Source organism: Lactuca serriola, chromosome 8 (genome assembly GCF_051521515.1).
Source record: "Lactuca serriola cultivar US96UC23 chromosome 8, Lser_US96UC23_V15, whole genome shotgun sequence".
Classification (NCBI taxonomy): domain Eukaryota; kingdom Viridiplantae; phylum Streptophyta; class Magnoliopsida; order Asterales; family Asteraceae; genus Lactuca; species Lactuca serriola.
In genome coordinates this window covers 57,486,871-57,558,959 of record NC_136415.1, presented here as the reverse complement: position 1 = coordinate 57,558,959, position 72,089 = coordinate 57,486,871, and the positions used below count along the sequence as shown (strand labels likewise).

Genomic DNA, 72,089 nt, shown 5'->3' with positions numbered 1-72,089 from the left:
GCACCTTACCCTGATGATGGGATCAGGCTTTGATCTGAGAGCCAGAACATCTCTAAACTTCTTTCTGTCGATCCTGGCATTCAGCTCTAAAATACTATGTTGTTTGTCCACATTATAGTTGAACAACTGAATATTCTTGTTTTTAACATTAGTTCTTTGAACATCATCACTTTCATCATCGGAAGCAAGATCATGAGCAAGTTTAATGGACCAACGTTCTTCTTTTCTAGCTTGAATGGAAGAATTATTCTTTATCGTAATTTCTCTAACTTCATCAGCAATTATATCCAATTCTTTAGCTAAGTCATCCATGTCAAAAGTAAGCTTGCTTTTCTTGGAAGGAGGAGGGGTTGAAGGATCACCAACTGCAGAAGAGCTTCCAGCTACAGTCGTCATTAGCTTTCCTCTTTCGAGGATTGAGCTAATCATCATCAGACTCTTTATCACTGTTAGTTCATTGATGAATCTCCCCCTCAAAATATGAATCAGGGTAGACAACACTCAAAGGAACAACAGGAAAAATAGCTTGTTCCAAAAATCCCAGATCAAGAAACCCTTCATAATCATCAGTCTCAGATTGTTCACCGGCATATGGGATAGGTTGATCATCTTTTTCAGCTACAACGATTCCCTTTTGATTATCAACTTCCACCTTTCCAGCTTTAGATATTCCAGGCTGAGATGGAGTTAATTCAATCATCACCATTTGTTGATCATTGATTTGTTAGCTATTATCCCCCTTTTTGGCATCATTGGTTTGGGGAAGAAAGGTAGATGATGGAAAAGGAGCGTGAAGAGGGGGATGAGATAGTCGAGGAGGTGGATGTGGATTTCATGATTGAGGTCGAGGTCGAGGAGAATTATTACCTGGAGAATTTGGTGGAGTATGATCAATAACCATATCATGATCATCATCCAAGGTGTGACACCAGACAAATTTTGGTCAAAAATAAATTGATCAATAATCATAATTGGGATGAACCAAGTGGTAGAGATTGTAAAAAGGTTTCCAAAAATATGAAGAACACTGAAATCCGAGTTATAACGAAGAAGTTATGATCAATCGAAAATCCGCAATAAAATCGGCAAAACATTGTTCAGTGTAAAAAGCGAATTTTCGATAAAAGCGTTTTTAGCCTTAACAATCTAAATAAAATTTGTAGAATATGTTAAACCGAGAACATTCATAAAAAGAACGCCAAAATCTGACTTCGTATGAGGAAGTTATGAATTTTCGAAGTTTCGGTTTAGCAGTAGACACCTAAAAATTCGAAATATAAATCGATCGATATTTAGCCGACGCAACTTAAACGAAAATCGAAGGTCTCGTCAAAAGTAGCACAACGGTAAAAAGACAGACGAAAACGGACGTCGGATGAAGAAATTATGAATTTTTAACGGATTTTCTTGTCCCGGTCTGTTAAAAATAATAATATTAAAAATAAATTCAAAACCGGCCGACGAAGTCTAAATGAAACTCGTAGAGTATGATTTTACCTGCGCGTGCATATAAAGAATGCCAAAAACGGAGCTTGTATGCGAAAGTTATGATTTTCGCAAGTTTTTGGCACAAAAATCAAGATAATATTGAAAACCGGAAAATTTCGCTGAGTCACTCCTCGGATACGTCACCTCGCACGCGAGGCCTCCACATGTCATCCTCTGGTTGGACCGAAGTTCGCCGTGTCACCATTTGATTGGACCGAGACCGAGGTCCAATAGGCAGCCGACAACCCTCGGATCCTCGTGGCAGCTTCTGATTGGACCCAAGTTCGGCCCACTAGCGATCCGACACACGCCTTGCCTCGCTGTCTTGCATCTGGACTTCGCACTCGTGGCCTTCGCTCCTTCCGACGCATGTGCTGCTGAATCACCCTCGCCTCGCCACCTGTCTTCTTCGGACCGCACCCTCGCACCCCTATATAAAGGGTGCGAGACTTCTCGGATTTGAGAGGTTTTTCACCCCAAATTTCACCAATTTTCACCTTTTCACCCCCTTGACTTTCTCACGACCCCCGAAGGCCCCGGTATCACATCCAAAGCCCTGAGCAAGCCCCGGAGCCTCGTAATTCTCGAGAATTCATCCTCTCTCCTGTCAAAACTCTGCCCGATTTAAGCCGGTTTTTCGTCAAACAAACTATTTTCCGGGAAACGAAACGCTGCCCGAATTACCACCTATCAAGGTGAGTTCATACCCCTATAATTTACATTTTTAATGGTTTCTAAATGCTTTTTAGGGGGGAATACAAGTTTAACACAATATTAAATTGTGTTAATAACTGTATGTGATAATAATCACGCAAATAGTTTCCGTATGCTTTCAAGAATTACCAAATACATCCAAAATGACTTAAAGCCATGTTAAATCTTTAAAGTCATGTAAACTCCGTTAAATTATTTGAAAAATGTTTTATAAACTATTTCAAATTATAAATGCCAAAAAAATCATGTTTATATATGTATAAATATATAAATAAGATTTGAAGGACTTAGGACTAATGAATTATCTTATTTCCTTTTCCTTGTTTGGATGTGGAGTTAAGGTTGTGTTATTTGTCCGAAGGTCGTTTCCTTCTTAATTATATATATTATACATATATTAGTATAAAAAGGTCACTCGTTTTGGTATCATTACCTATGTATCAGGCTGAGCAAAGGTGTTCATCCATGAGAAATCATGTTAACCAGATAGAGCATATAAATTATAATAGGTATAATTTATGATTCAAAACTAAATATACGAGTATGATTCACATTCCAAGGAAAGTACCAAAACTTATTTAACTATACCAGGATATGTATAATGCCTTTAATATACGAATAACATATTAAAGAAGTAAAGATACATCATACCGGGTTTGCATTAACAAATGTACGATATAGAGTACCAGGGTTAGCAATCACGGGGTAATAATACATCATACCGGGTTTGCATTAACAAAGGTACGATACAGAGTACCAAGGTTAGCAATCACGGGGTAATAATACATCGTAAATCTCGATGAAACAATAAATTTGTGAGACCCTTCACGGTGTACTTATTTAAGTACAACTTTAAGTCCTGACCTATTGACCAGAATCTCTTGTAGGGAGAGCGTGAATTTGTGTATAGATCTATATGGGATTGACAATCCCACACCTCTACTGTTCGCTACAGTTTGGCCGGCAGGCCTAGGGTGTCAAATATCATTCCATTCCGACGTCTGAAGAACGTCGCCGCAGGCATATCAGTCATATTAGTATGGTTAATAGAACTCACATGGATAAAACAATGAGTGAATTACTAAGTAATATACTTCTCTTAAAACAGTAAGAAAAGATAATTACATCCCGACCAAATATACCTTCTGTAGTTTTTACTTACAGTAAAAGCTACGTATCATGAAATCAAGTATGGTAAATATACTTGTACTTCTATTTTTGAACATTTAAAACCACAAGGCAGTATTATGGATAATATAATATTTTCCAGGATTAATACTAAGGTTTTTACCATAGAAGATATATAACTAAGAATACTTTTACAAATGAAACGGTTTATGGAATTAAACCACTCTTTCAAAAGAAACGGTTTATGGGATTTAACCACTTACACAAAGGAAACGTTTTATGGGTTAAACCACTTTTACAAATGGAACGGTTATGGGATTAAACCACTTTTACAAATGGAACAGTTATGGGATTAAGCCACTTTTACAAATGAAATGGGTTATGGAATTAAACCACTTATCAAATGAAACTTAGTCATTCAATCTCTGTAAACTAGTATAACATAAAAGACCTTTAGTGGTTAATTCTATAAGTCCTTAGTTATTACATCAGAGTTATATATAAGTAATATCTGATTGACAGTGAAATGTGTGACTTCCGCCTTACTTCCTGTTCCTTGTTTGGTTGTGGGCTTAGGGCAGATACACCCATTTCACTGTCAGTTCAATATTAGGTTATACATAATTAATATAAACTAAGTAATTACAGAGGGAAACTATTGAAGTTATCAGTTTATCACCTCAGGAAATATAGGATTTTCTGGAGGAACCAGTGAACTTTTCCAAAGAACCTAGAGTATACTTTACAGAACTAAAATACTTATGAACTCACCAGCTTAAATGCTGATCTACTCTTTTCAAATAACTTGTATTCTCAGGAATCTAGTAGACAGGTACACTCCCGAAGCTCTTGAGAAGACTACCTAGTACAATACCGCGACTCTTGTCTTCTACTCTACCAACTTTGGTGTTTGAATATGTAATGTTTAAACACTTATGTAAAACTTATACTTATTAATGCAATGGTTGTTTGTAATTGGATTACTATATTGCATGTGTTGTGATATTTACATGAAGTCCTCCGCCCACGAACGTTTCCGCCGTTCTGGTTTGGGGGTGTGACACAAGGTCAGAATGTCTTTCATATCTGCCACATCCTTCTCTACTCTAGTCAATATTTCTCCAACGATTGTGTTATCTACTCCAATAGAGAGAGTTAGGAGAGCACAGTAGTTTGAAAATTGGAGTTGGATTACCTTTGATAAAAATCAGTCTCAAGTGGTGTTGGCATAGGAGGAACAAATTCAGCTTGATAAGAAGGAGACACTAGTCTTGGAGAAATCACATCTTGGATCAGTGGATCAGTAGTTTCCACTTGAGGTGGGGTTGAATCACGTTGTACAATATCCTTTGTAGAGGGAGTGGATGAAAAAGTAGAGGTGAATCGAATGTGCTTGTTTAATCTTGGAAGAGAATTCATTCCCCGAACAGAAGCTTCACCTTTATCAGTGATAGGTTCATCATCTTCATCATCAACGTCTTCTACATCATCAGTGTCCTTTTCATCATCATCCTCATCATTCTCTTCTTTAGAGTTAGAGGATTGAAAAATGTAGAGGTTTGCAATGTATTTTTCATCCTCTGAGTAATATTCAAATCATCATCAGAAGGAGCAATGTTGATGATCTTTGAGGAGAGGGAATGAATTTGAATGATGATTCCATGATTATTGAAATAACCTTCATCACAAGCCAAAATCATTCCAAGCCAACAGGGATACGGAACATACACTGGCTTCTTGTTCCCAATGATACAATCAATCACTTGATCAAGAAAAAGTTGAGCAAAATCCAGTCTTTTGTTGCACATAATGGAATATAAAATTCTTTTCTCAAAAAGATTCAATTGATCCAAGCTCCTAGTCATGTGTCCATGAAATTTACCAATTACCCCTACTAGGTACTTCCACCACACACCAAAACAGTGACAAAGAGTGTACTTGTATGGATCACGAGAGGTGCCAAGAAGAGAGAAGTTATACCTTAATATTTCATGAATGGATTTTCAGTTTTCTTCCAAAGGAGTTTCAGAATAGTTTTCTAGTCGAGGAAGGCGAAGAGAAGTTCAAAAAGATTCTATATCAATAGTAACCCTAGATTAACCATCTCCAATGGTTCTGGTAATGGTTTGAGCACTAGAATCAACATAGTAGGACTAGTATAACTCACATACTTGTTTAGGGTAGAATGGCTCTGGGAAGTCGCAGAAGGCATATCGAAGAGGGAAGATCTTGAAAAGTTGACAAATTCTTTAATTCCTGAGTACATGAACTGTTTTGGGATGACATCAGAGAATGCCGCATTGTTTGCTTGAATGACAATGGGAGAGTCAGGAGCATGAGGACCTTTGAAAATATTGGCATTAGGGGCAAACTCATATAGAGCCTTTGACATGATGAGAGCTTGAGGAAGGTGATGACAGAGGGAGCCTTTTTCGAGAGAGAAAACCAATTGTTTGAATGAATTATGAAAGTGAACTAGGAGAGAATTTTCCTAATTTATCTATAAATTTTCTTCCTTTTTATGTAACCAATGATTGAAGAGATTGTCACCGTAAAAATCTCATATCCCATGATATTGATAGATCTTTTAATCATCATCCAAAAGTTATCGTTGAGATAAGTGTAGAAGTGATTAATCGAGTGTATGAAAGAAATCAGAGTAATCAATGTATATGAACACATAGAAGTAAATAAGATCTTGATTCAGCTTGATTATACTTTCAAAGTACACAAAGAGTTTTAGACAGAAAAATACATAAAAAGTTCTATCTATCTCATAGTATAACTACTATTAATAGGAGAACTGAAAGTACACAAAAAATACTAAGGACTTCGACATTCAGACTTCGTTACTAAAAATGCCTTAGTAAATAGATTACAAAACTAATGAAACAATTTAACAAACTCCGACACATTACAACTAATTTGAATCAACATTCTCCCCCTTTGTAAACAGTGTTGAACTTTAGTTTGTAAGAACTTGAGCAGCAAAATGCATCATCCTTCAAATTTCAGAATACCAACTCATAACCTTCTTCAAATCAGCTTTATCTCCATCATTGTTCTTTTTGCATTTATTCATACGAACAAAAAATTTCGTATACTGAGTTGTTGTATACCTTTCAACTTCTGAAGCTTCAGATAAGAATCTCTTCGCTTTTCCCTTCTTGTCTTTTCCCGAAAAGACTAACCCCAATGGCTTCAAGCAAATTTCGCCATCAGCATACTTCTTAAGTTCAGCTTGAGACTTCACAATTTCCATATCTACTTTCACTTCTTTTCCCGAATTAGAAGATAGCTCTATATCAGTTAAGGCAAGACAATCATAGTAATTATCTATGAAAATTTTGATATGGCCAATCCCAAGTCTCAAAATTCCCTTTCTTGTTCCTTGAAGTTTCGAAGCGTCCATATCTTTAAGAATTAATGCAACTTGAATAAGATCATTCAAGTTCATCAATGGGAAATCAGCCACGGAAAAATCACAAGCCACGTTGTTCACCTTGACCACATGATACCAAAAATTCTGGATTGTGTCTTCAAACATAACATTTTTTGTCACGCTTATCACTCGAACTATCTTGATAAGGGACCACACCTCCTCTTGATCTTTTCCAACTACAACATGAAACCTTAATTTCATATGAAGAAAATCATCTTCATTCTGAAACTTCTCAATTATTTTGTATTGAGCTGTGATGACCATCATTTCATTTATTGGAAAATCAAGCTGATTCATATCAGTATTTTCTATAGAATAGCTCCTTCTTGGCTTTTTGTCAAATGCATATATGTGATTGTATGACAATCTGGCTTCGATATTTTCATAGCTGTGAAGTTTACTTGGATCTCCTTTATCCATTGTTGGTGGATCATTTTCGAGAAGCCTCATAATACTTTGTATTTATCTTTGCTTTTCCATTTTTGCTTCAATTTCAGCTTTCTTCTCATCTTTCGTCTTTTCTACAACTATCCCTTTCCCTTATCTTTAACAGCTTCAGTTGGTTTTGGTTTAAAAGAACTTTAACTACCTCCAACACCTTCTAAACCAATAACAATTCCCTTTTGAATGGGTCTTGTCGTTGTTTTTGTTGACATTACTATATTAACTTTCGAAACAATGGGAATTGGGATTTGAGTTGAAATCACCTTGCCAACTATTTTTACTTTTTCCCCTCCTTCTTTGCTTACTTTCCCTTCTTTACCAACAAACTCCCTTTCTCCCCCTTGCACCCCTATAACAGCAGTGGGGGCACCAGTTGGTAAGATATTTGCAAACTTCGATAGAGGAGCCACTGCTTTCGTTATTGCTGCTTCAAGATAACTAAATTTTAGAGATAAAAACTCAGGAGTGAAAATAGAAGTTATAGAATACTTGGACACAATTTCCTTCAATTCACCAAGTAAGACTCCGAGCTTTTCGAAATTTTGAACATCTTCACTCACCTTAGCTTCAACGTTAGGATGTAATATTTGATATCATTCTGCTATTTTCGTAACATCCCCATCAATGATATCAATTTTCGAATGAAGAGAAGAATAATTAGTATTCAACTCTTGGATTTATTTCCAAACTTCAACCTTCATTACCTCACGCTTGCGGTTCACATCCTCTATCACAGTCTTGACATCTTTAACAAAGAGAACATGATGTTCTTTTGCTACTAGCCTAAGATCTTTGATTTTCCCATTGAATGAGTTAGCTTGAGCCTTGAATATGAGCTCATTGTTTTTATCTAAGATATACATCTTGTCTTGAAGACGTAGCTCCTATGACTTGAGCATTACATCTACCTCGATTCCCAAAACATAATTTTTTTGCCCTTGAGTTAGCTTGGGATTGAAGAATAGAGTTGAGCTTTCGATTAAGGATCTTGAACTGTTTTCCAGACATTAGCATATGATCTGGAATGTTTTCCTCCTCAAAATCAAATTCTAAGTCTACAAATGTTCCTCCGAAACCTCCTCCATCAGTTTCATCATCGGAAGTAGGCTTTGGTGGATCAGTAGATTGAGATGTAAACAAGTAGTGAAGGGTTGTAAGATGGTTTCGAAAGTGGGTGAAGATGAGGTGGTGAGAACTTTTAAAATAAATGGTGGAAGAGAATTATTGATGACAGAGGTGGGTTCGAAAGTAGATGAAGTAATTATACCTTGAGAAGTAGCTGACATCCTGTTATCAACACCCATGTTGACATTTGCACCCGTATCAGATACGTTTGTAGTAATGCCTGAAGTGGGGACCTCCTCAGTAACTGACTTAGTTACCCTAACTTTGGGTGGAATTACAATAGCTATTGTAGGAGTAGATGTTTGAGTTGGAGATTTCGATCCCAATGGAGTTTCTAGGACAATTTCAATATCTGATGACTCTTCTTGAAGGACTAGCTTTCTCTTCTTTCTCTTATCAGCAATATGTTTCGCAACATATTCAACTCTTCTTTTCTTTGATGATGGAGAAACTAGTGCTGCGATTTCACGAACAAGTACTCCCTTCCTATTCAATTGTGCTTTTCGAATTAAAGAAGACTGATCATTAGAAGATACTCTGGACCTGTGTAACAACTTCTTCAATAGCTTAAACACTCCTGATTTCGAAGGTATAACTTCCATCAGAGAACCAGTTGTATTTACTTCACTTTGCTTGACCACTTTCTTCTTTGCTTGGACTTTATCATTAACACGCTTCTTTGGTGATTTAACCACAATCTTCTTAGGAATTTCCTTCAAGGGAATATCCTCATTTTCCTTCTTTTACTTCTTCGATTTCTTGGAAGACCCCTCATTAGTTTCTTGGAAAAGAATACCAGTTTGCACTAAAGGGTTAATTGTCTGCAAATATGCCACCAAAATTGGATTCGACGGATCTATCTTTTTAAGCATAGAATCCAGAATTCTTGCAATGTTAGGAAAGACCTCTACATCATCTTTAACTGTCTTCTAAAAATGATACGTCAAAAATTTTGCTTTTGGTTCATCAACTAGAACTTGTATGCCTTCCTTCTCATAAACATAACGTGGAACCAAACTCCAATACCAAGCACACAAAATCCCTTGAACCACATTCGTGTTTTCGACACTTTTAAGAAACTCCTTCCACATTTGCAAAGCATAATCCGCATTCAGATCATATTATATACCAACCACCATAGCATATACTTCCATACGGCCCTTGGTAAGCCCTACATTTCGACCAGTTAAGCATCGAAGGTAAATACCAAAGAAAAAGTTCCGGATACAGTGGCTTGATTTCTTAAAGTCACTGATCTTGGTAAGAGGTGTAACGCCTGTAGATTAGGGCTAGTCAATTTAGAGACGATAAGCATCAAAAATGACTTTTTGATGGAAGATTATCTAGAAGGATTGATCTTAACCAAGTTGTAGTATATGTCACAAGGTTTCTGTGCATATAAAGAACGCCAAAATCCGAGTTATAACGAAGAAGTTATGACCTGTCGAAGTTTCACGACAGAACCGGCACGACCCAGCGCGACGTAGATAGTAAATTTAAGGTAGATAGATATCTATCCTTAGTGATATAAATGAGAATTGAAGATCTCATCGATAGTAGTGCAACGACGGAAAGACGGACGGAATCGGAGTTCAGATGAAGGAGTTATGAATTTCGAACGGAGTTTTCCTGTCCCGGCCTACTAAAGATAATATATAAGTAATATACTTATATTATATTAAAAATAAAGTCAAAATTAGCCAATGGAGTCTAAACGGGAGTTGTAGAGCATAATCTCACCTTCGCGGCGATATAAAGAACGTCGAAAACGGAGTTCGTATGCGAAAGTTATGAATTTCTGAAGTTCGGGGCGCGAAACCCCAAAACTGTCAGAGACCACGACGTGGCAAGTGTCCTGACACCTCTGGAAGGCCCCAGATGCAACTTGGGATGACGCATGCAGCGACGACCAAGCCCACGACGTGGAACAAGTTTTCCACGACGTGGCAAGGGCCAAATTTTCCCTATAAATAGATTTGAAGGGCCAGACGTTTAGGGTTGCTATTTTCTCTCTTCTCTCTCCCGTTTTGCATCGATTTGCATGCCAGAAATACCCCGAAGCCCCGGTATTGTTCTCGAGCCCCGAGGAAAGTCCCGAGATCCCGAAGATCCCGAGAAGTGCGGTTCCCGAGCCGAAGCTCTGCCCGCGAGAAGTTCGATTTTTGAAGAGATCTTCCAGATCTGCTGAGGATTACTACTTCTGCAAGTCGTAGTGCTGTCCGATCATCTTCTGATCAAGTGAGTGTGTGGTCACTTTCTTCTAACGCATAAATATTAAATATTTTCTATGAAATACGTGTTACGTGTATAATATTCTGTTGTTTATTTGAGATGATTGTGGAACGGGTGAATTATATAAGTTTTAATGAGTTAAACTATATACGTATTTTGTATCTAAAGATATGTTGGGTAGAACATGAGTAGATGAGGTTGTTAGTAGGTGATAAAATATGGGTTGGACCATGAGATAAAAGAATAAAGAGATAAACTTGTTTTAGATCTGGATGTATGGATCAGATCAAAAGGTTAGTTTTAGATCCGAGAGTATGGATCAGATCAAGAGATTAGTTTTAGATCTGAGAGTATGGATCAAATCAAGAGGTTAGTTTTAGATCCGGAAGTACGGATTATTTATTTTTGAATTACGTGTTCATTTGATAAGGTATCATGTGTATAGTCCCTTTCATAAACACGGGTATAATACAAGTATTGTCTGGATGTATTAAGTATATGTTTGGGTGAGTGTGTAGTTACTCTCTTCTAACACATAAATATTAAGTATTTTCTATAAAATACGTGCTATGTGTATAGTATATTGTTGTTTATATATGTGAATGTGTATTCACTCTCTTCTATCTCATAGATATGATTTATTCTCTATGAGATATGTGTTATGTGTGTGTATGCCTCATCTGTTATGTGGATTACGTGTTGATTAAAGCATGCTATACAGGTTTTCAAAACTATGTATAAAAATGTATATTTTATCTACTAATATGTTGGGTAGAACATGGGTAGATAGTTGGTGAGTAATAAACAGATGAGAGGCCTCGTTGTTGTTTGATTTAGTCATTTAGCGGAGTTTAGATGACGACCACTGGCTATTCTAGACAGTTTTGTGGAAACATTAGCAGGTTCGCCACCTATAGGTGTTAATGAACTTGGGTGTTCATTCGCTGTACTCCATCCCCCTCATGGTTGCCTTATTTGACTTATATTGCTGAGGTACCCCCGAAGCATGTGTTGTCGCCCCGATGAAATATTCTTAGACTAGGTCCCTTGTGTTAGTTGTTTTAGGGACATAAATTGAGAATAACGGGAATGGGTAATTGGGTTATTGTTGGTTGGTGAAAAGTATTGTTTGGATGTATCACGTATATGTTTGGGAGGGTGTGTGGTTACGTTCTTCCAACACATAAATATGAAGTATTTGTTATAAAATACGTGCTATGTGTTTATATATTGTTGTTTATTTTAGACGAGTATGGAATGAATGTTTTATATAGTTTTTAAATGAGTTAAACTGTATATGTATTCCATATCTACAAATATGTTGGGTACAACATGGGTAGATGAGATAGTTGGTATGTGATAAAATGATGATGTATGAAAGATGATTAAGAATGATATTGGCAGATGCACCAATTAGAGAATGTCATAATGCTAGTAGATGCGCTTATAGGATAATCTTGGCAGATGCGCCAAATAGAGATTGTCATAACAATAGCAGATGCGCTTATAGGATAATCTTGGCAGATGCGCCAAATAGAGATTGTCATAACAATAGCAGATGCGCTTATAGGATAATCTTGGCAGATGCGCTTATAAGATAATGTCGGCAGATGCGCCTAAAAGAGAATGTCATAAACCTGGCAGTCGCGCCTCATAGTGTATGACGTAATCCTGGCAGAGGCGCTTAAAGGATAATGTTGGCAGATGCGCCTTATGTAGCAATGGAAGTTTGTGTAAATTCCTTAGGTCAATCCTTAGGAATAAAGGAATGACGAGTAGTTGAATTCCTAGGGTAAACTCCTAAGAAACATAATAGGGATGAGTAATTGAGTTGATTGTTTGATGGTTGAATATAATAATTGTATTATTGTGGGTTGAAAACCCCATATGCTCACCAGGCTCCCAAGCCTGACCCACTCAGTTTTATTTGCATTACAGGTAATGGCACAAGAGTATAAGTTGGTGGACTTGACGAGAGATTTTGGATTATAGGCCAGTAGTTATGAATAACTGTTGTAAGGTCTATTTATTATTGTTTATGCTTTTGGTCTGTATCGGAACATGACATCCCGAGGTTTTATTATTTAATGAAAATACATTCTCTTTGAGAAACGTTTTGATAAATAGTTATCATATTTTATTTTGGGAACAAATTCTGCAACCGTTTTCTTTAAACGATCACTCTGATTTATAAAACAAAGCATAAACAAATCGGTCTTTTCTGGCCGTGAAAATGGGGATGTCACAAGAGGTGGTTGATGACCCATCTCGTTGAACATATGGATGACTTGAGCATTTGTAACCTTGTAGAACGGCGGTGAATTAGGGATTTCAAGAATTTGAGTGAATAGCTTCTTGGTGAGACGAATCTTCTTGGCGTTTACAAAATTAAAGGTAACGACATCCATAGCCTTGCTATAAGTTGCATTGGAACCCGCCATTGACAGCCAAGACATGGGAACATCAAAAGAGTTGAACATCGCAGTTGACAAGCCTGAGTGTTGAAGAACAACAATTAACATCTTGAGTTCATCAGGATATACTGAAACATCATCTTCAACTTGGTAATTAGTGCTTTGAAGATTCATGATCGGCTGAGATGAAACATCTTCAGTGGTAGTAGTTTGAGCAGCAGCCATTGATTAGGGTTTTGAAAACTTTGAAGAACAGAGACAATTAGGGCTTAAATCGTCTGAGAGAATTTTGATCGTGTAAAGTGTTTAGAATAAACCAATTTCCTTTTATATGTATCCTCTATGAATACCAAACGATTTACTCAAAGCACTTGCCACGTCTCTCCTTGAAAATTGCACCACTAGCCGTTATTAATGCCACGTTAGATAAAGTATTCTTGAAACTCGCACCATGTTGTTAAACGGTCACTTCAGACTGTTCGTGAGTACCAAGTAGATAAGAACAAAAACCTTCGGCATACAGGTTGAGCTCTTTCTCTTTTGGGTTTAAAAGCGAAGTCATATGCCAGATTTTCGAAATCATTAGCCTGAGTTGGTAGTATTCAGAAACTCAAGGATTTCGTGAGTGCCGGTGTGCCAAGGAAATAAGATAAGAAGCAATAAAAAAAATTGGATTTGTGATGTCAAAAATAAAATTTTGATATAAAGGCAGTTAAATCCCGGGCAAAGATTACTTCGTTAATTATCAAGAGAGATAATCAACTGCTTGTGTGGTATCTCGTGAATTACAATCGATTACTTGTAAAGAAGTATCAAAGGGCTTCTTGTATAAGGTTTTATGGGTGGTTAGAAATTTCGTTACATTTCAGTATTCAACATAAGTGTGATCAATTGCAACCGAAATTACTTATATGACCAGTGTAGTCAGTGACAAGTATGCTTTGGAAAACTTTTAGTGTGACACAAAAAACGAATGATGTCCATACAGAAATCATATTCAGAAAAACAAAATTTTAGCTGGATCCTATTAGGAAACAAATGTCGTGGATTTCGAACATTTGATCAAGATCACTCATCACGACAAAAAAAATATTGTTGGGTCATGTTTTGATTAGGAAGCCATCTCATGGAAAGGCCTATGTTGCGAAAGGTGAAGGGAGCGGTGGAAAGTGTTTAATGGTGTCAGACGTGTCTCAGATGAGGGGATACAACACAGATGGTGGGAATGAAGACACAAAGGAGCGAGAGGACTTGTGCTTCACAGCAAAACCTCTCAGTGTGTAGTTTAACGAGCTTGATGAATTAATCAAGAAGGTACAATCAGTTTTTGTTTCATTCAAAGTCCCACAAAGTTCATATGAAAAGGAATTAAAAAATGTTAATTCAAGAATCTCTCATCTAGACAGTAGTTTAACACAAACACGGGTCACCAATTCTAACCTAACTGACCAAATAAGCAGGGTATCTTCAAAGAGTGAGGAACGGAGGATGTGGATCGAGCTAAAGGAGTCAGAGTTAATCAAATCCAAGGATGAAAACATTTATTTACAAAGAGACAATTTAAAACTTTTAAAACAGAGAAATGTCTTTTGTTTAATAGCTAAGCGTCTTTACACTAATATCACTCAACTTCATTTAAACTGTGAAATAGGGCAGAAAATTCATTGCATGATTTTGCCCTTCCTTGAGTTTAAGGAGGATGAAATTGACACTGAAGCATATAACTGTGAAAGTGTTGTTTCGTCTAAGGATGTTAATCCGACATATATGTATGGTCTAGACAAAATCGAATCTTTCATAAAGTCCAAGGACCATAAAGACATGCTGAAAAATCTTTTGGATGAAAATGATAAAATAAAACTAAGAACCGAAACCATACATAAGTTTGACTCATTGAATGCCAACCTGAGCTCAGAAAATAAAATTGATGTTGAAAATGCATCTAAGCTCAATGAGGACGATGATATGAGTGAAATTTCTGTTGAAGACACAGTTGACTGTTCAGAGTTTGTCAAGAGCGAACCCAAAAACCACAAAAATCTTATTTCAGAAAATTCTGTGGAGTTTGCTCGTCTGTCTCAACAAAAGTCCCCGATCCTTGAAGAAAAGGCTGTTGTATACCAAAAAGTGAGAACAACTCCAAATCAGATGTATAAAGTCACAGGCGTAACAGAACATCAGACAGCCGAACTTACAGCTATTGTAAACGAAGATAATGCTGATGGTTGTGATGAGTTCTTCTGGTCTGCTCCTATCGACAATGCTGACGAAACAGTTGGTCTGTCAGAAAGGACTTCATGGAAAACCAAAGGTAGATATGTGCCAGAACCTTTGAACAAGCCTGATAGCTTCGACGTGCCAAGTACGAGTGGTACAAAAAATGTTCCTGAAGAAAAAGGAGTATCAGCAAAAGAAGTCACTCCGTCAAACGACACATCATCAGTTCAAAGTGAATCAGCTGAAAGAAAGCAAAAACAAAAAGCGAATGTCCATCGTCAGCCGAAGCAGGTGAGAAATCAAAAACAGCAAAGGAATCAGAGATACAAGAAGAATCTCTCTGAAAGAAAATAGTTCTGGCAATCTCAAAATGCCCATTTCTCTTGTCATGACAGAAATTTAAAGTCAGAGAAAAACACTGTTAGGTCACACGAGAGTCATAACAACCGAAGAGAGAGGTTCGGTTATGAAGGTCAAAACAACCGAAAGGATACGTTCGGTTCTGAAAAATTTGACAACCGAAAGCAAAGGTTCGGTTCAGAAAACACTATCTACTGAAAGTAGAGGTTCGGTTCCGAGAGCAAAAGAGACCAAAGATCTAGGTTCGGTCCCACTAATGATCAAAAACAAAAGGGTCACTTAGAATCTCAAGCCAAGAAATCATCTCAGTCTAACTTCTCTCGTTCCTCTTCTTCTAATTCTTCTAATTCCTCTCAACCTCTTTCTAAATTCAACTCTGTTCGCACTCAAAAACCTAAATCATCAACAGATATGAAAGGAAAATCAAAGTTTTCATCAGTTGAAACAAATCAAAATAATCCCAGAGTCCAAATACCTAAACCAGAATCGAAACCAAAAGAAACAAATCCCAATAAAATTAAGGTTTTCACCATTAAAAAGAAAGATGAAACAACGTTAATAAAAAGAACATATCTTGTTGACATCTCTCTTACTATTCCTGTTCCTGTGAAAGGCTCACGTGGACCCAAGAAACTTTGGGTTCCTAAATCTGCTTAATTTTTGCAGGTTGTTAGTGACGAGTAGTTTGACGAAGAATGGTACATTGACAGTGGCTGCTCACGTCACATGACAGGAAGGAAGGAAAAGCTGAGGGAATTTCGGTCTCTTTCAAACGGTGGAAATGTCAAGTTCGGGAACAACTCCTTTGGCACCATAAAAGGCTATGGAATGATTACAAATGGTGATTTTACGATTAGGAAGGTTGCATACGTTGAAGGACTACAACACAACCTCATCAGTGTATCTCAGCTTGTTGGAGGTACCGGTCTCAAGGTTTCATTCGATGATGAGGATTCGGAAATAATTGAGAAGAAAATGAAAAGAGTCATTCTCAAATCGGAGCGCAAAGGCGAAATGTTTCCCCTGAACCTCAAACCCATCAAAGGGAATCCAGCTATCTGCCTGTTATCCAAAGCACAATCTGACGAAAGCTGGCTGTGGCACCGAAGGCTCTCTCATCTCAACTTTAAGGACATCAACAAACTTGTCACTGGAGGTCATGTTTGAGGTCTTCCATTGCTCAAGTTCGATAGAGAACATTTGTGTGCTGCATGTGAAATGGGGAAGAAGAGTCGTCAAAGTCATCCATCTATTATAAACACCAAAGTTGTTGAACCACTAGAGTTAATTCACATTGATCTGTGTGGTCCATCATCTATCGAAAGCATCAGCGGTAGCAAGTACATTCTTGTCATTGTTGATGACTTCTCGTGTTTTACATGGGTGTTCTTTCTAAAGCATAAATCTGAAGCGACTCTCAAGCTAAAGGTGTTCATCAAGCAGGTTGAAGTACAGCTGAAGAAAGTCGTTCGCAACATCCGGAGCGACAATGGACTGGAGTTCAAAAACAAAGAATTCGAAGAATTCTTGGCCGAAAAAGGAACCAGTCATAACTTCTCAGCTCCCTACACTCCTCAACAAAACGGGATTGTCGAAAGACGAAACCGATCTTTGTCTTGTTTTACGCAGAACGGGTCATATCTCAATAAGCGATTCACTCTCACTCCTTATGAGATCATCAACAACAGGAAGCCAAATGTCAAATTTTTCCACGTGTTCGGCTCACGGTGCTTCATCTTCAATTCTAAAGAACACCGTAACAAGTTCGATGTCAAAGCCGATGAAGAGATATTTCTGGGCTATTCTCTCACTTCTAAAGCGTACAAGGTATTAAACAAGCGATCAAGAAAAATAGAAGAGACTTATTACGTGACTTTTGATGATAGCTATGTCAAAAAGCTAAAGGCCAACGAAGACGCAGTTGGAGAAATCTTTCCTCAAACAGGCCAAGTCACAGCCTCGATCGCAAATCTATTTGAGAAGTTTGTCGAGTTATTTGATGAACCAGAAAAGGCTACTCTCTCGGAAGTCAGTGCAGCAGACAATAAAGTAGATCATTTGAAGCAACTCGTCGAAGATGCTGCCAAACAAATGAATGAAGGGGGATCTTGTTCCAATGAACCTCTACACCACAATGCTTCAATCGAGGGGGAGGATCCATCTTCTTCATTACAGAAGAGTTCACATGTTGAGGGGAGGATAGTTCTCAAGCTACTCCCGAACGATCAGCAACACCCGAAGGTGCTACAACACCCGAAAGTGCTACATCACCCGAAGGTGCGTCAACACCCGAAAGCTCGATACCGCCCGAAACCCCTGTAGCTCAAGAAACTCAAGACATACCTGAAAGCTTATCTGTTGAGGGGGAGAATGTTGATATGCTTTATGACGATGACAGTCAATCTGAACTAGAAGAGTTGGTAAACGCTGAATTGGATCCATCCTATGATCCAAATTACCCTCCTCTTGTCAAATGGACCAGAAATCATCCTGTCTCCCAGGTTGTCGGTAATGTCTCTGAAAAGGTTCTGACCCGATCACAACTTAAGGCAAAACAAACTTCCTTATTTTCAAAAGTAGAATTCTGTATGTTTAACTCCTTTATCTCAAAAGTTGAACCAAAGATAGTTAACACTGCTCTTGATCACTCCGATTGGGCTCAAGCTATGCAAGACGAATTGAATGAATTCGAAAGGAATAAAGTTTGGCGCCTCATTCCAGCTCCTCAAGATGCCTCAGTTGTTGGTTTCAAATGGGTCTTCAGAAATAAAATGGACATGAAAGGCAACGTGATACGAAACAAAGCGCGTTTGGTGGTGAAAGGATACTGTCAGGAGGAAGGAATTGACTATGAAGAAACTTTTGCTCCTGTAGCTAGGCTGGAATCTGTTAGAATATTTCTTGCCTATGCTACACATAAAAACTTTGAAGTCTACCAAATGGATGTCAAGTGTGCATTTCTAAATGGAGAACTTGAAGAAACCGTGTACGTGGAGCAACCTCCTGGATTCATAAATGAAAGGTACCCTAATCATTGTTACATTTTGGACAAAGTCGTATATGGACTGAAACAAGCTCCGAGAGCCTGGTATGAAACGCTTACCGAGTTTTTAAAGATGTCCAAATTCAAACAAGGTTCGGTTGACCCAACCTTCTTTCGTAAGAAGGAAGGTAACCACCTTATGATTGTTCAAATTTACGTCGATGATATCATCTTTGGCTCAACGAATCCTAGCTTAACGGCTGAATTCAGAAAGCTGATGGAGACTAAATTTGAAATGAGCTCAATGGGTCCAATTAACTTTTTCCTTGGTTTAAATATTAGACAGGGACCCGAAGGCATCTTTATTAATCAGGAGGCTTACACAAAGACTCTCCTTGCAAAATTTGGCATGATGGGAGATTCGAAGGTTAAAGTTCCAATGGCGTTCGGCACCAAGCTCACTCCATCCTTGGATAAGCCAACAGTTGATATTACGCTATATCGCCAGATAATCGGCTCTCTGATGTATCTTACTGCTAGCAGGCCTGATATAATGTTCTCTGTATGCTACTGTGCTAGATTTCAGGCGAATCCACGTGAAACTCATATGCTTGCAGTGAAGAACATACTCCGTTATCTCAAGCGAACTACCTCTTTAGGCCTATGGTATCCATCCAACTCAGGCTTCTTCGTTCAAGCCTTCTCAGATGCAGACCTTGGAGGTTGTGGACTAGACAGGAAAAGCACCACGGGAGGCTGCCAATTCCTTGACGGGAAGTTGGTTAGCTGGCAATCAAAGAAACAAACTTGTGTGTCTTTGTCTATAGATGAAGCGGAATACATTGCAGCTGCCTCGTGTACTTCTCAAGTGATTTGGATCCAAAGTCAACTTCGGGACTATGGACTCAATATGAAAAAGATCCCACTATATTGTGACTCTGAAAGTGCAATTAGGATCTGTCATAACCCAGTGCAACACTCCAAGACCAAGCACATAGCATTGAGGTATCACTTCATTAAAGATCATGTGGAAGATGGGAACGTCGAAATTCATTTTGTTCGAACCACTGATCAACTGGCTGACATCTTCACCAAAGCTCTTCCTGAAGCATCGTTTAACAAAATTCTACAAGGGCTAGGCATGATGGAATCGGAGTCCGTACCAAAAATTACCACTCATACTCAAACGTAAAAAGCGAAATAGACCAAACGTTTGGGTTCGGGTCTTGCACTAATGTACCGAAATGAACCGAACGCTCGGGTTCGGTTGAATCATCTGGTTTTCGCTCCTCAATCAAAGGTAGTTTTCTTGGTTGTAAATCTTTTGTATCATTGTTCCAAATGCATTTCTCTTATTGTCAAAACTATTCTCTTTTTGAAAATCTATTTTCTTTGGTAACTGAAATAGACCAAACGTTCGGGTTCGGTTTCAAAAATTTTCTCACCCGAAATAGACCGAACGCTTGGGTTCGGTTCCAAAGATTTTCACAACCAAAATAGACCGAACGCTCGGGTTCGGTTCCAAAAAAAAATTTCTTTGTTTTTTTTTTTATTATTATCAAAAACTCCAAAAATATTTTATTCTTTATTTTCTTTTTGGCTTTAATTTTATTTGTGTGTTCGTTTATGGGGAAATTGTTGACATTAGCTAAGTGTCCCTAGAAGCATGTTGCTGTATGTGTCCAAAGCCTCACCTGATTCTGAATAATAGCCTTAATGACTTGGTATACACAAACCTTGTCTTCCCAATTAGGCTATCATATTTATTCTAATCATGAGCTACCTAACTCTCTTATCACATGAGATAAGAGTTTTCTGCTTGGTCCTATTTTTCGCAGCAGAGGTACTTTGATTTCTTACACCATCTACATTTCTTTTCTCCATCACACTCGTTTCACAAACGTAACCCTTGAGACTCTCAGAAATTACCACTGAGGTTTATGGTTACACAATAATTGTGTTCATGATCTTAGTTTCGTGCCACTACGAGCTAAGTGAAACCCAAAATTCAATACCCAATACGAATTGACGGTGACCAATTAATTTGCTCTAGTTTTCACCATTGAATTGACGGGCGTATCTTAATGCTATCTCAAAATTTTCTTTTGTGTGATTCCTATGAAATTGTTACAACCAATAACATTTCTTCCCTTGGGATCCAGTTTTAATTTTTTTTTAGATTTTATATTCCTAGCCAGTTTAAATTATTCCCAACCTACTTGTTCAACAGACTACACCGGTCTCACAAGTACTTCGTTCACTTTCTATCTTATATCAAGATTAGGAATGTTGAATCGAAGAGAAAGCCACCCTTATAAGCCTAGTTAAAAGGAGCCTTTCAACACTTCTTAATAAGTGTTTGATCGTTATTCAACGGGAAACCAAACAAACACTTTAAGGTCTCTCTTGACTTTGGAGGAAGAGATTCGTGCCCGAGATCATTTGTTTCGTGTCTTTATTGACATCACATTTTTTCCTAAAAAGTATTGCTTTATTTCTTTTCTTTTACACTCTTAGCACGAAAATCTTTGATTTTCCAAAATTCATGTTCTAATAATTACAGGCATTTTCATTGGATTAATAGTTGATTAAAGACTGTGGTTGAATTTAATCCACGTGGGGGATTTTTCAAAAGATGTCGTTACAATTTAAAGGGATAAGATGAAGCCTTGCTGACTCAGGCGGGAGTCTAATCGATTTGATTTCAAACGGCGCCAAAGGGAAAGCGTGCAAATTGGAACCGTCTCATCTCCAAATGGCGCAGAAGGGGCGTGTGTGAATCGGAAACGGTTCATATCCAAACGGCGCTTGATGGGAGGCGTGTTTTTAGGGGTCTGACACTCTCTCTCACGCGTGATTATCGGCTACCCCAACTGTCACGCATCAGTCAACTCCGGAAAATTCTTCGATTTTCAATTGAAGATTTGGGAAGATCTTTCTTTCTCCTAAATCCCCAATATAAAAGGCAACATAATACTTCATTTACCTCTTTACCGCAATCAAAATTTCCAGAGAGCAAAAATTCCTTAATACTTGCCTGTTCATCATCTTCTCCACTCTATTCAAGCAATGGCAGATTCTTCTTCTGTTCATGCAACATCCCACATACTACCCATTCGCCCACAACAAATCCTCATCATTGATTTAACTCCTCAAGCTTACGATGCCTTCATGTTCCCCATTATTGAGTGCTTGAAGTTTTCTCCGATCGCTCCTGCACTTACAAGGGCTGAATCTGTTCCGATGGAGTTATTGTCGCAAATCTTTGCGACTGCTCATTATGACAAGGCTGTTGACAGAATCTTCTTTGATGTTTTTCAGCACAAAGCCTCAATTTCAAAGCAAAGGTTTTGCTCCCTGTTAGGGTTTGAAGTTGATTCTACGAGGGTTAACCCTGAGACGATTCCACTGGGGCACTTGTTCAACATGTTTTACAATATGGGTTATACGGAGGTGCTTACTTCAGTCGCGAAGTTCAAGAAATCGTCCCTACCTCCACAGTGGAACGGGATGTTCACTTTTCTATTCAAAGGGCTTTCTGAAAGAAGTGTTGGATCTGATGGTGCCAGTCGGTTATTTTTATCAATAATGTATGGAATCTACAATGGCATCAATGTAGATTATGGGTCTGTTCTATGGCAACAGCTCATCCAGAGTCTCCCCTCTACTTCCAGGCATTCAGAGGTTTCTTACGCTAGGTTCTAGACCTTGATCACGAAATGGGTGATGGACAAGTACCAAGTCCCCATTGTCGCTGGTGCTCTAATGTCTTCGATTGGTACATTCCATACCACGAAGATCATTGTCTCGGACGCTTCCAAGTTTCCATTCAACGGTTCAATTCCGGAAACTATGTATGGCGACGTTCCTGCTGATAGCCGGATTATCAGAACATACAAAGAATTCAAGCGTTCTGGTCCAAGGGATCTCACTCCGGAGATGTTGAAGTCCATTCATGACGTCGACAAGCCTGCTCCAAGAGGCAAGAAGGCTGATAAAGGGAAACAGGTGGCAAAAGGGGCTAAAGGCCCTTCTCCAAAGAAGAGGAAACCAACCAAGGCTGCTCAGTCTCCGCAGCAAAAGCGCCGAAAAACTCAGCCCAAGCGAAAGTTGATCATCGCTTCCTCCTCAAGCGAGTCTGAGGGTGAGAGTTTGGATTCTGACGAATCTCCACGTGGCAACACTCCACCCAGATCTCCTACACCAGAAGTTCATGTCTCTACTTCTCCCATTAATTCTCCACCTAGAACCATTCCTTTTTCTATTCCCCCAATAACTTCCACTACTTCAATACCATCCACTTCGATCCCCATACCAACACCAATATTCACCGAAGCAACCACAACATCCACTGCAGACGTTATACGGGGGTTCATACTGATGCACCCGAACCTACTCCAGCACCCGAAACCATAAAAGCGCCCGAACCTACATCAACGCCCAAAACAACCCAACCCGAACCTACTCACACTTCAGCTCCACCAGCTTCACCACCCCCACCCTCTCCTGATCATGCTTCAGAAGGAGAAGAACCACTCCTTGGCGGAGAGGATATGACGTTTGACTCGTTCTACTACAGTCCGTTTCAAGTTCAGAGTGATGACGATGACGATGCTCCCGTAACCAAGCGACATCTCAAGGAGCTTCATGATAAGATTGACTTGCTCATCGCCTCCTCTTCCACTACTCAGTCATCCCTTTCTGAAGATGCAGTTCAGAAGATTGTTGATGCTTTCTCAAAGGCTCAGCAAGATTCCATTGCTTCTGCAACCTCCGCCATCGACGACTCAACAAAAGCTTGTCAGGATGCAACCGAAAAAGTCGATAAACTATTTTCTGATGCCTCCGTCCTATTATAGTCTTTACAGGAGAGTGCAAATGTTGCTAAGACTACGTTGGAACCAATTGTTCAACAGTTGACAACGTCTGTCTCAACTGAGTTGAAGTCCTTCGCTTCATTTCGTCAAATGCTTTCCGACGACAACTCAGCATTTTGTGCAACCATTGACGAGCGTCTATCGAAGCTACAAGAAGATTTGGCTGCTGAGAACTCTTTGATGGATGTTCTGGCCAAGAAGACCACTGCTCTGAAGGTCAAGAGTGTTCAACTCTCTCACTCTCAGCAACAGATTGACTCTCTTCGGTCCGAAAGGGAGGTGATAAAGTCGTGTGTTTCGGATGTCCACTCTGCCATCTCCAACATCCTCGAAGCACATGATCCCATCCTTAACTACACTGTGAGGCGTGACCTTGCAGAGAAACTCGCTCCAGCCCTTGCCCTGCTAAGCAAACTTGAAGGGATACTTGATTTCGTGTCCATTCCGAAACAATGGGGAGAGAAGGACTCCATGTCTCAACCACCTCCATCCTCAAAGGCAACTCACACAACCGAACCTCCTCCAGTAGGCCAAGCCTCCGGTTCTGGTGTGAAAGATAAAGGCAAGAACATTGCTGAGGAAGAAGATGAAGATGAAGAGACTATCGCTGATCTTTTAAAGCGAAAACGTCGAAATGATGATGCTGATATCAGTGCTCATGTGGCTAGAGAAGCTGAAGAAGCAGAAAGAAAACAGAAGGAAGCCCACGACCTTCTTGAGAGTAGGAAAACTCTTTTTCCTGCTTGGAGTCTCGAGAGGATGATAAAAGAAGCCATCGACACTCCAAGTATCTTGTGGCTGGAACCTGTAATATCACTTGATTGTTCCAACACTGTTGACTCTCAATTCGACATGCCTCTGACCCGAAAGGCGTTCATCTTTCACGCCTTCGCCAACGTTTCAGAGTTCCCTCATCCTCATCCACAGGTTGATCGGGACTTGATCAATTTTTATCTGAAGGCCGCTCATCCTCAATATCAGACTTGGAGCGCTCAGAAAATTGTAAACGTTCGGGTCTTGAAGCCGTACAGTGAAGGAAACTTCATCAACATTCGGTTCAAGGTACTTCGGGGATCTGCCAAAACTGAACATGCCATTTCTCTTGCAGATCTTCCGAACCTCAATCCCCATGATTGGATAATCTTGCACAACATCCTTCTAACCAATGAAGCTGAATACGGTCCGATCATCGACCATTTCAAGAGGATGCTCATGTGCTACATCATGGAAGTTGCGCTGATGGATCAGGAGATAGCAAGCGTATTTAAGAAGAAACCAACAATATCTCCTGTTGGCTCAGCCAGTGATCTGAACCAAATGCAGATGGGCAAAATTGACTCGAGAAGGAATTCGGTCATGTTCACCAGGAACGAAGGGCAGAAATGTCTTTTTGCCTTGGCTGACAAACATCTGTACACTACTGCTTGCTTAGAGCATGTTTTGGGGATCATCCATAGATGCAAGCAAAACTCAGCGGATGATGTCAAATACTTCGATGACATGATACACTGGTACATTCGGTTCAGACAGACGATTCTTTCGCTAATCACTCGTTTGTTTGACACCACAAAGAAAGTTCCCGCTGCTGGCCCAAGCAAGAAGAAGAAGTAGTCTCGCTCCAATTTCACGCAAAGGGGGAGATTGTTGGGTCATGTTTTGTATGTTGCGTCTATTGGGCTCGTTTGTTAGTCCGTTTTTGTATCTCCGGTATGGGCCTGTCCATCCGTGAGTATAGTAGGGTTTATTATAAATATAGGTGCTTGCATGCATCTTAGGAGGACGATAGAAAAGATAGAATAGATTGATCAAAGAAGTTTTATTATCGTTCTCGTAACCCTAAATCCTCTACAGCGGAAGTTCTTAGTCAAGCTCTGCTGATGATTGTTTGAATTAATCATTCGACAAATTGTGATTCAATCTTGTCTTGTTTATTGTTTTATGTTCTTCGCACTACCTGTTACAAAGATCTAATCGATCTTCAAGTTTATTTAATAACTCATCAAATATGATTTTAAGTATCGAAAAATTGGTACTAAAACAATTGTTTCATGAAAATCTAGAACAATGTTCCCCGTTAATTCCTTAAAAAATTTCCAAAATTTTGGGTTTCACTATCACCACGACCTCATGAATCCAGATCATAAACACAGATTGTTGATAGGTCTAAATCTTGATTGGTTTCGATCAAAGATCTCTTCGACATATGTCTTTGTGTGTGATTGTGCATAGAAATTTTAGATGAAAAAGTTTGGTTTTCGAAGCGATTGTACCTCTGCTATGTATGGACCAAGCAGTAAACTCTTAACTCCTTTGAGAAGAGTAAGACAACTCAGGGACTAATGTGAATACAGCCTGATTGGGAAGAAATTTTCGTAATGAAAAATTTCATTAAGGCTTTCGAAAATACACATTGACTCAATGGAGGCTTGGGTCGACATGCAGCAGCATGCTTCTAGGGACAGCCAAACTAGTTCAAAGGTTTTCGAAAAAATACTTGACCCTAGAACTGTAAGCATGATTCATGAAAATCTTCATTAAAATCTGTAAAAACGAATCAGAAACAAACGACAAACAACAAAAATCTTTTTGGATTTTATATTTTTGAAAATAAAAGAAAAATATTTTTGTGATTTTGTATTTTTCGAAAAGAAATAACTAACAAAATAAATCTTTTTGGTATTTTTGAATTTTTCGAAAACAAAAAACTCATAACGAAAATATTTTTGTGGTTTTTGATTTTTCAAAAATGAAATAACAAATAACAAAAATATTTTTGTGGTTTCCAAAAATTTTCGACAGAAGGAAGAAAAAATAACGAAAATTTAAATGTACCAAACTCGCGAAAGTTTTTCATTCTAGATGTTGAAATAGAAGCGTGTCGAAGCGCTGAATATGAACAGTAACCTCTGAATGATTAACCATGAACACTGAATCGACATTTTTCCGCAACACCATCTTTTCATTATTTCAAAATTATTCCTGGAACAAAATTTGCTTCTATCATTCCCAACCCTGTTAAAATTTGAACAAATGACTTTTCATCCAAAGGTTTTGTAAAGATATCAGCTAACTGACCATTTGTTTTTACAACATGAATTTCGACATTTCCATCTTCCACGTGATCTTTTATAAAATGATAATCAAGAGCAATGTGTTTTGTTTTTGAATGTTGTACTGGATTATGACATATGCGTATCGCACTTTGTGAATCACAGTACAATGGAATTTTTTTCATATTTATTGCATAATCATGCAATTGGCTTTGGATCCATATTATTTGAGAAGTGCAAGCAGCAGCCGCAACATACTCTGCTTCAGCAGTTGAAATTGCAACACAAGTTTGCTTTTTCGACTGCCAACTAACAAGCTTCCCATCCAATAATTGACATCTGCACTTGTACTTTTTCAATCAAGATTGCAACCTCCCAAATCTGAATCTGAGAATGCTTGAATGAAGAAGCCTGATTTCGAAGACTACCACAATCCTAACGAAATTGTTCCTTTGAGATAACGAAAGATGTTTTTCACTGTAGTTAGGTGAGGTTCTCTGGGATTTGCTTGATACCTATCACAATTACAAAAAGAAAACATGATATTAGATTGACTTGCAATAAGATAAAGCAACGAACCTATCATGCTCCTGTATAAAGTAAGATCAACAGCAAGTTTATCTAACGAAGGTGTAATTCTTGTTCCAACCACCATTGGTACTCTTAACTTTGTGCTATTCATCAATCCAAACTTTTAAAACAAATTCTTGGTGTATTTTTCTTTGATTAATGTAACACCGTGAACTTCCAAATAATTTTTCGCAAATTTTAAAAACATTTCTCATTTAATTTTCATAAAAACATTAAGTTTAAATCCCAATTCACATCATACAAAATCCCAAGATCATATATATATATATATATCAAAAATCCCATGCGTGTGTACAGATCAAGCCGGCGCCTTCCCACGGTCATCGCTAGTACCTGAAACAACAATACTAACACTGTAAGCACAAAGCTTAGTGAGTTCCCCAAAATACCACATAAACATATATTAGCCACTCGACGCTATAACTCTATGGGTCCGTGCACCCAAGCTCTGTGAACCCTCAGGTTCTAACTCTGGGAACCTTCCGGTTCCAACTCTATAAACATGCACAACATAAATCACATAGACATCATGCAGTACAACACATAGCATACACATAACATACACATACTCTGACACATAACTCTGATTACCTACTCAAGGTAAAGTATAGTGAGAAGACTCACCTCGTGTATCCCGGTAACTCGCGAATCCTGGAAATCACTCGTGCTCGATCCTCCGAGCTATAATCCTCCTATAACATCATATATCTCTTAATTAACACTTTTACCACTAAGGCTGACTACCCCTATCAAGTCAACTCTGGTCAACGGTCAACGGTCAACTTTGACCGGACTCGGCGAGTGCACTAGTGCGACTCGGCGAGTCTATACATATTCACCAACTCTCTAAGATTCTCTTTTGACACGTCGAGTACTCCCTTGACTCGACGGGTTCCACCTGGCATGAATCGCGGGGCTACCACAACTCGACTCGCCGAGTCTCAAGGACAACTCGGCGAGTCCCAGCTCTACTCAGTCCAACTATCAACCCTCACTAACTCTCCCTGACTCACTGAGTCGACCCTTAACTCGGCAGGACCACTCGCTGAGTGGTTAAGGACAATCTTCATGCTACTCGCCGAGTCTATTCTTCAGACTCGGCGAGTCCATGCCATGCATCAACTCAAACTAGTTTCTGAGGTCAGATCCGCTCCATCCACTCATAGATCTGGCCCTCCTAAGCTTATTCATCACGTAAAGTCCATATCTTGGTTACCATACAACACCTACAAGGCTCTTTTTGGAGAAATAACCTCTAAAATGACAACCCTAGCCTCCAACCCAAAAAGGGAGGACATAAAGCATGACATTAGGGACTCTCTGGACCTACTAAGGTCCAGATCTAAGCACCATAACCCCATGGGACCTCTCACACTTCCAATACAAAGCAAATAAGGCATGAAGAAACCCTATATTTGACCAAATCAACAAAAATACGGAAATGAGCTCTGAATGATACCTTAAGAAGCCTCCTCAAATGAAATGAAAGAAGATCCCAGCTCCCCAACTCTTCTAGCTTGAATTTCCTCTTCCTTTCTTGTAAAAACACACAAATTTGGTGAACAATAGCCTCTTATCTCACTCACACGAATCCCTCAGCTACTTTGGTGCTCTCAAGACCCAGGTAGCCGCAATGAAGGGCCATAAGGTCCTTTAAATAGGGCTTAGGACCGGGAATTTAGGGTTTCATTAAACAGCGAGGACTCGCCGAGTCCATTCCTTGGACTCGTCGAGTCCGGGCGCGAACCCGCGTCCTGAACCGCGATCCAACTCGGCGAGTTTGAGCTCCAACTCGCCGAGTCCCCTCACAAAACTCCAAAAATATAAGCATAAAAGATACCTGGAGATCCGGGCTGTTACAATTAATGAAGATGCCTTCTCTGCTTTGACGAATATTTAACTCCATAAAATTATTAATCTTCCCCATCATACTCATCTCAAACTGACTTTTCATTAAACTTTCGAATTCACTAGACAAATCAGGGTCAGTAGAGCCAAAATAATATCGTCAACATAAATTTGAACAAGCATTAAATGATCCCCAACTTTCTTTCTAAATAAAGTGGGATCAACTGATCCTTGTTTAAATTTCGATTGTTTTAAGAAATTAGTAAGAGTTACATACCATGCTCTTGGTGCTTTTTTTAACCCATAAACAACTTTATCTAAAATATAACAATGATCAGTATACTCTTCATTTACAAAACATGGAGGTTGTTCAACGTAAACTGTTTCTTCAAGTTCACCGTTAAGAAAAGCACATTTAACATCCATTTGATATACATTGAAATCCTTGTGAGTTGCATAGGCTAAAAATATTCGAACAGCCTCGAGTCTTGCAACAAGAGAAAAGGTTTCTTCATAATCGATACCTTCTTGTTGTGAATAACCTTTAACTACAAGCCTAGCTTTATTTCGAACAATATTTCCATCTTTGTCGATTTTACTTTTAAAAATCCATTTTAAACCAACAATTGAAACATCTTCTGGTTTAGGAATTAATCTACAAACCTTGTTTCTTTCGAATTCAGCTTGTTCAGATTGCATAGCAATAACCTAATATGAGTGTTCCATTGCAACCTTAATTGTTTTAGGCTCAATTTTTGAAATGAAGACATTAAACATGCAAAACTCTTGATGAGCATTAAGTACATCATTCTTTGCATGAATTTGAGCTCTTGTCAATACTCCATCTTGTGGATTTCCAATGACTTGTTCTTTTGGATGATTTCGTGTCCATTTTTCTAGTGGTGGATATGTTGGATCAATATCCAATGGTGCATCTTCATACATTTCATCATTTTCGGAACCCGTAACAGAAAAATTATCATTTGAGTCAAGAAAAATTTCAGTTTGATTCACATTCGACATATTTGTATCAATATGCTCCGCCTCGACATTATTATCATCTTGATGCTCCCCCTCGACATTACCATCCATTCTCCTATTCTCCCCCTCGAAAGAATGCTCCTCCTTAACTTGATAAGTTGAATGTAAGTGCTCCCCCTCCACTTGATCATTTAGCATACTTTCGCCAATTCTAGCAGAATTCGTTGCTGAGTGTAAATCCAAATTTTCTTGTATTAATGTCGAATCATTAGAATGATTTGATGCTTCAGATATTCGATTGTCCGCGACATTAACTTCAACATCAGCAGCCCTATCAGGAACTCCAAAATTTAAATCATAATTAAAATATGTCGTAGTATCATTTGTAGAGGCATCATTTGATTCATTAATAATTGGTTGTTGCTCAAAGCACTTTTCAACTCTTATAATGTAATAATCATCAAATGTGAGATTAAATGTTTCTTCCACTTTTCTCATTCGTTTATTCAACACTCGATATGCAACCGAATTATGTGAGTATCCCAGGAATATTCCTTTGTCAGCCTTAGATTGGAATTTCGAAAGATTTTCCTTGAGATTCATAATAAAACACCTGCAACCAAAAACATGAAAGAATTTGACATTAGGTTTTCGGTTATTGATAATTTCATAAGGAGTAATATTGAAACGACGATGAATGAATGATTGGTTTTGAGTAAAACACGCTATAGAAACTGCTTCAGCACAAAGATATTGAGAAAGATTCACATATGTGAGCATCGTTCTTGCTGCTTCACAAAGAGAACAATTTCGTCTTTCAACCATACCATTTTGTTTTGGTGTTGATGGTGAAGAGAAATTATGTGAAATTCCTTTTTTCGTTAGGAACGAATCAAGAACATTATTCTTAAATTCAGAATGATTATCACACTTGATTTCTCGAACTTGCTTGCTTAAGCTTGTTTCTATTTGCTTGATGAAATCAATCATTTTTTGAGCTACTTCAGATTTTATCTTGAGAAAATAAACCCAAGTGAATCGTGAAAAATCATCAATAATGACTAAAGGTACCGTTTCTTGTTGAGTGTTTCAACAGTTGATGGTCCACATAATTCAGTATGAAGAAGTTCCAACGGTTTAACAATGTTCGAATCTATGACAATTGGATGTCCTTAACGATGTTGTTTTCCTTGTTCGCAAGCTGCACATAAAGTATCATTGTCAAACTTTAAAACAGGTAAACCTCAGACAAGATCATTTACCACCAACTTGTTTAGATTTCGAAAATTCAGATGAGATAGCCTTCGATGCCATAACCAGCTAACATCTTATGGAGCTTTCGAAAGTAAACACACTGAAGGTTTCCCAACAATTGGTTTAATGTTAAGAGTGAACATATCACCATGTCTCTTAGATTTTAACAAAACCTCTTTTGTTTCGACATTTGAAATAATGCTTCCTTCTTCATTGAACACTACTTGATTGCCAGTTCCCACAACAAGTTGTGAAACACTTATCAAGTTATGTTGAAAACCTTCGACATAAGCAACTCGGTTGACGGTAAACTTCCCATTCGTGACTTTACCGTAACCTTTCACTTGACATTTGTGATTGTTTCCAAACTTCACGACTCCTGCATTATCTAAACTCCTGAAGTCTCGTAAATTTTCCTTCTTTCCAGTCATGTGACGTGAGCAACCACTATCTATATACCATTTTTCTTCATATTGCTCATCACACAATACCTGCAATTAATGGAAGAATTTAGGTACCCAAGGTTGTTTGGGTCCTTGGTGATTAGTTTGAAATATAGAATGTAAATTTGAAGTTAAGACCCAATTTCAAACTTTTGATTTGAAACTATCAACTAAGTCCACATCATGAGTTGAAGGCGCAGAAACATAAACTGTCGAAGATTTAGGATTGTCATTGACATTCGCCTTTTTCCTCTCAGTTAGATTCTCAACTTTCTTCACTTTCGAAATTGGTCTCCAAGTTTGAACAGGCGGATTAGATTCTTTCGAAGAAGTACTTCCACTTGAAGATTCATTCAAATATTTATCATAGGCATCTTTGATTTGTTGTTGAGAAAATTTTTCAGATTGGTAGATTTTGCCTTTGCCTTCAAGCCAATGATCTATGTTGTTCATATCTGAATGACCCTTAATGTATGAAACTTTCGAAGGTTGTTTCACAGATGGATTTGGAAAGTTTGGTTTTTGTGGAGTGAATTTTACATTTTGTTTTGTTCCAACATTTTCAAATTTTCGATTTGCACCATTTGATTTAAAACCTGATTTCGGAGAAAATCGATTTTGAAAATATGATGAAGGTTGTGTAAAAGAATTTTGTTTTGAAAAATGATTTTTTGAAAACCTTTGTTGATTGTTGGTTCTAAAATTCCTTGATGATTGAGATGTAGGAAACTTCTTTGTGTGAACTTGGTGATTAAGATTCTTTGACAAAGATTTGGTCGTTTGAGAGTTAAACTTCATAGAATTTTCTGATGGTAATGATTTTAAGAAAAACTTTTGTGTTTGAGCGAGATTTTTCTTAATATCTGAATTTGTTGAAGACATTGTGTTAACAGATTTAGACACTTTGTTTTCAATCATTTTCTTTGTCAAATCATTTGGTTTCTTACGATTATCCACAACTTTCCAAAAAAAATTCTTTCTTGCTTGTCTTTTCGAAATTCCATTTTCTTTCGAAAATTTCTCAATTAGTTCCTTAAAATCTTGCGAATTGATTTTAACCATTTTGCTTTTAAACTTCTTTTGAAAATTGTTGTTTTTCAACCCATTTTCATTGTGGTTTTTGTCTTTGAAAAATGTTGGAATTCTTTGTGAGATTATTTTCGACAGTGCTTTGATTTGAAAAGAATCCTTTATCTGATGTATTCTTGTTATCTTCTTCAACCATCTTGTTAAATTTCGGTTTAATGTTATCAACATTCCCAGTAGTGACAAATACTTCATTAGGAAAGATGATATCATCAGCACACTTGAAATTTGGATACACAACCGTATTTTTTTTCAAGATAATGAGCACTTTTTCAGTCATCACTTTGTCGAAATTTTCAGTATCTCCATACACTTGATCAACAACAACTCGAGGAATACTTGTTTCTTTCAAATCATTATTTTCTGACTTTGAATTTTTTCGAAACCTCATTCTCGTCCTCATCATCACTAGTATCAGTTTGACTATCTCTGACACTCACATGATCAAAATCAAAAACTTTCGAAGTAGAGGGTTTTTCAGTGCCAATCTTAACCATCAAATCATTGCATATTTCTTTGCCTTTAGACTTAGATGTGACATTAATGATAGAAAAATGAGAACAATCAACACTTTCCTCTTCCTCAATTTCACTGATTTCGCTAAAATTATCAGAATTATCATTGATATCAGCGAAATTAGATTGAGAGTCAGATTTCGAATTTTCAATTCTTTTCAAAAAATTTATTTGTTCACTTTTGGTTAATGTGTCCTTCACAGTTTCAACAAATTCATCAGCATCAAGATATTCATCTATTTTAATAATACCATAAGCAAATCGATTATCAGGAACCCTGTCAAATTCTGCTATGGTTTTTTCATAGTCATAAGATATGATATCAACCTTTTCTCTTTTGTAAGCTAGGAAAGGTAATAACTTCCTATGTTGTTCTTTGCTTATATCAGATGAATGATGCAATGCAGTTAATTTCGTATAAAGACGTTTAGCAGAATTACAATATATGTTTCTTTGTGCTAACAACATCCTTACATCATTATTTAAATTTTCCCTATCACAATTAATATTTTTCAACTGAAGTTCTAGATACTCAACCCTCCCTCTTTTCGAATCCAACAACTTTTGAGTCTCTAGCAATTGTATACTATATTTCTTAGCCTCGATACTTGCAGACACAACAAGAGTATCAAAATAAGCAACAATATCATCAAAAGCAGTTATCTCAGAATCATATGTTTGTAAAGGAATATAAAAAGATTGAAGAATAGAACATACCTTGGTAGTCATTGGTGATTTATCTCCACTCTTGGTCCTGAAAAAATGACCCGTCACCACTTCTTCATCTTTTTCCTCGAACTTTGCATACATTGCTCCATGCGTACGATTACGCATCTCCTAATCATCTGATCCAGATGACCATATTTGATAAGTTCCTTCGTCTTCACCTTCACCTCTAGCAACCAAAGACATTCCCTTAGCTCTTGCTCTAACCTCCTCTAGACGTTCAACATAGTATGCTTCGTCTTTCACCTTGTTTTTCTTTTCATCCTTCTTTCGAAGTATACAGTCATTAGCCATGTGATTTGCACCGTGGCAATAATGAAAATCGATTCCAGAGTCACCTTTGAGCTTCTTTTTGACTTTTGCAACATCAGCCTTCACATCATTTTTTTCGACCTTTTTCTTATCATTACTCATAGCTTTTTTTGACAAAACTTCCTTTACCATCATTTGATTTCGACTTTGGATTAAAAGGTTTCTTGAAAAACTTCTTTACTCTATTGTCAGAGTAAAAAGCAACAGCCTCATCATCCGAATTCATCAAAAATCCTTCTTCATCTGAATCCTCTTTCTTAAGTGTCTCCTTCTCAACAAATTTCGAAACCAAAGCTAGTGGACCTCCCAGACTCATTTTTTCCTCCTCAACTATTTCATTAACTTCTCCTTCGTGAGTCTTTAATAAGTTGTATAGATCATTCAAGGTTGAATTATCAAAACTTCACTAATTTTTCACCATCATGCTAACACTCCTCCATTCCTTACAAAGTCCCATAATGAATGTGAGATTGAATTCCATGGTTGACCTTGTGATTCTATAACAATTGCATTTGTAGATGAGTTCGTTCAAACGATCATAGTATCCTTCAATGGATTCACCATCTTTTTGTTTGAAATCTTTCAACTCAACCAAGCATTGCTTCACAGAATTAATCTTCTTCTTCTCACTTCCTAGAAACTTCTCTTTGAGAGTATTCCAATTATCTTTAGTAGTTTTACGACCACGCACATAGTTGTAAACAATAGGTGGCTATGCACCTCGCAGTTCCCTCATGCATCTTTTCTCATTGTTCCTCAGCCTCATGGATTGATCACTAACAGCTTGAGTTGAAGCAGATGAACCAATGGTCTGAACATTAGAAGGAGGATGAATATTTCCAGAAATGCAATTCCACAGCTCCTCATCCAGTCCATTTAGATAATCCTCCATTCGATCAGCCCACTGATCATAATAATCCAGAATTAGCATAGGAATCTTCGTTGAAGATCCTAGCAGATGAGAAAAAGAGGTCATTGTATTCATGTTAAAGCTCGCCATGAAAGTACGGACGTGATTTTCAGAAACACTTGATGGATTTCACAAATGATTTCATGAATTGATCCGAAATTTCAAATCGATCACTCGACTAAACAAATCAATTGCATAATCAAATCACAACTGAAGATTAGAGATGATTTTCAGAACCAAAAAGTGCGAAATTTTTTTAATCAAAATCGCGATTCAAAAACTTATGATTCAAAATGAAAATCAGATCAATAACAACAGTGATTCCTGCTCTGATACCAATTGTAGAAGTGATTAATCGAGTGTATGAAAGAAATCAGAGTAATCGATGTATATGAACACAGAGGAGTAAATAAGATCTTGATTTAGCTCGATTATACTTTCAAAGTACACAGAGAGCTTTAGACAGAAAAATACATAAAAAGTTCTATCTATCTCATAGTACAACTCCTATTTATAGGAGAACTGAAAGTACACAAAAAATACTAAGGACTTCGACATTCAGACTTCGTTACTAAATTAGTAAATAGATTACAAAACTAACGAAACAGCCTTCACAAACTTCGACACATTACAACTAATTTGACTCAACAATAAGGAAGCTATATCATTGTGAGATAACATCAACGACAAATCCGTCAAGGGAACAATCAACGTTTTAGAGTTACAGCTGGTAATCAAGTAAGTTTGTGATGTCTCTTGATAGTATAGGTTTGAACTACCTTTCACTGACATAGTATTGCGAGATTTTATCAGCATGTGATTTCATATGATGACTCATTAATTCACTTTTATTAGAAAAAAAGGACAAGAGCGGAATGATGCGTATGATAAGCTAAGGTGTTTTAGCTTAACCATCGGTATAGATTTTTCAAGCTCTCATCAGCGTATGGTACGTTACGCTGAATCATAAAGCTTTAAAGAAGAATGTAAGGGTAAGAAGGTGTTGGTGCATGTGATAGTCTATGGTACATAGACTAACCATTGACACAATGTTTTAAACTTTTATCAGTGTGTGGTATATCACAGTGAATCATAAAGTTTTATTGAGAAGATATTAAGGATAGAATGAATTGTTTCAGTCTCGCTGAGGTGGAATCATCGTGAATCATAAACGTTGTCAGATCATCAATAAGAAGTGGTTCAACTTCTGTATCATAGATTTGAGTTACAATCTAGAGTTTTAAAGTTCATCGTCAATTTGTTCAATGGTACCATGTCATACCTCAGACTAGGAGGTCAAGGACATAAATAACCCTTTGTCATTTAAGAACCAGACAAGTATCTCTTATGTTGGTGACTGTGTAATCAGGTTAAGCCACTGGGTTATGCTCGATGTTTTAGTTAAACATGAGTCTTGATGCATACGACAAGCATACTTCCAGGGACGAGCGTCAGGTAAGAGACAATTCACTTAAAATAAACACCTAAGCCTTTCTATAATATTTTGATTTGGACTAGGCAATTTCACATTGAAAGTTTAAACGATGTTAGACAATCAGCGTGAGGGGGTGACTCAATGTCATCTCAACAGATGATCTTACTTATGAGATACTTAGAGAGATTTAGGCACATACATCAGCATGCTTCTAGGGACAATGAATTGTCAATAGTTACATACTTGGCTCATGAACTGCGACGATAAAAAAAATTAAAATGGTCCAGTACAAAATAATAAATAATATAAGAATACAAACAACACAATTAGTCAAACAAAGAAATATTCTAAAAGCGATATTTTCGCAGCCTTTTCAGAAATAGGATAAAGACCCGATTCATCAAATCTTTTGAATTAAAGTGCCATAAATGAACTTCCTTTCTCCAAGAAATATGTCACTTAACATTTTTTATAAAAGAATGAGCTAACAAGATCAAATATATCAAACTAAAACACAATTTTTAGAACCGTAGAGAGAAAATGCCTTTAATTGTTGAAGTGTTGCATATTGATTCCAAGCTTCATGCTCACTAGAAACAAGAGAAGAGCATGAACCAGTCTTCTTAACCAATGACTTAAAAGGATCCAATCATTGTAACCTTCGAGCTATGGGAGTCCAAGACAAAAATCGAAGGTTTCATACATTGTGATCCGTGATAGAAGTTATAAGGACCACGTTCTTGTTGAAAAGGTCTTTGGATTTCAGAGGGGAAGTGGTGTTGTAGTGACAACATCTATGGAAATTAGACATGCTATGTTACCTAACTTCACTTTATCTCATTTCAATAGAGATAGGTTGTTCAAGAAGGAAGAGATATGTGCCCAGAAGAACACATTTTGGCATAGTTCTCTCCTATCTAGCCTCATAAACAGGATGCTTCATGTCAATCAGCCTGAGAATCAAAGTCAGGTAGTGAGCAGTTGGCACTGAAGAAAAAATGTAGAGCCAGCTTCAACTAGCTCTACTCTGAAGATGTTGTGCCGAAGGAATGATATGTTGATCATTTCCAAAGGAAAAAAATCAGTTCAAGTCACTATCGAGAGATAAGAACATGCATAAGTAATGTTAGTAGTATAATGTACAATGTATACTTCATTGGTAAAATAAAAGTTAAAAAGAATTTTTGATGGAAAAGGTCATAGCAAATTAAAATTTTAATAGCTTATGTTCATAAGTCTTAAGGTAGCGAAGCAAAAAGTTAAACACATAAACTAGCATTGTCTAAACACATAAAATCAAATCATATAAACGTTGTTGTCCCTTAATACAGTGAGCATAATTTTTTTCTTAGAGTCAAGAACTTTTCCTTTATGGCAATCAAAGAGAACCTTATAACCAACATCACAAAGCTCACTCATGGAGATAAGATTTCTTTTTAGACCCTTGACATGGAACACCTCCTTCAGCTTGAACGCCTTGCATTCAAATGTTCCAACATCCATGACAACTTCTTCATTATTGTCGCCAAAAACCACAATAGGACCATCTTTCTCCATGAAATCTGTTAAGAGGGACTTGAGACTGGTCATGTGTCTAGAGCACTCACTGTCAATGAACCAACTATGTTCTAGATTTTGACTAGACCCTTGAACAACTTGAGAGGTATCAGCATCACACATGTTGAGATTACCATCAAGGGAATCATTGATAAGAGCCATAAGACCCTTAATATTCAGCCTGTCATCTTTAGATGTTTCCTCTTCTTCCACACATTCTTCATGATCCTCTTGTTTTGCAATGAAAGCTTTTGGCGGAGAGATGTTCTCCTTCTCTATGTGAGCCAACAACTTCTTGTACAACACTTCATAGTTCTCTGGACTTTGAGCTTCTTTCTTCTCTTTGTTGTCCCTGGCAAAATGGTCAGGGCTTCCACAGTTAAAACAATTACCTAAGTTTCTCTTCTCTAAAGTGGATCTGTTTGCTGAACTGCCTCCCTTAAACTAAGCTCTTCGAACCCCATTTGATCTTCTTTCTTCATAACATTTGACAATAAGTACAGTGCTAGCAACAAGTTCATCAGTGATTTCTTCACCACTTTCTTCACCCTAATATGAGTCATCTAAGTCGCTGATAAGCTACATTGCTTCCTTTTGAGAAACCAAAGCTACAAACTTTTCCTTGCTTGAGTCCTTCATGATGTCTTTATGAAGAGCTTTGGTCTCTTCGTAAATTCATAAATTTCCAAACAAGGAGTTCAGATCCATGGAATTGATCTTTTCACTATTCTTAAGGACATCAGCGTGATGTTCCCAGTTTTTCCTAAAAGAGTCCAGGAACTTTAGAAATAACTGAGAAGAATGCTTTACAATTCCCAGCCTACGCATATCATTTACCAAACAGTTAAACCTGTTTAAACTTTGGGTTAGTGAATCACCTTGTTGATTGAAGAAATGCTCGTATCTCCGATTGAGGTTGTTGATGGTAGTGTCTTGAACTTCCACAGTGCCTTCATAAGCCACTGTCAGTGTATCCATCATCTCTGGAGCTGTTCACCATTCTGTATAAGATGATACACGTTATTGGGAAGGGAGTTTCCTATTGTTGGTCTAGCTTTCACATAAAGAATAATCAGTTTCTTGTCATCGTCGTCATAACTAGTCTCTTGTTTTTGCTTTAAAGGACCAACAATAACATTTTTCACCATAGGTTGATAAATAGGAACGCGATGATCTTTTTCAACAATTTTAAGCATCTTATAGTCCATGGTATCAAGAACACCCATGACCTTAGTTTTCCACATGGCGAAGTTGTGCTCATCGAAGGGAGGAATCTTGTTGAGACCAAAGGATTTGGGATTTTAGGGAGTCGACATGAAAACTTGAGTGTATCAAAAACCCGCTCTGATACCAATTGAAGGTTTGTATCGATCGGGGTACACTTCAAGTATAATAAACAAGAATAAACTAACTAAACAAAATAATGAGCAGAAAAGTAAAGAACACAAAATAAGCATAAAGATGTCTTTCACTAAGAAAGGAGTTGTTTTCATCAAGAAAATGAATTGTCACAAAGACGGTCACCAAGACGACTACATCAGGGTTTCACCCTAATGTTGAATATATATTAAACTATACTAGTATATCCCATTAATCAAGGGATTGTATCTAATATATACTAATAATTGATCCTTATCACCTAAGATATCAGATCTGGTATCTATTCTATGCATACCCGTACCTAATATACAAGGATTACATATGATCACTATCTACACGTTGACGCTAATAAGGCTTGAGACGCTGACATTGGTGCTGATGTTAGCACTGGCGGCTGGCAGTCAGCGTATGGAGTGTTTTATTTATCAGATCATAAGGTGTGACCTTACAAGTTAAAAATTTGTCTAACTGTTTTTCATTTCATGAAAATCCCTGGCTCACCCCCCCTCCCTATAATGCACTCATTTGGAACTTGGATTTAGTTAATTATTTAATCTATGGATTCATTATTATATTAACCACAACTTTTATTTAGAAAGTTAGTGCATATGAGCTCTAGATCCCTAGTTATAAGACCATAAAGATAGGATGATGAACACTTGTTAATATCATTTAAAATGTTATTATTCTTTATATTATTAATTTTCTTTATACTGTAACTATTTTTCACGTTTGTTAAAATTCTTTAAGGTATTAGCATTCCTCATGCTTGTTAATATTATTTACAATTGTTAACATTCTTTATAATTTTTAACATTTTTTTGCACCTATTAGTATTGTTTATAATTTTAAAATTCGTTACATTTTTCTATTTCCTTGAATTCATGTCCAAGTACTCAAATTTCACACCATTTTACTCCTAATGCTGGACGGAGTGGGAGCAGGAAAGGGGGTGAGGGAAGTTTCCCTCACTCTTGAACACCACTCCTTGGGTGAGGGAAGCATCACGCGGGAAAGAGGTAGGGGGAGGGATTGCCGCACTCTCTCTGCTCATGCTATTGGATAGGGTTTTTTTTTTTCTTTTTATCATTTTTAATATTTATAAAATTATATATCTATCAAAAAAATATAAAAATATATTAAAATTCATGGTTTTTATACAAAATGAGTATAATATATGTATGAAATATATTTTTTTTAAAATATAAAAAAATAGTGATGGAAGCTTCTCACCCATTCCTTGGGTTCTAGGTGAGAGAAAGAAAAATGAGGGAAAAAATGATGTGGCCCACAAAAAATGAGAGAAACATCTCTCCTACACCCTCCGGTCTAATAAACATTATAAAACATCTAAATGAAATTATACCATAAAAAGACTCTTAGGGCATAATTAACACTATTTTCATATTTTACCTTATTCAAGGTTCTTTCATATAACCCTTTTATCTAAAGCATTTGTTACATTTGAAGGTTGGCTAAACAGGCCTTCCATTGCTAAATTTTTTTCTTTATTCTATAATTTATTGATTTTCTACTGTGTCCCATTTTACGTAATGTAAAGACTTAGATCCCATATATAAAAAAAAATACACACCATGATTCACTATACACACATATTATAACATCCTTAACTAAATTTTTTGGATGTTACATCTCTACAACAATAGTGCCCAAATAATATGTGTCGTACATTTATTAAACTTCATACAAACGAACTCGATATTGCCTTTAAATTTTAACAACTCATTGTTCTAAAATTCTAACGATATACAAACAAAACACCTATAATCTTTTGTTAATTTTCTATTGACATGTACCCTTGATAACATAAAATATTAAACTTCACTCTTGAGCCATGTTGTTCACACTAACTCTTATAATAATCTATCGATATCAGCCTCTAAAGATATTAGTGCTTCCTTCACCATTTTTATATAGACTTTCAGAAATATAGTGTCATATAATGTAAAAGTCCTATCCCTGGATCAATGACGATAATAACCAATATGTGTTCTATTATTGAATGGAAACAACACATATGAAATGACATAAAAAAATTTGAAACCGTAATTCATATAATTAAATTTATGAATTTGAAAGTATACTTACCCAATTAATATTCATCCAATCAACATAGGGAGGTTAGGACCCATATTAAGAACATCCACAATAGTGAGTTCAATGAGAGAGTTGAATGAGGTTGCAAGTCTATATGTCATTCAATGAATGAAACTCCACCATTGGATGCCTCTTTGGAATTCAATGGATTTGGAGTTCAATGGTCACCGAATTTTTCATTGTGAAAGATTAAAGTTTTTAATTCTTGTAGGGAAAAAATAATAGAGTTGTATGGATTGTAGAAAAATGATGTGTCAATCCATTGGATTCTACGAAGTTCAATGCACTATGGATACCCTAAGTGCCAACATTGTTGACAGGTGGTGCCTTTATGAAAAATAAATGAACACTAATGTTTGTATTTGGTTGGTTGGCTTACAATCTAATAATACAAGACCCTACAAATCGATATGTGGATAAACTAAAACATGCAATAAAGTATATATTTTAAATTAAAATGAATAATACCTTTTTTACTGAATAAATCACTTTCCATCTAGTTTGGATGTTTACTATGTTCGTTATGGTAGAAAAGAAATTAGGAAAAACCAAACCCAAAACCCACGACGAAAATTCTTCTATATATATGTAAACACTAAAACTACTTCCTTCCTATAATCATATAGTTTAATATTTATCTATGTGAAATCATTTACCATAGTGGTCTATAGTCTCGGTACCATCAACATACCATGACATTAAGCGTTGTCAAATATTTGTGATTTTAGTGTCACCTGACATTTTGTGTAATTGGAATTACATGTGAGCTAAAGGGTTTATCGTGTGTACTCTATATTATATCGTGCGTACTCTATATTATATGTTTGGTGAATGCGGAGTGCATGTATATATAAGATCAAATTATAAGTTGGTACGACAAAATCGCAGGGTTTGGGAACGCCTCGAAAGGTCTTCGGAAATTTGAATTAGTTATATTATGGAAAAACCGAATTCTAATAGGTTATTATGGTAAAATTGATAAATTTTATCAATTTTAGTAACCATTGATTATGCCATTAGATTCGTCATCCTCCTAACTATTTGTAGATTTACCTAGGGTATTGTCAATGTATGTCTTTGTCTTTGGTACCTTTTTCTTCCTCATCTTTATCAATATTAAAGACATACAAATATTTATCCACCTTGATGTAATCTACTCCGCATGAGATGATATCATTTTCATCCATGAATACATCTGATCTTCCTAATATATAAAGTTAATAATTGATTAATATGATTAATATAATGTTGTGATTAATGTTTGGTAAATTAATAATACCGACACTATCTCGTATTCATGGATAATGAGACACAACTCCTCTAAGTGGCAATCGTATTTAGTCTAGAAAACCCAACAAACATATTGTCATATTCCATATCTAAATCTTAAGTTATATAATGACAAACATTAACACCAAACATATTTTGTTTAAATATTAATATCTAAAAATAAGTTGAAATTATTATAACTTGAATACATATCCATTTCTGGGTATCACTGCCACACGTGATTAACACGGTTTATTTTTATCGCAAGCTTCTTATACTCGTGATATACTTCAACGAGCTTCTATGGCTTCATGCAAACCCTGCACTACCCCAGTGGATACATCCACTAAACTCAGTGCCAAAGCAGGATTGCCTCTTCCCGATGGTACCTTATATCGAACCCTTGCCGGTGCTCTACAATACTTGACGTTTACTCGTCCAGACATTGCATATGCTGTCCAGCAGGTATGCCTTTTCATGCATGCTCCACGTGAGCCCCACTTTCAGTTCATGAAGAAGATTTTTCGGTACCTCCAGGGCACCATTGATTATGGTTTACAACTTGTTGTATCCCCGTCTCACACCTTGACAGCTTACTCCGATGCCGATTGGGGTGGATGCCCCGATTCTCGCAGGTCTACCTCGGGTTATTGTGTATTTCTTGGCAATAACCTTGTCTCATGGTCATCTAAGCGACAACCTACTATTTCCCGCTCCAGCGCCGAGGCCGAGTATCGGGGGGTTGCTAACGCCGTTTCAGAGACTACTTGGCTTCGAAATCTCTTACTTGAGCTTCATGTACCGCTACGAAAGGCGACAGTTGTATATTGTGACAACGTTTCTGCAGTCTATCTGTCACAGAACCCGATTCAACACCAACGCACAAAACATGTGGAAACTGATATACACTTTGTGCGTGAGAAGGTTCGTATTGGTCAAGTTCGAGTTCTGCACATCCCTGCATCCATGCAGTATGCCGACATATTCACCAAAGGCTTGCCACGCTACTTGTACCAGAAGTTCAGATCCAGTTTGAGTGTCCGACCTCCTCCCGCTCAAACTGCGGGGGAATATTAGCCGATTAAATAGATATAGGATATGTATATATTTAATTAGGATTGTTAAATATCCTTTCCTATTTTATCTACATATTCGGTAGCTGTATTATTTGTATTTATCCCTATATATATAGGGGATTGTGATTCTATTGAAGGGATCGATTCTTTGACCAGAACGTCTGTTACATATACTTTCTTTTTGGTATTTCACTTAAACTTTCACTTCACCATACATAACAATCGCTAAACATAATTTTCTGTATGTATATCTCGATACATTTAATCCCATTTATACATATACAATAAATGATCATAATCTAATATAACATATAAATAAACTAATGTCTTCTTAATATAATGTATATTCCATGCCTCTAGATCGTCAACAATACACAAGCACCATGAGGAGACCATCTAGTTATGTTGCCGTTCCACAAATCCAACCTCTATCAAATAATTGAACTAAATCATCAAGATAAAACACATATGTAAGATCCAACTAGCTAAAGCATCATGTTCTATAATTAGCTAATATCATCCTGTCACCCTCCCAAATTATAACGTCAAGATAAGAACAAACTCAAGAGGCCTAAATAGACAAGTTGTATCCTCCAACATGAAATCACCCCATCATTATGGTCATGACTAATATGAAACAAGAGCATAACATCTATGAGGAACATGTTTCCACTATATTTGGTATATCCAATGCGCCCAAACACTTGATCTCTTAAATAATATCGTATGAGTCGGAGAAGTTGTCATTTTACCATTAGTGTATCCTTATGGTATCCCTTAGCCCTTATGAAAGTAATAACCATTTTCAAAACTAATATCACAAGTTGGGAAAATACGAAAAAAAAGACTTGGTAAAGGAAATACACAAAAGGTTAAGAAAAATCAATATGCCTAGAAATCACATAAATAGTTTAGGAAAACACAATGCAAATGGACATTATACACAATCGTTTTACTAAAAATTATATGCAAAGAAACATTTACTATGAAAAAAAAACATCTTGAACATTTTAGTAAACTTAGCAAACTTGTTGATTTGCAAAGAACTATTTTCTAAAACACACTCCATTAACATTTAGGATATATATTATACGTCTATTTTGTATATATTTACTGATTAAACTATATTATGTTTAGATAATACGTAAATACGATACTTCACGAGTAATAATTGAAAAACTCATGTATGTTCTTTTAATTCGCGAAACAGATCTAAACACGTAAATACGATACTTCACGAGTAATAATTGAAAAACTCATGTATGTTCTTTTAATTTGCGAAACAACATTTTCTATACTCTTACTCCAAATTTAGCTGTGATACTGTGGATGCAAGTTTACTGAACGAGAAGACTCTAATGTCGCAACAAATGACCTACAAACACTAATATGTATACCATGTGAGCTTATTTACAATCCACACAGTGCCAATCAACTATCGTTTATTGTTATATATACTCGTTTTAGAATGATTAAAAAATACCTAATTTAAGTGATGTCATTAACTCGTGAGAATAAATTACAGAAAGCTTCATGAGTATTCTTACGATAGACCCATCTCAGATATCGTTCATAGAATAATGACAAAGTAAAAGTGGAAATTAACGTTTTATATGTAGGAATCTTTTGTCTCTCTTTTCGTGATTGGGGAGAATTAAAGAGGTTGTGATACAAAGGAAAATATGATTTGATATTATATAGGACTTCTAAATATAGATATTTTAGTAAATACCTACGTATATAAGTTATTAAATATAAATATTAGTAATTAAGTTCTTTGTGAATATAAAAAAATAAAAAAAATAGAATTTATTTAATTAAAGGTTTTATTTATTTATTTATTTATTTATTTCGTCTTTTAAGCTGTATATATGAACCAACCCCGTTACTTCGTTTCCTCTTCTTCGTCTTCGCCTAATTTATTGACCTAAGTTCCCACCTATATTTATATTTTCTTCTGTATTTTTTTCACTCCGAGAGGAGGTTGTAGCTCTCAGATTTTCCTTTCTTTCTCAACAGGTGAGAAATTAGCTCAACTTTCTCAGCGATTTTTCTATCAATTTCATCAACATATCTGGCTTTCTGCATATACAATTTTGAATCCTTATATTTTCTTCTTTCTTTCTTCTCTCGTGTTGATTTCATCACTTTTAGCTGATTTTGGCTTTTAATTTTCACTTCCGATCTTGATCTACGCGACGTTACGAATCTAACCCTTTTTTGATGTCGAAGTTTGCTAATTTTGAACAGTGATTTTTTATTTGATTCAAGATTAAAGGTTTCCATCTTTTCCCTAATTTTGTTGGGGACTCTACGATTTATTGTAGATCGCAGATTTTTTTGATCTTCGATGTAATCAGAGACTAAATTTTTCTGAATGTTATTTATATACTCAAAAACATCTCAGTCATGATATGATTGCAGATTTTTATAATTTCCGATCATTACAACGGATCTGGTTATATTTTATTTTTATGATTTTGTCTTCTTTCTTCTGTATTTATAAATCTTATAGTCTCGTGTTGCCGTCTATCTTTGTCAAATTTAATATTATTTTAATTCGTTTGACCAGATCTCGATCTAGTCCATTTCAGATCTTGTAATATATAAAATAATCATTTCCATTTGGAATTGTTCTAATTGCTTTTCTTCCTTCACTTCTCTCTCAGATCTAAGGGTTACTTTTGAAGCTCTACAACAGATTTGAATTAATTCTTACAAGTTCTGTTTCAACAGGTGTTGTTTCCTTCAGATATCGTAAAATCAGAAGAATGAATCACTGCAGGATCCAACAAAACACTAACTTTTCATCTTTTGGTAATGGAGATCATGTCGTTTGTCCGAAGCCTCGTCGACTCAACCTCTTCGACACCTCCATGAACGAGCCTGTTCGACCTTTAAGATGGCTCATGTGGTATGTCTTCTTCAAATTAGTCTTCAATTCTTTCTGATTTTAATCTCACCTAGAATTGACCTAATTTTTCGTTTTCAACTTTCAGCAATCAACAAGAAACTTATGAGTCTAAAGCAGGACCTGAGCTTTTAGACCTCATCTTCGCAAAGGTAATTGCTTTGTGAATTGTGATTGTTGCATCTGAATTCTGAAACACAAAGATCCAAATATTTACATCGATTTTTCCGTTACAGGGTGGTGGGTATGGTTCATCGGAGCAAACATGTACACAAGCAGCCGCCTCGTCGCCCCCTTTTTTCTGTGGGTCACCGCCGAGCAGAGTTTCTAACCCGTTAACACAAGACGCTCGATTTGGAGACGACAAATTCTCCCCAATCTCACCGGAATCAGTGATTCCCCCTCCCAATTCCGGTATTCAATCTTCCTCTCCATCTCCATCCTCCCGGAAACCGGGATTCCTCCGTTCCAATTACACCAACAAACCGGCGGTCAGAATCGAAGGGTTTGACTGTCTTGACAGGGATAACCGCCGCAATTGCAGCATCCCTACTCTCGCCTAAAATCATATTTTCTTCATCAAGTACATACAAAAACAGATCAAAATCATACAAAGAGAAGAAGAACATTTGGTAATTTAATTTTTAGCTTTTTCTAAAGAGGAATTTTGCTCAATTTGGGTATAACCTTTTAATGTAAATAGGTTTAAGAAGAGAGGGTATTTGTCTGTATGTAAGTAAGTATATTTAGTGAGTTATTAACAAAAAAAAGAAATAATGTTTAGGGTTAAGATATTACAATATCCTTCTGGTGATATGATTTGTAAGTATAAATTATCAGTCGAAGGGAATTTTCAGAGTTTATGTGTTCTTGAGTTGTTAATTTAAAGTTTGCGACTTTATACAAAGGAAAAAAAATCTGTATAAAATTTTTAAAGTCGGCAAATTTCGTTTGTAGCATTGTAAATAATAAATATGGTTATGTACAATGTCTTTATATTATTTATGTTGGATGAAAATTTCAAAGTATATGTTTTTGTTATTATTATTATTATTATTATTATTTGTATATTTATGAGTGTTAGTTACAAGTTTGTGTTAGCATTTATGATATCAAGTTTGGTTGGAGTTTTGTTCGTCTCAAAATAGTAACGTGGAGTTTTAATTTATTATGGATTGCTAGTTAAGTGGCAATGTTTTAAATTAGCAGCTGATTAATTTTGTATTTAACACATGATTTTATTATCAATGATATTTAGGAAAATGTCAATTAAAAATGAACTAATAATCCAAAACACTTAAGATTTTAGGATTTAAATTTTCTTTTATAACCGATTCATGTTTTCTGTATGTTAAACCTTTTATCTTAGGTTAATAGGGTATTTATCTTTTGCACTTTTGACCATGATTTAAAATTTGGGTTATTGTCCCTGTAGCACAACAATGTTTAGTCTGTTTGTTTAAAAGGTCCTCGTGACTTTTTTTTTGTCTTTTAGGGGTATAAACTTGTGTTTTACCGTTTTATATGGTATTTTTACGCTTTTTAGGAGGTAACTCTGTCTTGTAATCTGCCAACTAAGCTGGTGAGTCAACACAAACTCGCTACTGATTTGACTCGATGCCACATGTGCAATGATTAATGATCGTCATTTATTTCCACCAACACCCCCAAACAACCTGTTTCATCACCATCATCATGATACCACTGCTTTTTAAGATCAGATCAAGAATAAATTGCAGTTGGACTTCAATAAGAATTAATTAGTTGAGAAGCTCTGAAGATTGAAAAATAAATACCGAAATGTTCTCAATAATATAAGTTCTGACAAAGAATATGTCTTTAAGAGCGCCCATATCACTTTTGAGATATCATTTAAGATATGGAGCTCCGAAGTTGCTCTCGTATCCACTCCTGCAACTACAGATGTTGCCAGATTCGAAGACCTGGAACCCAAATGCATACCCGTTTATCAGTACCTCACATAGCTTGACTAGAAAATTACAAAAATACCCTTCATTTTTATCATCTACTACAGGAAGCAGGTGTTACGGGGACCGGTTTCTTCATAGGTCCTCATCTGGGTCAAAAGAAGTATTTGATTATAGAAATTGCAAAAAGGTTGATGATGGGTCCCAAAAGAAAATTAAGGGTTCAAACTTTATGGATTTAACAAATACTACTACTAAGGGTATGGATTTTAATACTATTCAGATTTTGTCTGATAATGAAGACGATTCAAGAAAATGCAATCAAACTGTGTTTCCATGGCTTAAATCTGAACAGGGTATTTGTAAAAATGGTGATGTAGCAAAGGAGAAAGATAATAAAAAGCCATTAAGGTTTCCAGTTTTTGGGAACTTTTGTAAAAATGATGCTTCTTATGTTGTTTCGACCTCTGCATCAATTAAAAAAGAGGGATCGACATCAATGTAGATTGGGGCGATGTGATTGATGAGAACAGATTGATGGGGAGAAACAGATGCAGGAATCAAGAATTTCAAGAATCATTTTGATTTGAATTCGTCTGTGACAGAATATGATGATCTGTTAGTTACAGTTACAACAGATTGAAGGGGTTTGCTCGATGGATTGCAAGAAGAAATGAACTCCGAAATGGAGATATGATGAATGATGATGTAGATGGTGTTCTTTAATTCGTCAAACCAATTTACCAAGTGGATATCCGTATTAAATAATGGGTCATCTCAGTTGGGTCGAATCTCATCCACCATGTTTCAAGTTAACCAATTATTTAGGTCAATCAATTACACCCATGTGGCAACCGACTTGGACTATTTTTAATATACGTGACATTACGTGGCATTTTACAACTAATGATTAGGAAGGGGTTAATCAGGTGACCCCTTCACATTTTTCATAGTGAACTTTTAAAACGCTAAAACACAAGTTCGTACCCCTAAAAAGCAAAAAAAAAAGTCACAAGGGACCTTTTAAACCAATATACTAAACATTATTGTGCTATTGTGACAATAACCCTTCAAATTTTTAAATTTTTATTAGTATTCCTCTCAACTTTAGTTTTATTTACATAAAGAAAATATGTATGACTTTTTAGAACTTTTCATAAACTTTAATATATATATATATATATATATATATATATATATATATATATATATATATATATATATATATATATATCTGAACTTTTTTACAACATTTTTTAAACATTTCATAGACTTTTTCTTATACTTTTCCTTAACATTTAAAAATTAGTTTTGTGAAAGTAAATTGTACGAAACTATAATATATATATATATAACAAGTTAAAAACGTTGTATTAAAAAATTAGAATTTTTTTATAAACTTAGTTAAAATGTATAAAAAAGGTTTATAATGATTTTTCAATGAAGAGTTTAAGGAAAAAGATATGCTATTGATTTTAAGATTTCCTTAATTTTATAACTTTTTTTATACATTTTAATAAGCTGACTGAACTCAAAGTAAAAAAAAATTATAATTTTTTTAATACAACATTTTAGATTTGATTTATATTTTTTAAAAACTTTTTTTTCTTTTAATCATTTCATACAACTTATTGTTAACGAAAGTATTTTTAAATGTTATAAAATAGTATAAAAAATAATAAAAAAATCAATGAATTATTTTAAAATAATTGTTAAGTTGTAAAAAGATCGTAAAAAATAAAAAGTCATGGATAAATACACATAAATTAAATTAAATTTGAGATGGATTCCAAAATTTAAAATTTAGATCCAACTTATAATAAAATTTAAAATTTTGCTCAAAAACATAAAATTTATAAAATGATGACCTCTTCAACTTGAGATTGATGGTAAATATACAAAAAGTTAAGTTTGTTACCCTTGTAAAAAATATGATGTGTTTTTTGCAACTTGAAAATATTTTGAAAAGGTTTTTTTTTCAAAGTTTAGTGACAACATTTTAGAAAATTACCACAAATTTCAGAATGCCTCGTTCTACATTCCTATATTTTTATGACTCACTTTGGACTCTGACATCCATAATATGATAGTATTTTTATAAAACTTTTATAATGCCTTATGATTTATACATCACCAACCAAAAAAACTTAACTATCACTACAATATAATACAACATAATAAAAGGTAAATGTTATTATAGCCGAACCAACTTTCTCGTTTTGGTTTAAAAGATCCATCATTTTTTTTAATAGTTTAAGTGAATAAAGTCTAGTTTACCTATTAAAAAAGGACTTTAACTGGTAATTTTCGATTTTCATTGATGAGGTGGCTTTTTCTTTAACAACCTGTTCATGTTCTTGAGTTCTTGAAGAAAACCCACCTTCCACCACAACACCTTTGAAGGTTTGAAGTTGCCATCGCCTCTCTATGTCATCCCTTCATATTTACTAGCAGCTACACTTCGATTCTCTCTACTCAATTGATACGTTTACCCTCTGTTATCTTTCTAGTTATAGAGATGATTTTAATCAGATGAAAGATTTCGAAGAGTTTTTGAAGACGAAAATATGTTCGTTCTTTTCCTTTCCATCTATCTACAATTTCGATATTTACCAGTTGTTTAGTCAAATTAAAGATCTATTTCAAAGAATAGCTATCGTTTCTTAGTTCTATTTTCTATCAAAGATATTGTAGCTTACTCACTTTTTGGCTTTCATGTCTTTGATGGAGAAATTTTGGTGCCTAAAGATTCTCGTTTGAAGATGAAGAACCCAGATTGGACGATCCTTGGGTTTTTTTTTTCGATATCCAAACAAAGATAACATTAGTTTAAATTGTTTATCATATTTGCTTTTTGTTCCATACCCAGGTATCGGTTTCTTTCATTCTCTCTATAAATCTCGATTTTTTTTTTGTGCATTTTGTTGTGTTTATTTGAGTTTGTTGGAGATTGTCAAACAAAAATGAATGCAAAAATGTACACATGAGGGATATTGGATCAAATATTCACATATTTAATTCACTGATTTCCTTTTTTTAATTTTGTTCTTGTTCATCAATGGGCATTACACGACTTGTTTTGGACCTTTAACAACCATGACCTCATATTCACCTGTTTTATGGTCTTGTGGTGGAAGATGGTCCATGGTTGGTGGGCGGTAGATGATGGTTTATGGTGGTGAATGGTGGTCCACGTGGACTTGTTAATAGAACCAAAATGCCAACAGCGAATTATTCAATGACGTGGCAACTTTATTATGAGTTGGCAAAATTATTCAATGATGTGGCACAGTGGCAGTTTAACTTATTGACCATGAAGAGGATTTACCGGTTAACCCCTTCATTTCATTCATAAGACCATTTCCAATGGATCTTTATTTTTATATTATAAAGATCAAAAAAGATCCAAGCAACCGCTAATATCTTCATTTTTGTGGGAAGAAATATGGACTTTACATATAGAGGCCACTATTCATAACACCAAACTCTTTGTACTTTTAAATAGTATTATTTTAATTGTTTTTAGTTTTTATAATTATTGTTTTATAAATTATAATATTAAAATATGTTTTAGTATATTTTTTAGTGTGTGGTTGGAGTTGAAAAGAGTTTTGGTGTTAGTTTTATACAAAAATAATGTGTAATTTTTATTGATGAGGTTGGAGTTGGCCTATCGATTTTTTAAAACCTAAAAAGTAGACTTCATGTCCTTAAAAGGAAACAAAAAATCATAAAGGACCATTTAGATAAACTCAGAAAAGTTTGTAGGGTCTAGTGACATTTACCCTATAATGAATGACATTTTTGATATGTGACACATCAAACTTATTTATATTAGCATATTGTTTTTATACATGTTGGCTAGTTGTTATAATTGATATAATATATGAGGTCCACAAAAATGTTTAAAAAGGTCAATGAAGAGCTTGTTTATTAACAAACTCTTTTGAAAAAGCTTCTTACATAATAGGAAAAGAATTTTTTTCATTGTTTTTTCAAAATGAACAAGCTTAAAAAAGATTTTATTGTAGATGCTCTAACTCCTTATACATCCTGGTTTATATTTTGGATAAATGAACTCAATGGTTTATTATATCTTGTTTAGGGATTTACTCTTGAGTTATATATAAATGCATTACTATTGAAAATGAGTTTATATAACCGGTTTTTAGAGTTCATGTTTATATGACTTCATTTCTTTCCGATTGTTTATCCATGAAAACATATAAACGTCCACCTTGTGAAAGTAATAAGTGAGCCTTTGGCACACCAAAGTGGATCTTGTGATTTCTAAAACGCCTAATTACCCATACAAGATAGAGAGATGGCATGGATGAGTTATTGTTGAGAACACCACTGAAGTATTTTCATGAGAGTGTATCTTCCAAGGACATGTTTGTTTTTGAAAGGTATGGGCACCATCGAACCACATCATTTCAGGCTTATAAATATGACAAGATTTGTAACACATAATGGACATGAATGATTGGAGCCATTATATAAACGCCCACCTTATACAAGTAATGAGTGAGTCTTTGACACACATGAGTGGATCTTGTGATTTCTAAACCACCTAATTACCCAAACAAGACAAAGAAAGATGGCATGGATGAATTTTTGTTGAGAACACCCACATAGATTGAAGTATTTCCATGAGATCAATCTCTTTTAAACCTTCAACCATATTATAAGATAAAGTGACCCGACAATTATTATATATAGAAAACAACGAGTGTATAAGAATTGCCACCAAAATTCAGTCCACGATTTGAGTTAAATCACACAACCTCCATCCTCATTTTTTGCCTCCACCCCCATTTTCTTTAGTTTAATCAAACTTACTACCTACATTTCTGTCAATTCCTCATCATCTACTCATTATACCCCATTTGTTCATAAATAAGTTTTGTTAATTGATGATTCACTAGGATAAAGTTTGTAGCTATTTTTATTCGACAACAAGTTTGTTAAATTTCAATTAAAAAATTGTTTTGGCTATATTACCATAGCAACATGATTTCAATTTTGTAATTAGTAAGAAGGTTAATCGAAGTGCTTATAGTCAATTGAAAACATTTTTAAAATCAATGTTAATTGATGAATATGAGTCAATGCATATGGTAAACTTTTTAAGATTGATTCTTATAATGATCGATATAGCTTCTACTACATCCAGGCAATTTTTTCTGACAATTTTATTTTTAAATTTTAGACTCTATTACTTTATTTGGATATAACATTATATTTAATATGTTATTATGATGCGAGTCTGTTAGTCCTTATTCTTAAATCCTAGCTTCGCCCTAGGGAAAACGGTATGCTTTGTGGAGATTCAAAATGAACTTCTTCACATCATTTGAGAACTTAACATCACCACACTTTTCTTGCAACCTAGCCATGTCATAAGTAGTTCTCCCAACCCTTATCGAAAGAGATCAAGCCCATTTTAATTAGTTCATACCCTCCACCTACAAAGGTCATCACAATTTGTTTCAAGTGTGAATAGTTTTGGGAAAGTTAAGGATAATGGCTCACTTCCAAGCCAAACTTGAGTCCTTAACTAGGGTCTTAAAAATTAAATGCAGACGGTAGATGTTACATTTTATGAGGGTCTCATGGAGTGTATATATGGTGCTCATGTTAGGAATTATTTTTAACCTCATACCATACCGAAGTTCTTCTTCTGTCACTTTTGATCGCCACATAGATTCATACGTTTAAAAACAATGCAATATAATTTGTCTAATCTTTATTCTAATAAAAGAGTAGCTCTTTTTCCATGTGTCACCATGTTAGACATTGTAATTAATATTATGACACTTGTAATTAATATCATTAATTCTCCATTTCAAATTTCAAATTTCAAAATTTAAATCACATTTTAATTACATTAAATTAATAATATTAGAATTAAAATAAAATAAAATTTATACCAATTATAATAAAATAAAATTTACACAAATTATAAGATGATATATTTTACGTATTTATATGAATCAACGATTATAATTTTATATATAACTAAAAGAATATCTTTTATTTATAATAAGTTATTTAAAATTATTAATTAATAGTTTTGAGTTTTTAGTTAGAAAGTTTAATTAATTTTGTAACCGTAGTTCCCACGGATTATAAACTAGTTTAATAATAAAAGTGATATAAATCTAGCCACTTCGAGTATGATTTGTCACAAAATAATCTAAAACTATTTATGCCTCAAAATAGCATTAATTTCGCACTAGTCCATTGCAAAATACATTATTTGTTGCAAAATTTGTCTTCATATTTAAGATATTTTTTAAAAGATTTTCCCTTAAGGGGCTAGATTTTAATTTTACTTTCTTAATAAAATTTTGAAAAATACTACTATAAGTTTGTTTAAAATAAAATGGCTATTTTAGAACAATTAACAACCAAACAGTTTGGTCTTAACTAAAGGGCCATATATGCAAAAATTTCAAACTAAAAGGGTAAAGGAATAATGGACCATGTCTGCAACAAATGAAACTAAAAGGTAGGGGTGGCAAATCGGGTCATCGTGTCGTGTTTTTATCTGATACGACACGACACGGCAAAGTTTTATGTAACACGAACACGACACGATACGATGTCGTGTTTTTTTTTTAACTAACATGAAAAACGAACCGATTAAAAAAACGACAAACACGACACGACAAAATAACATAATAAAAAATTAGTTTATTTAATTAATATTTAATCATACATAACACGAAAAACATGAAAAACACGAAAAGTAAATGCTAATCGTGTCAAATTTTAAACACGAACACGAAACGACACGACATCGTGTTTTTTATACTTAACACGAACACGAAACGAACACGGATTTGAATTTCAGTTTCGTCCCAATTTCGTTTCGTTTCGTGTATTTTTGTCGTGTCGTGTCAACAATTGCCACCCCTACTAAAAGGGGATCCAAACAGAACTTTTATGGAACTTGGTATTATTATGAGTAGATTACACGAATGGTCCCTATGGTTTAGGGTAATTTACGCGTTTGGTCACTAACTTATTTTTTTAACTCGGAAGGTCATTACTGTTTATTTTTGTTATTCGTCTGGTCCCTATCTTGGACTATTTTTCCCTTGATTTATTAATTTATTTAAATAAACACACCCCTCATCTTACCTTATCTACTCTACCATTTTTCCATATTTAAATAATAGTATTTTTAGGTAAGACAGAGACCAAACGCGTAACAAAAATAAACAGTAAAGACCAAACGCGTAACAAAAACAAATAGTAGGGATCTTTCGAGTTAAAAAATTAAATTAAGGACCAAACGTGTAAATTACTCCAAACCATAGGGACTATTCGTGTAATTTACTCTATTATTATACTAATTCTGTCCCAAAATTATAATCCATCTTTCCTTTTTGGTTTATCCCAAAATAATAGTCCACTTTTAAAAATAAATAACATTTTTACCAAAATACCCCCTCATTATTACTTAATAAACTAAGCATTTAATGGTTTATTAAATACAAAGTAAAGACAAAACTATCATTTTATTAAATAAAGTTAGTGGTAATTAATATTTTTTTTAATCTGTGTGTTTGTTGTCTGTGGACAATAATATTAGGACGGAGGGAGTATAAATAATCTACTTTGTTTCAAGAAAAGCATGTGTTAAAAGCTAAAATTGCGTTTGCTACTTTACTTTATATAATGTTTCCAAGAAACAACCTTTTGTTTTGTTTCGTTTGTTTCTTTGTCATGTGAATTCAAATGGTAATTGGTGTACGGTGAATATCTAATGTGATCTGAGCGACTTGGTCAAAGTTGCATTTTGTTGAAGGCCGTTTGACCGAATTGATGATGCATGCTTTTTTGTCACGCCAAAAGGAATTATTCTTTTTTCTCTATTATTCTACATGATTTTACGCTTGGTTGGCTGTCGATTGTTTTGGCCTTTCATGTCTCTTTCTCATTACATATGTGGGTCCAATTGCACAAGTCTACTACACTAAGGTACAATTTATCAATCATTTAAGTAAAAAAGAATCGGCTACAATAGACAAAGTGACATAATATATGAATATGATAATAATCATAATATAATATGCCCTTCATTTTGACAAGAGTATATTTAAAAGCTATTTATGATCCTAACGATTTTCTCCAAGTGTGACACACATGTTTCTCCATTTAAACCATGCAACTATTTCAATTATTGGATTTTATGGAAATACGTATAAATATAATGTTTTTAGTTCTTCATGGAACGATTTGGTCTTGGTGGTGATGGAGACTAGAGAGGATGGAAGTGGTGGTTAGGACGAAACTCTATTTTTATGAGAGTGATGAAACATTCTTGATCAGGTATTGAGTCATTTTCAAAGTTTTCGTCTATAGTTACAACTGATAATTATATTACGTTTCATAAACTTCTAAGTTTTGTGAGGATGGAATTACCATGTTTATATGATCATCTAGTTTTTTTACACCACCGTTTGCGATTCTGTAACACCTTAATTTTTAACTAAAGTGTATTTCGAGAACTATGATTATATATCAACGAAGTTATGACAAAACGTATATCTATAATCCAAATGCAAGAGAGTTATGTTGATGCCTTAATTAATTACTATAACGGGAATACAACATAAAATCTATATAGCATTAACAAAGAAAATACGGAACCATACATTTACTATATAAAAGTTTAGCATCCAAAACCCTCAAATAGTATACATGTATCCATACACAATGCTATCCAACATTTGTTCTTTTTTACTCAAGTTCCACATTTTCCTTTCGTTTATTCCGATTGTTGGGGTATTACGATGCAATCTCGACAAACTTAAGAACACAACTTGGATGAGAATGCTCAAAAGATCAAACAAGAACACAAGGAGATTTTAAGGTGGTACACCTGATTAGGATAATCAAGCTACCTCTAAAAGCAAATGATTCTTTTATCAATTAATGAATTTTATACAACTAAGTATTACTGCACTCACAATGTCGAGTCACAATCACGCACTTTAATCTTATGATCGATATATAGGGCTACAATAAATGAGATGTATTTATAGTTTAGTTGATTTAAAATTATGGGTTAGGTCAATGGGCCTATAATAGACTGTCATAAAGTTAAAACTTGTTCCCCAAGGCAGTAGAGCAAACACCGAAGCTTTGACTCCTGCTTCACTAAAGGCTATTTAGAGACTCCTCAAACGTCTCTTTGTAGACTAGAAGAAAGGACTTCTCCGAATCCTAACCACTGTGTTACGCCTCGCGATCTTTGAGCAAGCTTCACCTCTCCAAACAAACTCTGGACCAGAGCTTTCAGATGAACTTCCATTTTTTGATTTTTTTTAAAGTTCCTGAAAACTATTCTAGGTATCTTTTTAAAAAGTTAGCTTATAAGCTATTTTTTGGCTTGCCAAATACGACAACTTAAAAAAACTCACAAAATAAGCTAACTTATCAGTTAGATGTGGTGAGCCAAACTTCATTCTACACAAAAACCATGATAATATCTTGAGTTTCTAGATAAAATCGACTTAAACATCAATTGATATTGAACAGGGGTGAACTTTGATAGTTATATTTCATTTAGCCATTTAAAAATAGTCTATTTCCAAAGTAAATTAAATAGATTGAACGATCATGTTATCCGGAATGTATACAACTTAAATGCTAATGCACACACCTGACCAACCGGTTGAACTGAAAACTGTCATCTGAATAGTTCAACTAAAAAACCGGTTTTTAAAGCATTAATACTCATGTAAAATATACATTCTCATTTTTAACTTTCGGTAATTCAATAATAATAAGGTTTGGCAAAAAAATCTTTTCAAATGATGTCCAAGAATATCTATGTATCTTCTTAAACTTAAGAGTAAATTACATGAATGGTCCCTATGGTTTTGGGTAATTTGCGCAATTTGGTCCCTAACTTACTTTTTTAATTCGAAAGGTTTCTACTGTTTGTTTTTGTTACGTGCTTGGTCTCTGTATTACCTAAAATGACTAGTTTGTCTTTTATTTTTTAATTTATTTAAATAAACACACTCCCAACCCCACCCCCTCACCTTACCTTACCTACCCTATAATTTTTCCCTATTTAAGTAATAGACTTTTTAGGGAAGACAGAGACCAAGCACGTAACAAAAAACATACAATAGGGACCAAACGTGTAACAAAAACAAATAATAGGAACCTTCCGAATTAAAAAATTGAGTTAGGGACCCAACGCGGAAATTACCCCAAACCATAGGGACCACTCTTGTATTTTTATTCTAAACTTAAAGGGAAACAATATAAATTCAGGAAGAAATCGAGAGTCGAAAATTTTATAGATTCGGCGTACCAATTGAGTTCAAACAACAAGGAATCCCAAATTACCAACCTCACGTTGGCCCAAGGCCCAATCAACATTTAGTCCAATTTACCCCAAATCCAATTTCGGTCCATTTTTTAACTGATCATGACCCAATATCATTTTCGTTTTCATGATTTTAAATATGGAGCTCGAATGAGTTCATTTCTACATTAATTTTTTACAATCTTACTAGCATGAATTGAAGTAACATTTTTCACACAATAATTATTAACAGCCCAAAATATGAGGTTATGTTTTTAAACTTCAAATGACAAGATACGAGCCCCCATCGTATTTGTGGTTTTAATTTGAACCAATATCAAATTTCGAGCTCAAATGAACCAATTTTTTTTAGAACCGTAGAGAATTTATTAAAAAACTAGCAATGAGCTAGAAAAAGAGAATCATTACAACATATTACAAGCTAAAAGAGGATTATGAAGCCACGAGGTCCATCTAATTTTAGCTTTTCTACACCTATTGGAAATCCAAAAAAAGATCTATCAATCACTTCATCTAAAATAAAAAAATTCTTAGGTTGAGCCGTTCCAAAAATTGTGGAGTTGCGAAAATTCCATAAACACCATAAGGTAGTCAAGATGACTGTATCAAATGCTTGTCGTTGTCCTCTTTTTAAAGAAAGAGAATCAGAACACGATAGGAGTTGATCGATAGTGGAAAAATAAGGAGTTTGGACGCCCCACCAGATAGCAACACGAATCCATATCTCTATTAACTTATTACAATGGAGGAAAAGATGATCAATGAATTCAACGGTGTTGGAACAAACTAGGCAAAGAATCGATTCCATAGTGATCCCACCGAGAGAAAGGTTCTCTCTAGAAGGAATACTTCGTAACTGCAATCTCCAAATAAAAATATTCACCTTGATAGGGACCCAATTATTCCAACGAGTCTCTGGACCTCCCGAATGTAACATGCGACTGTCTAAGAAAGCTCTGAGAGAAGAAACTGTGTAAGAATCCGAGCCATCAATAGTCCACCCCAAACGATCTGGAGTGGAGTAAAGAAGAACCCCCTGCATTAAGGTAGTGAAATCAGACCATTGTGCCTCCTCAATACCCCCTCTAGGAGGCTGCCTAAGACAATTAATAGAGTAAATTACGCGAATGGTCCCTATGGTTTAGTGTAATTCGCGCGTTTGGTCCCTAACTTACTTTTTTAACTCGGAAGGTCCCTACTGTTTGTTTTTGTTACGTGTTTGGTCCATGTCTTAACTAAAAAGACTATTTTGCCTTTGATTTTTTAATTTATTTAAATAAACACACCCCAACCCCACCCCTCACCTTACCTTATCTATTCTGCCAATTTTCCCTATTTAAATAATTGTCTTTTTAGGTAAAACAGGGACCAAACGCGTAACAAAAACAAACTGTAGGGACCTAGCATGTAACAAAAGCAAATAGTAGGGACCTTCCGAGTTAAAAATATAAGTTAAGGACCAAACGTGCAAATTACCTCAAACCATAGGGACCATTTGTGTAATTTACTCCAATTAATATCCCATCCAAGAAGAACTTTGTCTTGAACCGATATAGATTTATGAGGATCAAGAGCATAAATCCTATGAAAAGAGGCGGCCAGGGTGGTATCCCCCTTCTACACGTCATGCTAGAAAGAAGTCATATTTCCATCACCAACCCTAATAGGGCTAAACGACCTGAGATCAAGATCACGATTATTGAGTTGCACCAACACCCGAATAGCATCATTCCAAGGACCTGTCAAACTCCTTCTCAGAGAGAACTACAACCACCATCGGGACCATAAAGACTTTGACAATTTTAACCCATATCAGATCCGGGTTATGAAAGAATCTCCAACGCCATTTATAGAGCAAGGCCCTATTGAACGAAAAAAGACTGCCAACACCAAGACCCTCATCCTTTCTTTGAGCTAAAACCCGGTTCCAGCGAACCCAATGCATACATCTCTCATCTAAATCACCCCCCAAAAGAACCTAGCTCGAAGAGACTCCAAAGTGTTAACCACATAAATAGGAACCTGAAAATAGACATCAAATAACTACCAAGGCTTCAGAGAACCGATTTGATTAAAGAGAGACGACCTCCAGACGATAAACATTTCGCTTTCCAACCCGAGAGTTTTGAGCGAAAATGATCAACAACTGGGGACTAAGTAGAAATCCGAGACATATTCTGACCAACAGGGACACCGAGATGAAAAAAGGGCAAGTATCAGGAGCACGGCTGACCTTACGAGCCACCACCTCAACCTAAGCAAAAGGGACTCCCACTCCGATAAACTTACTTTTTTGTAAATTGATTTTAAGGCCCGAGGCTAAGTAAAAACACCTCAAGATACGAATTATACGAGAAGCATTATCTGGGTCGCAGTTTGAGATCAGGACAACATCATCAGCATAGAACAAGTGAGAAATATCAATCCCACTGATAGAAATGCCACGAAGCACGCTTGCAGTATTAGCTTTCTGTAAAACTACATGAAGCCCTTCCATAACCAGAATGAATAAAAAAGGGGACAATGAGTCTCCTTGACGCAGGCCACTTTGGATTTGAAACTCATTAGTAAGGGACCCATTAACAAGAACAGAAGCCCTAGCAGAATGGAGAAGCTCCATGATCCAAGCACACCACAACTTACCAAAGCCCATAATCTGCATAATCTCCAAAAGGTACTCCCACGAGACCGAATCAAAAGCCTTATCAAAATCCACTTTAAAAATCATAAGTATATTGTTCATAGACTTACTCCATGCAACCACTTCATTAAGAAGAAAAGGGTCATCTAAGATTTGTCTGCCTTTGACGAAAGCAGACTGCTCCAGACTGATTATAGACCCAATAACCTCCTCCAACCGATTAGCTAAAAGTTTACAAATAATTTTGTATTGGAATCCTATTAGACTAATAGGTCTAAAGTCTCCAACGTTCTTGGGGTCGCGAACTTTAGGAATAACCGTAAAGAATGAAACGTTACAACCTTTAGGAACCGAACAATGACTATGGAAATGTTGAATGAAATCCACCACAACATCAGAAATAAGGTCCTAGAATCTTTTTAAGAAACCAAAAGAGAATCCATCCGGACCAGGGACCTAATCAGAGCCGCAATCCCAAACAACCCTTTTAATATCATCACGAGAGAAAGGAGCTTGAAGATAAAGAACTTGATCTTCCGTGAGAGTATGAAACAAATTAGGATCAAGATTTTTATAACAATTATGGAACTCCATTTTAACTCTCCCAGGATCGTCCTCCCAAACACCATCAATCATTATTCCTCTTATAGAAAGTTGACGCCTCTTTCGATTGATAATGCCATGAAAATAACCAGAGTTCTCATCCCCTTCAATGGCCCACTGAATTTTCGCTTTCTGCGCCAACTCGACTCTAGAAAGATGATCCAAGTCCGTCAATTCCGTAATAGCCGAAACTCTTTGTTCACGAAGATCAGCCCTACCTCTATTAAGCATAAGAGAAGCGTCAATCTCTTCAACTTTTTTCCTGAAGAATTTTCTCTTTACTAGTCAAACGATCTCTAGCAGTAGAATTCCATAGTCTTAGGTTAGATTTAAGATTTTGGAGCTTCTTCTTGAAAATGACCCAAGGGTTATCACTCAAGTTCCCAGCAACATTAGTGGTCCAAGAATTATGAACCACTTCATTGAAACCTTCCTGCTCAAACCAAGAATGAAAAATACGAAAAGGAGACAGACCATAATCTACACGATGCTCTAATAAGACTATAGGACGATGATCAGAGATATTTTTATCTAGAACCAAGCCCATAAAGTGAGGGAAACGCAACATAAGATCTTCGGAGACCAGGAAACGATCAAGCTTAGAGAACTTAGATCCCCATTTATCACTCCATGTATAATGAGGCCCACCTATAAGAATATCAACTAAATCATTCTGTTCAATAAACTGATTAAAAGTTCTAGCTGGGATATGGTGGAATTATGACCCAAACCTCTCAGACTCGTCTCTAACTTCGTTGAAATCTCCCATAACCACACATTCTCCTGAGAAAGAAGCAATCAAGATAGAGATTTCATCCCATAGTTTTCTTTTACAATCATCTCTTTGTGGAGCATAAACAGAAATTAGTAACATATCCATTCTAGAGACAACCCAAATCCCCTCCACCGCCACATACCAATAAGAGATAATAACTTTATTTTGATTAAAGATACTTGGGGTCCCAAATAACAAAGATGCCACCCGAAACGCCACGAGAAGGGGAGAAAGAGTGAGAAAAAGTAAGGTATCCCCAGAAAGATCGAACAAGAGAGATATCAATTGACTCCTTTTTCGTTTCTTGAATAGCTAAAAAAATTCACTTTAAATTTGGCACAGAGAGATTTTATCCACACCCGTTTCTCAATAGAACCCGCTTCTTGAATATTAATAGATAGACAATTCATATCTATATTTTTTTTTCTAAATTGCTCCTCTTGAATGATATTTTTTACATGATCAGAACAATTATTCATATTAAGGCCAATATTTTCTTCCAATGCAATTGTTTTTTTGTATTCCACCTCAATTGAATCATTATTGAAAGATCCTTCTGAGAACGCATCATTCTCACCATGAATCAAATTTGAGAAAACGGGTGGGTAGGATAAAGAATCCTTCGTAAATGGAATGCCCGACATGAGAATGTATCCTCCTGAAAACCCAACAGGAACTTGTTTATTTAAGATATTCATTCCATTTTTTGGTGGACCAGATTTAACATTTTAAGCTGAAGAGCTCCCGGAATTCACAGCAGGAGCTACGCTCAGGATTGGTGAAGCAGTGGGGGCTGTTTGCACTTCTTCAGCAACAGTGGTTGGATCAACAACATCAATTGGAACAGCAACAGAGACCTGAACGCCTGCATCGATGGTTGGGAGGTTAACAGCCGGTCCAGGGGCATCAGAAGAATTTGCTTGTGAAGCAATATGTGCACTGGAATGATAGCAATCAGCAGTAGAATGGTAAATAACATTTTCTGTTGCTAAGTTCCCATTTTGCCCCTGAAACCCCTCTTTATTACTTTTATTCTTCTTTCCAATACCCCAACTGTTAAATCCTTTCTGAATATCATTTTTGACTTCATCCACTTTGATTTTTTCAATTGCATCATAAATACCAAACGGTCCGATGAAACTTCTTCATTTCTTTCCGCATAATGAGAGTGAACCTCATTTTGATCGTTGTCTTGAATTTCATAGTCAACTAATTCTAGGGCAGGAAGATCATGAACAAAGGTGGGGGTCCACCCCGGAGCTTCCTTTATTCTAATCCAGTAAGTATCCCCATCAACACGGACCTTGATTACCTCTGAGATTATAGTTTGGATAAAAGATAATATACAGATCATATTCTTGTAAATGTCTTCTCCAAGATCATCATCTAGCTATGCAATTGTTCCCGATCTTGAGAGAAGTTTTCTAAATGACTCTTTACTCCAAGATGAAAGAGGTAATCCTTCAACATCAACCCACACTACACGTTATGTAGGGACAAAAGATATATGCCATGTTCTCTTTTCCAAAATCCAATGATCTATTGCTTTACTACTTAGAAATTTTTTGCATGCGTTGGTGGAAGTAAATTCAATCAACACCCACAAACCTCCAACATATCAAAGGAGTTCTAAAACAGTTTTTATATCTAGGGGCATTTTATGAAAGTTACCTATTTAAGATTTATTTTATTGTTTTAGAGTGTGATTAAGCTGTTATTTACCGAGTTTATTTTCAAGATTTAGAATTTTAATAGGATACCAACTTAATTAGTATAAATAGTTGTAGTCGTTGTTTTGCAAATACATTCCAGAACTAAGTTTACAGAATATACTTAGGCTCCAAGTAATTATCCTTTCTTTTGTTTTTACTCATCTGTTTCGTTTCCTCCTTTCATCCCATGTTCTTGGATTGTTCTTATGATCAGAGCAAGTTTCAAACCCTCATAAATCTTTCATTTGGTATAAGAGCTTAGGGCATGTGAAGACCTAGAAAATCCGGTTTGAGAGTAGTTTCAAGAGAATTGTAGACTTTCGCTGAAGGGAAGACATAGTGGGAATCAGGTTACATTGAAAGGGGTGTGAGTATTTTTTTTTTTTTGACAACTTGAAGCATCTTAATAGAAGTACTGATTTCTCTTGATTGGGCTTGTTCTAACGATAGCGAGATACTAACCGGATGTGCGTGATAAATGGATGAGAAGACATCATAGCAGGTGACTTTGATTCAGTTTGTTTTTTATGGGTGATGGAAGACAGTCAAGGGGATCATGACCTTGTCTTGTTGATCGGTGGAAAAGTTCTCTCGGAACAAGCTTGCTTAAAGTAGTGGGGGTTGTCAAAAGAGAATAAGATGTTGATAGGTTGAGATAAGAAGTAAGAAAAATCAAAGGGTTGTGTTTACATTAACTAGACAAAAATGATTTGTGAGGAAGAAAGATCTACTTGTTTGTGATAAGGGGACACCGACATAGCTGCATGAAAAGCAGGAAGAATGGATCCGTCAAAGTAGGTGGCTTTGTATTGAGTTCGTTTAGCAGGTTGAAAGAAAATGGTGAAGCGGGTGGCTTTATTTTCTTAGTCAGTGGAGATGCCTCTTTGAACAACTGTGATCGAAATGAAGGAAGAGATTAGAGACACTACATAGTATGAACATTATAGAGTTAGATTTTAAATAGGATGGCTTTCGATGTGGCCAGGGAGAGGTCGCTAATCTGGGAAAAGTCGAGATGGTAATGAATGTTTCCAATGGGATGCCATGTTATATGTTACATATGTTGTCAACATTCAAAGGGATTGAGAAAAGGCTATAAATGTGACCGAGGTGAAGGTTGGGTGTACAAGAAACATTGAGAATCATACTGAAAGAAGGTGATTGAAGGCTTATATGAACTGCTGATATGAAGAAACTGATTAGGGGGTTATTGTTGGGTTAATCGGTTCATCATCAAAGGAGTTCTAAAATACTTTTTTTTTTATATCTAGGGGCTTTTTAGGAAAGTTACCTATTTAAGTTTTGTTTATTATTTTAGGGTTTGATTAGGTTGGTATTTACTGAGTCTATTTTCTATATTTAGAGTTTGAATAGGATTGTAGCGAGAAGAACTTTAAGATTGATTTGTGGAAATGTAAGTTAATCTCAATGGATCTCTGATAAGCTCAACAATAAAGAAATATGAGGAATGATAAAGAGATATAAATATACCAATAAGATTAATCAATAAATAGAAGCAAGTAATAATACTTAGGTCTTGTTTGATTTCACTCTGACCAGGTCGGGTCGGAGGTTTTATCTGACCCGGTCCTAGTCTAGCTGTTTGATACCAATGTATGAGCTCTTACTCGGTCAGTAAATGGCTAATGAATGGCTGACTGGGACCTGTAAAAAATAAATCCTGGCCGAGACATAAATCATCTTATCCCTCATATGCCCTTTTCTTTTGCTTGCCAAGGCTTCTGTTCTTTAGCTTCCTACCTTGTTCCTTCAGGTCTGGTACCTCGCTCCTCCTCCAAAGTGGTAAGCTTTTTCCCATTTTGACCTAATAAACAGGTTTGTAAATTCCATCTCTCTCTCTCTCTCTCTCTCTATAAAATTGATTATTTGAAATCTATTTTTTAATATGCTTGAAATCGATTCTTCAATGCTTTAAAAATGACTGTTCAATGTGTTGAAATTGATTTCTAATACGTACGTTGCTTCCTTTTACTTGTATTTGAGATGATTCCCAATAAGCTTAAAGCCCAAGTAATTAATCGATTAATCCTCTTATTTCCCTGAACAGTAATTCTTGAAATCTTCATGAAATTATATATGAACAGTAATTTTGGTGTTGTGGTAGAAGCTTGAAACAATTTGGAAGATACACATATCCTTAAACAGAAGATATAGATGCCTCAAACATGGAAAATGACTTACAGGTCTAGGGATCTAAAACCCCAAAAGAAATTGAAGAGTGGGTAGAATGAAGCTGCAAATATGGATGCTAGTTGCTCGTTTGGTGTGAGGGAACATTCATCAGTCCATAGTTTGTAAAATAGAGAAATGAAAAGAAGTTGATGAAAAATGACCAAAGAAATTTGGATGTTGTCCATTGAAATTACACCATGACACAAAAAAACCAAATTTTGGAAAATATAAGAGAAGGTCAACATAGTCATTTCCAGCATTCAATATAATCGATTAGAGCCATAATCAAACGACATGGTTTCAGTCAGAGGCAGTTTCAGTCAGATCTTTAGACCCAGTTAGGCTCTGAATTAGTCAGATCTTACTCGGTCAGAAACTATCAAACAGCCCCTTAGTTTAATCGTAACAAGGTTTGCATTAAAAAAAACTTACAAAATGATGAACAACATAAGCAAGAGATAATGAAGATAAATGAAGACTTGTATTCAATAAAGAGTAATACAATGGAAGTCTAGAAGTGGTGCACATAGATCGATCAACATGATCATCTATTTATAGTAAAATCTAGTACATGATAAATAATAAAATACTTCGAAGTTAGGCGGCCATGCTTGCCACGCTTGGACTGACAGAACTCAACAAACACACAATGTCATAAAAGGTGAACATTACTTTTTTAACACTTCGGTATGCAAAAGATAAAATACTCTTTTCTCTGGGTCAGCATTCTTCACTCAAGTATCCCAAGTCTTCGGTGGTTAACTTCAGTGTCTTCGCATCTGATCTTCATCCAAAGTTGTACCACCACAAACAAATAGGTCTTCGGTAATACAATACATCTTTTAGCCGTCGAGGGTCACTTCATGTTTCAACAATTTCCCCTTAAGTGACCTCGTAACTATCTCTTTCACTTAACAAGTTTGAGAAACTTGATAATGAGCCACTAGAACTTCCTAACTTTAATGATCCATTTGATTCTTTGGGAGATTTTAAACTTTACCTCTTCAGTAGTGTACTTGGACTTTTGAGCCATTGAAATAGTTCCTTCCAGTTGTTTAGGAGAGCAGTGGCTGACAAGAAGAACTTTTCACTATCTCTGGAGAGTCTAAAAACAATGCTAAGTTGGGGAAAGTTTTTTGCTCTGAGGCTTAAGTCTTGAAACCATTTGGTAATGTATACATGATGTTCAAATGGAGGGAAGTTCATCTTCTCTGTAAGAACTGACTGAATCTCAGCATCAATTCTTCTGAAGTCACATATAAGGGCTTTGAGAAATTTAGTAGCCTTGATGTATGCATCTTCCATTTTGGGGAATTTTAGAAATTTGAGCTGGAAGAATCTTGCAATCAGTAAGATTTCTTTGGGATTCATGTAGATGAAATATGTTTGACTTCTATGGATTCTTTACCGAAGCGTGAAATATTGTATTGATAATTCGTTTCCCATTTTAAAGACCTTGGTTTGGCTGTTGTAACAGCAACGAGTATGTCACATGACCATATTTCTTTTACTGTTTTCCCATACTTTCTGTGAAACAAGTTCAATCTCTCAAACTCCATGGGCAATCTTTGCTCATCTGGGATACTCTCATCGAATCGCTTGAATATTGGAAAGTATTTAGCATTGGGAGAGATAGGAATGTCCCAGTAAGCTCCGGTGGGCTTGGAGTAGGTGACTTGAGGAACATAATCGGTGACCAGGAGTTTTCTCATCAGATTTACCCAAGAATTTATTAGAGATGCATCCACACTTATATCAATTCCCTAAGTTTGACATATGTATTCGACTAGCTTGGCTGCTCTCCTATCCGTCTTCTTTTGTATTGTCTTGGGAGAATTATAGGAGTTAGCATCGGACATGGAAGCCTTCGATTCCTTTTCATGGAAGGTGAAGGTTGCTTTAGAGAGGTTGTATGCGGCATCCCCATTTTCACGGCCAAAAAAGACCGATTTTGTTTATGCTTTATAAAACTAAGAGTATCTCTTTTAATAAAAACGTTGCGGAATTTGTTCCTAGAAAAAAACATGATAATTTCATTATCAAAGCATTTCCGAAGAAAAGTATTTTTATTCATTTTAAAACATTTGGGATGTCATGGTCAATACAGAAACATAAGCATAAACAGAACTTACATTCATTTACACTAGTTATCTACATCTCTTTTAAATCTCTTAGTGCAAAGTAGCTTCGTATCGACACCTGTGATACAAATAAGTTGGAGTGGGTCAGGTTGGGAAACCTGGTGAGTACATAGGGTTTTCAACCCACAATAATATAATTATTATATTTAAACATCAAACAATCAACCCGATTACCCATCCTCGTTATCTTCTTTAATATTCCTTAAATAATTATCTTAAGGGTCATCTCCAATATCATATTTACCTCTCATCTTTTTACCTCACATTTCCTTATATGCTCGTTCCTAAGGTATGAATACGTAGTTACAACGTCGCCTGAACTCGTAATTCATAGTAAGGGTTGGAGTATCATCACATGAATATACAGTCACAAGATCACTTGGACTCGTAATTCATCACCTACAGGTTATAAGTCTGCTGGTGTTTCCACGGGTTGTCTAGAGTAGTCCGTGGTCACCATCTATACTCTAGTAGATGACTACATCTCCAAATTATCAGACAAGGTTATAGTATCTTTCATCCTACATCACCGATTCATCATCACCTTCCTATCATCACCTATCTCTCATAATTTTATTTCATCACAGACCAACTATTTCATCTACCCATGTTTTATCCCAACATATTTGTAGATATAAAATAAATATATATTTAAATCATTTAAAACATGTATAAAATCATTTATCCATCATAGACAACAAGTATTCAGATAATATGCACATATAGCACGTAATTTATATAAAATACTTCATATCTATGTGTAAGATGAAAGGGACCATGCACTCACTTGAAAAGGTGGTGAATCCGAACTCAGACAGCGTTTCGCTTCTTAAAAATAATTTCCTTCGACGAAACCTAGTATTATTACCACTAGAGTTTAGTCCATTATTCGCCGAGACTAATTAATAGTCTAGCTATTATTACTATTATATAAGCGTTAAACAATACTTATATAACCCATAATAATAGCCCAAGTACTTATTATAAGTTCCTAATAACGTTAATATAATTAAATAAACGATATATTAAAAATAGCGTAGGCATAGCTCACTTACAACAGGTTTTATAGAAAACCGGGCTTTGCTTGGAGGAGCGTTCCCGAGCCGAAAATCTCTTCTTCTCGGAGCCGTCGAGCACTTCGGGGCTTTTGCCTCGTGCTAGGGAGGTTCCCTAGGCTTTTCAGGGGGTTTCGGGGCTAGAGAGGGAGTAAAGAGAAGAAAGAATGGGAAATGTGTGAAAAAATGAGGGTGGAAGAGGTTCTATTTATAGTGTTAAAAATGGCTGAACTTGGTGCCACATGTCACCATCTAGTGGCAAGACTTGGGGAGAAAGCAATGGCTAAGATTATGCCACATCACCCATTTTCGCACAACACACTTCCAGCTTCTAAAATCTGTAACTTTCACATACGAGCTCCGTTTTTGACGTTCTTTATATCCACGTGTAGGTAAAAATAAGATCTGTAACTTTCATTTTCAGTTCGTCAGCTAATTCTCGACCGATCTTAAATTTAACTGTACGAGGAGATTATACTGTTAAATGTCCTCGTAAAATTCATAACTTCTACATACGGACTTTGTTTTCGTCTGTCTTTTTACCGTTGAGTTCCAATTAATGAGATCTTCAATTCTCATTTAGGTCGCGTAGGCCAAAAATCGCTCGAACTAAAATTCGAGTTTTGGGCCGTGCACTGCTATGCCAAATCTTAGAAAATTCATAACTTCCTCATATGAAGTCAGATTTGGGCGTTCTTTTTTTGTATGTTCTCGGTTTAATGTATACTACAACTTTTATTTAGATCACTAAGGCTAAAAAGTCCTTTATCAAAAATTCACTATTTACGTGCCCCGGTGTCGTGCCGGTTTTGCCGTAAAACTTCGACGGACCATAACTTCTTCGTTATAACTCGGATTTCGGCGTTATTTATATGTACGGAACCCTGGAAACATATTCTACAACCTGGTTAAGATTATTTATTCTAAATAATCTTTTGTATTATCTCTAAATTGACTAGCCCAGATTTACGGGCGTTACATTGTAGGAGTTGGAGTTTTTTTTTTCTTGGGATGAGATTTTGGAGGAGACTGCGGTGGAGTTTTATCTTTTGGAGTTAGAGGAGGAGTTGAAATCTTTCTAGGGGGAGACTTCGGTATGTCTGAGCCCGAAGAGGAGCTTGAACTTTCATTTACTTGGATTGCCATATATTTTACTCCTTTGGAGGAAGAAGGCTTCCCCTTCTCCTCAAAAAACTACTTCAATTCATTGAGCTTTTCGAAGGTTTTCCCAAATTGAATAAGAGTTTGACAACTGAGGTCATTGTTGCTTATCAGCTACGGATGTTTGAGATGATTATAAATGTCCTTTGAAATGGTGACGATTTCATTTATACTTTCTCTGGCTGAGACTGATCAACGTAGACCTCAGATTGTGTCTTGATGTTCTGCATAACCAACTTCATCAACCTTGTGAGTTTTTATCGATTAAAAACTTTGATTTAGCCACTTTTTAATTGGTCATCTTGATCAATTGATCCTTTAGCTCCTTGACGTCAGAAAGAGAGTCTCCAGCCTTCTTGATGAACTCTTTATGATATGCTTGTCTTTGCTGATCAAGTTGCCTTATCACCACCTCAATTCACATGGGTTAATTTTTAATGTCATCATAATGAAAGTAAAAAAAGGGACTAGAATTTACTAACCTAGCGTCTAAATGCAACTTATTCAAGTCTCATAGAATCAAATAACACTTTTAAAAAACCCACCATCTTATAACTTTAGATTACAAGCCGAAACTTGATGTTCTGAGATATTAGGTTTCTGTAAGAATTCAATAAAATATTTGAATCTGATGAAG

The 72,089-nt window shown here is 35.8% G+C and overlaps 1 protein-coding gene across 2 annotated transcripts; it reads left to right on the top strand.

Moving 5' to 3' along the window:
• The first annotated feature begins 45,865 nt into the window (after positions 1-45,865).
• Positions 45,866-47,749, top strand: LOC145069983 (uncharacterized). 2 transcript variants are annotated; one of them, XM_079016908.1, is made up of 4 exons: positions 45,866-45,994; positions 46,712-46,889; positions 46,975-47,038; positions 47,123-47,749. In XM_079016908.1, exons 2-4 carry the CDS (start codon positions 46,747-46,749, stop codon positions 47,447-47,449), a joined length of 534 nt encoding a protein of 177 aa, XP_078873034.1. In that variant the 5' UTR covers positions 45,866-45,994; positions 46,712-46,746; the 3' UTR covers positions 47,450-47,749. The 2 variants fall into 2 exon arrangements, with proteins under 2 accessions (XP_078873034.1, XP_078873035.1); XM_079016909.1 differs by having other exon boundaries at positions 45,890-45,994; positions 46,645-46,889.
• The last annotated feature ends 24,340 nt before the right edge of the window (positions 47,750-72,089 follow it).

Coding starts and splice junctions, on each gene's coding strand:
- LOC145069983 (XM_079016908.1), top strand. CDS start 46,747: ATGAATCACTGCAGGATCCAACAAAACACTAACTTTTCATCTTTTGGT. Junction 46,890..46,974: donor CCTTTAAGATGGCTCATGTG/GTATGTCTTCTT, acceptor TTCAACTTTCAG/CAATCAACAAGAAACTTATG. Junction 47,039..47,122: donor TAGACCTCATCTTCGCAAAG/GTAATTGCTTTG, acceptor TTTCCGTTACAG/GGTGGTGGGTATGGTTCATC.